At 34.4% G+C, this 72,089-nt stretch overlaps 4 protein-coding genes across 4 annotated transcripts; all 4 read right to left on the reverse strand.

The window, feature by feature from the left end:
* Positions 1-5,066: 5,066 nt before the first annotated feature.
* LOC114187243 (linoleate 13S-lipoxygenase 2-1, chloroplastic-like) lies at positions 5,067-11,299 on the reverse strand. Its single transcript, XM_028075436.2, has 9 exons — positions 11,011-11,299; positions 10,307-10,569; positions 8,952-9,192; positions 8,235-8,558; positions 7,323-7,408; positions 7,121-7,231; positions 6,733-7,046; positions 6,119-6,385; positions 5,067-6,015 (listed from the first exon to the last, which is right to left on the reverse strand). The coding sequence occupies exons 1-9, from the start codon at positions 11,192-11,194 to the stop codon at positions 5,256-5,258; spliced, it is 2,550 nt and encodes an 849-aa protein (XP_027931237.2). The 5' UTR covers positions 11,195-11,299; the 3' UTR covers positions 5,067-5,255.
* Positions 11,300-23,571: 12,272 nt separating this feature from the next.
* LOC146885462 (uncharacterized) lies at positions 23,572-24,348 on the reverse strand. The gene is made up of 3 exons (XM_085674939.1): positions 24,189-24,348; positions 24,007-24,143; positions 23,572-23,592 (listed from the first exon to the last, which is right to left on the reverse strand). The coding sequence occupies exons 1-3, from the start codon at positions 24,346-24,348 to the stop codon at positions 23,572-23,574; spliced, it is 318 nt and encodes a 105-aa protein (XP_085531065.1).
* A 55-nt stretch (positions 24,349-24,403) lies between these two features.
* LOC146885463 (uncharacterized) lies at positions 24,404-25,699 on the reverse strand. The gene is made up of 4 exons (XM_085674940.1): positions 25,592-25,699; positions 25,408-25,510; positions 24,679-25,338; positions 24,404-24,579 (listed from the first exon to the last, which is right to left on the reverse strand). The coding sequence occupies exons 1-4, from the start codon at positions 25,697-25,699 to the stop codon at positions 24,404-24,406; spliced, it is 1,047 nt and encodes a 348-aa protein (XP_085531066.1).
* A 42,253-nt stretch (positions 25,700-67,952) lies between these two features.
* LOC146885464 (uncharacterized) lies at positions 67,953-68,504 on the reverse strand. Its single transcript, XM_085674941.1, has one exon. The coding sequence runs from the start codon at positions 68,502-68,504 to the stop codon at positions 67,953-67,955; it is 552 nt and encodes a 183-aa protein (XP_085531067.1).
* Between the last annotated feature and the right edge of the window lie 3,585 nt (positions 68,505-72,089).

Here is a 72,089-nt window from a genome sequence, read left to right on the forward strand (position 1 = left end):
TGACACTGTACCCTGACAAATTACCATAAGCTGGAAAGTCATTAATGGTGCAAAATAACATTGCATGCATCATGAAGGTTTCAGAAGCAACAACATCAAATACTTCAACACCATCAACCCACAACAACTTCAAGTCTTCAACTACAGGATTGAGATATACATCTATGTCATTTCCAGGCTGCTTTGGACCAGATATCATCATAAACAACATCATGTATTTTCTCTTCATGTAGAGTCCAGGAGATAATTTGTAAATGAATAATATAACAGGTCAACAACTGTGGTTTGTACTTAAATTACCAAATGGATTCATTCCATCGGTAGCTAAGCCAAAACGAATATTTCTACATTCTTTACCGAACTTGGGAAATTCCTGATCAATATTTTTCCATTGCATTAAATCAGCTGGATGACAAAGGAGTCCGTCACATCTTCTCTCAGTTACATGCCATCTAAGGTTTTTAGCGTGTTTAGGATTTGCAAACAAACGCTTAAGTCTGGGCATGATTAGAAGGTACCAGACTACTTTCAAAGCAGATCCTTTCTATTTGACCATTATCTTCACTGTTTCTTTTCCGCTTGTACCGTGATGACCCACACTTTGGACATTTTTTCAAATCTTCAAATTCTTTTTTGTATAATATGTAATCATTAGGACATGCGTGTATCCTTTTATACTCCATACCCATCGGATAAAGAATTTTCTTGGCGTCATAGTTTCGAGTGGGTAGAGTATTTCCTTCGGGAAGCATTTCATTGAAAAGCACGAGCAATTATGTGAAGCTATTATCTGTCCAACCATTGGTCGCTTTCAAATTCATAAGTCTTAAAACCGCTGATAATCGTGTGAACTTAGTTGAACCAACATACAATGGAGTTTCCGCATCAGCAGACATTGTCTCATACACATGCGCTTGTGCAAAAGCTTCTGCGCCAACATCTCGTATCATGTCCTCCATATTGTCTTCTTCTACTCGCTCTTTACATCGCTCTTCTCGCTGCTCTTCCCGTCGCTCTTTCATGGAGGAATTGGCAAGATATTCAGTTCGAGAAACAGTTGGAATGTGTATTAATTCGCCGTGCCATGTCCATATTGTATAACTTTTAAGGAAACCATCACAAATAAGATGTTCCCTAACTTGAGTTGCATTCAATTTTCTTCCATTCAAATAGTTGACACAAGGACATCTGAACTTTACCTCATCATCACTTCTCCCCTCATAATGTTGCACAAATTTTATAAATTCTTTTACTCCATTCTCATACTCAGCGCTGATACGTGGTAAATTAATCCAATCTGGATCTATACTGAAATCGCGTGAACAATTTCAGTAATCTTTGAATCAATGCTCACGTCGTAATCAAGGTGTGACCCTATCCCATTTAAGAAGATTCACTTTCTTTATTTTATTGGTACATATTACTTTTAAAATACATATATTAAATTTCACGAAATTTTGCCAGCATTTCGCATTGGCCTTCAGGATACACGAAATGAAAGTGATTATAAACCAAAATCAAATATGCACCTGAAGATCAATACAAAACACAATTGACAAATATTCATGAATTTTAAGATATGTATTTTAAAATATTTATGCACTAATAAACTAATAAAAAGTGATTTATCTTCTTAAACTGTCTAATTGGACAATTCAAGATTCAATACATTTAAATTATTAATATTGTATCCCCTTTTATCTAATTATAAAATAAGTAGTTTCGTCAAAATGAAAATTTGGGGACAATACATACTTTTCGTATTGAATCTCAAACGGGAAACGAAGGCTAACTCATAGTATATACAAACAATCCAAACAATTTCAATTCCAATGAAAATCAATACTTACAATAATCGAAATTCAAAAATAATACATACAAAATGGAAAATGAAACAAAAATGAGTTAGAAACTTACCATGGAGGAATGGCGGTACTACAATTACCGGAAAAAACCGAGAAGGAAGTGCACCAGCGGAGGCGACGCCACGACAGTGGCCGGAGGCGGAAGCTGGTGGCCGGAGGAGGAAGCTGAGGAAGGGAGAGACGAGAGAGGCACGAGAGAGAGCACGAGAGAGAGAGACACGAAATGGAGGTGCAGCACAGAGGGCTCGTTCGCATGGTGGTTGCAATGGCCAGAGGTGGTCGAAGGTGGTCGGAGGGTGTGGTGGCAATGGGTGCAGTGGAGAGAGAGAGCGTGCGAGAGAGAGAGCGAGAGAGAGAGACGCGAAATGGAGGTGCAGCACAAGGGGCTCGTTCACGTGGTGGTTGCAATGGCCGGAGGTGGTCGATGGTGGCCGGAGGGTGTGGTGGCAGTGGGTGCAACGGAGAGAGAGAGAGGGGAGGGAGTTGCAGAGGCGCAGGCGCGGGGAAGAAGAAGGGTTCGCGAAATTCGAACCTTAAATAAACCCTATGGCTTCGGTTGTTAGGGGAACCGAAGCCATAGACCCCCTTTTGGCACCGGGCCTCCTTGGACCGAGGCCAAACAACTAACGTCCAGCCACGTTTTGGCTTCGGGTCTTACTGGACCGAGGCCTATACCACTGTTTGGCACCGGTTTTGAGTGAACCGGGGCCTATACCCCTCTTTGGCTTCGGGTATTTGGAGAACCGAGGCCTAAAACTTGGCTCTAATTGCAAAAATGTCACCGTGCCATTATATGCTTTGGTTATTGGCCAACCGAGGCATATAAGGCGAGGTAAAATGGGAATTCTACACTAGTGCCTAGAGCACTTCATAGAGTTACTCTTGAAATTTCTAATAGAATGCTTGTTTTGAGATCACTTCACTATTCTATTTTTTTGAGTGCACCTAAGCTAGAGATTTCCAACATTTCCTCTAGCCACCTTCCACTAGTCTAGTTTCTAGTCTTGTCTCCTTTCACTACTCCAAATTTCATTGCTACAAGAGCCTTAAACACTTGTTTCCATTCCCAATTCCATGCCTATGGAGTCTCAACCAGCCACCACACCTTGGAGCTCCATCACCATGATCGCCCAATGATTGAACTTGTCGATCGAGGGTAATATTTCAATTTAGTCACATAATTATTTTTATTATATAAGTTCTTTCATTTTGTAACAATTTCCCATGACTTTTAGGTTTGTTCCATCTAGAGTAGCTTCACAGGCTATCACAAAGGCAATCAAGCAACAATTTCTTCATCCTTGGCCATCATGGGGAGCAATACTTGAAAAAGACAAGGATCATTTCTGGCAACGTTTCAAGGTAATGTGGTCTAACTTATTATACATCTAAATTATGATGTTAACTACTATTTTGTAATGTTTTAATTGTTTTAATTGTCTCGTTGTGGAGGAGAGTTCAGTGGGCACCAATGCATGAGAATGATATTAAGAGAAATTTCAAACAAGAGCTTCTCATAGTCTATCTGAGCTTTTTAGAGAAGCTAGAATTGCTGGGGAAAGGCCATAATGGATTCCAAATGATGTGTGGACCAGATTGCTAGAACATTGGAATTCTCCAAGTTATCGTAGCAAATGTATTGCAGCAAAAAAAAAAATAGGGCTTCTGAAACGAGTGGTGGTGCCTTACACACAAGTGGATCCATTACCACTCACGGGCATGCCCTTCGTATGGTATACACATTAACTGTTTCTATTATTCACAATTGCCCTTTCATTTTTAAAGTTTCCTCTCATTCCAAATTTTGAACCACCCAGTATATGGATGAGATGTCTAGGAAGACACATGTAAGCCTTTTTTAGTGTTTAAAGTTATTTACTCTTAAACTTATATATACCACCAAATAATAATAATTGTTCATTTTTTACTTACAGGAAGAATTTCAGACTAGGCTTTCCCCTGAGGTTTCATCTTGTGGTGCTGATGGAACACAAAAGCAGTCCTCTGCTGATCCTACACAAGACAAGTATACCAAGATTAAGTGTTGGATTGAGACGGTTGAAGGAAAAAAGAAAGGAAGACTTATGGGGTTGGGCAACTTGTTCCAAAATATACAGGTTCAAATGAAAGCCTAAACCAGCTACCAGCGTCCTCCTCTTCTAATACTGAGGACCTCACTAATATTAGGCAATAACTTTCACAGAGTCTGGAGGAAAATGAGCAATTGAGGTCCGAGTTTTGATCCTTTCAATCCTTAATGATGCAATATCTCCCTCCTGATGCTCAAGCTCGTCTTCCGCAACAACAACAACAACCACAGCCACAGCCACAAACAAACCAAAACCAACAGGCTTCTGACATCCCTCAACCCCAAACACATCTTCAACAACAAAATAATCAGGAGGATGAAGATTTAAATGAAGAATCTTCCGCTAACTATGAAGATTATTAAATTATGATGTAGTTAATAAACTTCCAGCATGTACTTATAAACATCTTTTTAATTATGTTGTTAATTGGTATTCTGCTTATGTATGGCTTATATTACGAAGCATTTACTGACAAATTTTTTGTCATCGGTAATCCATCTGTAAGTTATAATTACCGACGGATTTAGGCCTTTTCTGACAATTTATGGTCGTTGGTAATTTAGATATTTCTTGTAGTGCTAGTGGCCTAAGAAAATAAGAGCTTAGGCCCACCTACCTCACATGAAGCTCACTTTTCTTACATATGCTTGGCCATGGCTCAAGTCGATTGTTCCTTGGCTAAAGGGTTTCTAACCGTGTGACATTCACATATTATATATTTTCCACATTAAAAATATTGGTGTTCCCTTTTATAATTATAGTTTTAATTATTGTTGTTATTATTCCTCATAGATTATTGCAAGCTTGGGGAAATTATTTCTGGTACATATTTTAGTATTTTGTTATTATGTTGTTTTCCCATTAAAGATTTTGACGGGTCTATCGAAAGAAAAATTCATTAGCGAGATACAACACCAATGAAAAATGAGTCAAATGCATATAAGGGATTGACCTCACTTCCAACTCAAAACCCGTAGGTAATGTGTTTATGAATTTTCATATTTATATGGTGCTCAACTTTTTAATATCTATCCGATACTCATTGTTGAATTTCCAATAAAACCTTAAATTATAAGTAGTTGTGTGAGGTTAAGTTATACTCAAAGTCAACTCTTAAGAAGATAAAATGTTTATTTCAAGCTATTATGAAAACTTTAATATAATGTAGTACAAATCTTGCACACGAAAATGTAGGAAAGGAAAACTAATTAATGTTAAAATGTTTTCTATTCAAGACCATACCAAATAGTGCAATAGTAAGAAGAAAATTTAATCACTAATCCATTTATAGTACTATTGCTTAAATGGATACACTGTAAGGAATTCCTTTCGCAGTGAGTCCAGGTTCTGAAAATGGTTTCATTAGCTCGTAAGGTACTACTCCAACACCATGCCTATTTTTCAAATTACTATCTTTATTCCTTGAGTCTATGATGCCTTCAATTTCCTTCAGTCTCCTATTGAACCTTTCAAAGGCAACCTTTATGGTTGGATCCTGAGCCCATGATGGCTTCATGAATTGCCCAATATACTCTTCATCTGTGGAATGGTATGATAACACGTTAAAAACTAACATCATTGTTGTTGCTTGGATTTGTGATGGAAAACTCTCCAAAAGAGTTTGCTCAGGTTTGTTTACAAAGTTTTCCCACTCTTCCTTTGAAGGGTCTTCTGTAGGCATTTTGTTTCTTATAATGTTAGGTCGATTAGGAAAATAGCCCGCATAAGTATATTGGCCAAAGTTCACAGCTGCATGATGAGCAGATGCTATCCAAGCTATGGTAGTGATGATATCAATAAGGTCTTCTGGTGTTTTAAGATTAGGCCACCATGGTTCCTCAGATTTGTCTCCATGACCAACTGTCCTAATTTCTGTCCACCATGCTTGGAGCTCTTGGTCGGATTGTATGATGCTTGGGGTTGAATAGTAATGGTTGACATAGTCACTGACCCACTGTTTTATGGCATCCCATATAAGAAGACCATCATTGGCAAAAGGGTAGTCTTCAATTGTTAGCTTTAGGCCATGTGGTGCATTAGGGTCTACTTCAGCCATTCCTCTGAAGAAAAATTAGTTAAGAAATTAATGTAGATGAATGCTTTATGCAGTTCTAAACTGACAAACACAAGAAAATTATGAAGCATCTCTCTGTGTTTATTTACCTATCAATAAGATCGTTAGGAAGTGCTTGCAAATCGAACTGCCAAAGTTGATCATATGCTACTGAGCTTAACTCCATTGAGTATTTGTTCGGTGAAAATGATTTTTCAATGATCCCATTTGCATTGATAAGAATTTCACGAGCAAATGCATTGATAGCAAGAGTATATCTCAGATGTGGATGCAGTAGTTTGTACATTGGATGCATGGCGCTAAGTTGCCTATTTGTTGCAATCACAAATGGTTCCATGACAGCATGAGCTCTTAACCTGAAAAAAAAAAATTTGACAATTTAGATAGAGTAAGTTAGCATCTTTTATGTTAAAAGAGTTTTCACTGTAGAAATGTTGAGATTCTGCATCAGTGAGTTATAAACATTCGACACACATCAGTTTCAACTTAAAAACCTTAAGACAGTAGATATCTAAATTTTTTATCTTATATAATATTCTTCAGACTCGTTAATTCTCAGTATAGAACCAAACTTACACATGGAATCCTAACATCATACAACTTTCAACTTTTCTCAGCTTGATTACCTGATTGAGTCAACATATATATCTCAAAACAGCAGCAAGGAATAAAAAGAATGAATGACATGCTTATATGTACTCACCAATGATTTAGAAGTTCATGAGTACCAGCATCATGAGCAAGAACATGAGCTTTGGCAAGCCTCCAAAGCCAGAGATTGGTTGAATGAGAAATTGAATGAGAAGCAGGTGTGAAGACTTGCTTCCATTGTGGCTTACCATCCATAGGTGGCCTTGTGAGTTCAATAGCTATTGGCTTCAATGTGCCTTGTTTGGTGAGGAAGAATAGCGTCCTTGATCCATACAATGTGGTTCCCTCAATCTCTCTCACTTTGCTTACGTATGGTAAGAATAAATCATGATAGTCTAACATGTACAACTTCTTCTCTCTAATGGCCTACATGTATTCAAAGGAAACAACTTTTAAGAAACATTATTCTAAGTTAGACAAAGTGAATGTTGGTTTTATACCTCTTTTATTGTTCCATAACCAATTATTTGTGGCTCTATGACTTCTGCTGTGAAAGCTGATTCTTGTGGACCATAGATTTGGGATTCAAGTTTACTTTTCAGAGGCCATTCCTACATAAAGCAAAAAGAAAAAATTGAGATCCTGGAGCATACATCGAGTGATGAAAGTATGTAACAAATTATATACTGTAACTCCTCTTACCTTCACCAATCGGATGTTTTGTGGGTTCGCACCAGCCAAAGTCTCTCTAGCAAATTCCTCATCTGAAAACCAAAAGAATCTGTCCCCTGCATTTCCCAAACTCACAATCATCAAGAGAACCCTTTTCATTTTGTTGTGTCATTTAGTGTTATGTAAATTATTTTAACCACTTGAACTTTGGATCACTATTGTAGTTCCCAATAATGGTGATAGAAATAAACTTTGGATGCACCTACCATTATTTTATTTACTAGTTTTATTTTGTTTAAGTTACACGGTTCGAATTCCATTGTCACCTTATCATCAAAAAATTAACATCCTTATTTGACTAGGTTGTAATATTTAGGTAGAAATTAAAAATTTAATATATTTTTCATTCTTAAAATATTTTAAAGAATTGTATCTCATCTTTAAATTAAATTATAAATTATTTAGCCTTTATATTTTTTGAAATTTTGTAAAATATCTTTTTCAACCTATGTAAAATAAATTATATAGTATAGTATCCACATATTATTTATCTATTAAGAATAATATTTTTACATTATTTTTACTAAACCATAATTAACTTGAATTGCGTAAAGGACCATTTTGACAAAAAATAAATAAAGAATCTGATAGTGAAACTAACAAATTTTAAGTGAGAGTTGATCATTACCATAACTATGTCTAAATTTTTTAAGTGAGTTAATCATTAACATTTTAAAGCATCAAGAGTTGAATACTTTTTACCTATTTTGAAATTAAATCTCGACGCATGCAATAGTCCTATGTTTTAAGAAAAATAGTCCTTGACAATATTAACGTAAATCCTCTAACAAGAAACAAAGCAAGTAATGCAAAATAAGCAATGATCTAACATTACGAGACTTAAAAAATAAGCACTTGTGGTGTGGTTATAAGTGTTCTTACTCTTCACTGTTTCTGGGGTATCAAAGCGCAGAAGATTCTGGCTATCATTAGCAACCTTGATCAACCTGGGAATAACACTTTGGAGGAAATTTAGACCACTGTCTTTAAGAGCAGGTAAGTGAAAACCTTCTTTGTAGATCGTCTCTATGTCTTCGAAGCTTCTAAATCCAAGATCTTGGTCAGTCAGAATTGCATCTAAAGATTCTAAAACTGCACTGATTCCTGTTGTTATTGCGTTCATTTTGAACTGTGACTCTTTTGTATCAGAAAATGCATCGTCACGAGGAACGTAGAAGCTTGAACTTCTCTTCTCAGTAGAAGGATCTGGAAAACAACAATTAATGTAAACAAAAATATTGTAATTTTAAGATTTTTTCTGTTTACACTATAACTATAAGTATAACTCAATAAATTTATAAAGTTGAAATTAGGTTTAAAATTCGATTATATTAATGTAAAATTACTGACATATTATAATATAAGATATATATGAGTTCAAAAACGATGATCCAATAAATAATAAATCTTATTAAAATAGATTTTGATTAATTCTAAGATCATATTTAAAAAATAAAATTTAAAAATAACTCATTCTTAAAAACAAACTTGTAAAATAAGATTATAGTTATATATATCCTATAAATACGCCTTATATGTAGAATCTCCCAGATCTATATTCACCGAAAAAAAGAATGTAGTGAAATGAGGAAAAGTAACCTGAATGAGTGTGTTTTCGACCAGTACGACACCTTCTTGGATATGGATATTGTTTGGAGGCACCAAGAACAGGTCTTTTGAGATTAAGGTTAGAATCAGGATCTGCAAGATCATTGTAGACATCATAATCGTATATTCTGTCTGAGCTCTTGCGTTCTCCTTCTCCATTTCCTCTTAATTGCTTCAAGGCTTCTTCTCTCAACCTTCTCAATCCACTTGGTGTTTGTGATGGCAAATATGACTATTACGTATTCCATGCATTCATTAGTTAACCACAACAACACGGTAAACTTTAAAACAAAGAAATAAAGAGGAGTGCACCTATGACATTATTTTTCTAGCACTATTTTTGTTAGGTAAACTTCATGAAGCATGTTCTAACTACTCATTTTTGTTATTTTTTTTTTCATGGAAAATTTTCAATTTCTTTTACGTGAAAATTAGTAAAACTTGACTTTCTGTTAATTTTATTTTATATTTTTTAAAATTTCATCAAATACTACTAGGAAAAATCTCACCAATATAACATTTTAGTAGTGTAATAGGTATGTCATTGATAATAGTAAAAATGTCTCAAGTGTGGGAATAAACTCTCGTGATTTCCAATAAAGTTTCAACAGTAAAAAAATTATGTTTTGATGTTTTAAGAGATAATATAGATCCTAAAGTAATTTAGATGCAACTAGTTTGAGAAACAAACTTATCAAATAAAGATTGAGATCACATATTTAATGGGAGCAACATCAATTTTACTCTAAAAGACATTTTTGTTAAAAAGGTATATATTAAAAGTGTTGTTAATGTTTCTCTTATAAAAATGAAAACAACAACCTTTAATGATTCTAATGAGATAAACAAATGTTAACGTGAAAAATTGAATTATTTTCACTATAAAAAGATTTGGAACTAATTTAAGAAACCCTTATAGTAAAAAAAATAGTGAAATTCTTTTGAATGAAATTTTGAGACTTAAAAGAAAAATATTTTAGGGTTAAATATAACAATTATAATTCGTCCATATTTTAAAGAGTGACAGTCTAATTTTTAAATTTTAAAAATGAATTAATGTAGTTCTTGATGTGTTAATTGATTTTTATTTATCTAATAGTTTTCAAAATGATATTTGAATTGTATTTAGACAAATTTCTGATCAAATATCATTCTAAAATAAAATATAACAAGTGGATAAAAATTAACGTGTTAACTTAGAATGACTATTTATATTATTTTTTAAATTTAAAAATCAAAATGTATCAATATTTAAAACAAGATCAAATCTTAAAACAAGGTCGAATCTTAATCTTGTGTTGAAGCATAAGAATTAAAAATATATTTAATTTTTTTTTTATACTAACCTTGTCAATAAAGAATACTCTCTTGACATGATCCTTTGGTTGAAGCCATGAATCACAGGTGACATGCAGAGGGCCATGAGGGAAGCCATCCAACACTATACTCTTCAAAAACATCTCCTTGCTCTGTTCATTCTCAACCAAAACAGCACCCACTTTTCCGAAATCTTCTCCTAACTTAAATGTCGCCTCATACTGCACCTCATCATTTTCTTCATTACTCTTCTCTGTATCACCTTTTATTGTCTTTTTCTCTAACTTTGTTTCTTCATTCGTCAAAAACAGAGATAATAAAAATGGTTAAAGCTCTACTTTCATAAGTAAAATATGTAAATGGACACTATATTCGTATTACAATTTAATTTCATAAAGATTAAGTAGATAGGGCTATGTTTCCGAAAGAAAAGGAACAAAAGAAAACATTTATCAAAGAAAAAAAGTTTCCTAGTACTAATTCAGGTATTATTCTTTACATATTGGATTAGAACCATGTGACGTTTCCATTTGTAAACCACTCATTCAACTATCTGTCGGTGCAATTTTTTTCTCCCAATAATATAGTAGTACAAAAAATATTTAGGGTATATGTAATCTTTTTATTTTCATTAATTAATAATAAAAAATATTTAACTCCATATCTAGATTTCTAACAGTAAACTTTACAATCAAAAAGGATCATGAAAAAAATAGCAGAATTAAAAACTTACTTGAATCTAGATCATTGCTGAGAAGCTCGAAAACAAGAGTTTTCCCAATGATATGTTCAATCCCTTGAACACCACCTTGAACAAGATTCGTTAAGAGTCCACCATCACTTCGCTTCACGGTCGCAGTGACCTTCACAGTCCTCAATTTAGGGTTCATGTTGGACATGCCACTACCTTTCTCCATCACAGAAAAACCTTTTGCGTGTCCCTTTGTAAAAGAAAGTTTACCTTGACTTAAGAACCAACCAGTGTGAGTGCATTTATAGCTCAAAAACAACGGAGAAAATACGGTATTTATAATGGAATGCTGCGCAAATGGATTCTTAATTAGCTTCATATGTACGTGGGGATATGGTTGTGCCCCCAACGTAACAATGCTGAAACGTGACTTTGGGGTCTCTCGTGCCTTTCAAAATGGACCCCTTACCAACCATGTTTACGTACAAAATTCAAATAAATAGCCACAAAAAGTAGGTTTTCCCTATTCGGAAGATAATGAATTACTTCCTTCATCATTTGCCTGTTACCCATGACTTTGAATTCCCCTTTTTCGGTTACTATGAGTGTGGGTTTAAATTTATCTCATGCAATTTGTTTTGCTTAAAGACTTGGTAGATGTTTCTTTCCAGATTATAAATATGGCAAAACACTGTTAAGAAGACGTAATGTGTGGTATTATTTGCTATTTTAGTGTGTGTAATAATTTTTCAGATCAGCTTTTGTTTACAATTACAGTATGTTTATTAGCGTCTTACACTTTGATATCAGAGTACTATATATCATCTATTTGTTGATTAAGTATAATTGTCTTGTCTTCTTCCATTTAGTCTTTCACGTATCAACAAATAATTATTAAAAAACATTTAAAATAACATTTGTGTTGTTATTTCCTCAGTTAATAAATCGTTTTAAAATTGGTTAAGTATACGTTGGAAGAATTTTTGCTTTTCTTTTATCAACATTATAATTATTCAATTAAAATTATTTTAATATAAATAAAGAAAAATTAGATTTACTTTTAATTTGGTTCAATTTGTTTCAACCTAATTGATGGTTAATGGATAGTTATTAGTGAAGAAAAATCAAGTATTAATATTTAAAAATTATTAAAAATTTAAAATTTATAAAGTAACAAATAAAAAGTAAAAGAATCCCCTTAAAATGTACTGCCACTATTAAAAATTCTCATGCAAAATGAGATTGTTTTTGTAAATTTGTCAACAAAAGTTTGTAAGACTTTTTCTATTATTTTTTTAAAATTTTAATTAATAGGTAATTTTTTCATCAGTAATTATTTCTTACAAAATTATAAATTTGTAAGTATTTCTTACAAAATTTGATGTGAAAAATGTTTTATACAAAATATTTTGTAAAAAAATTGACAGAAATTTCCTTCAAATTTGTTCATAACAAAATTTATAAATATTTCTTACGAAAAAAATTTAAATCAAAATTAGTAAAAAATATGAATTTTTTTAGTAGTGAGAATAACATTAATTAGTGGTTATTAGTTTTATTTTCTAAAAACACAATTAGTAATTAATAAAGAACAAATATCTATTTATTATTTTAATTATTAATGAAATTTCAATAAAATTCAAAATTTTTGTAATAATGTTATTTTTAATATATCAAAAACAACATATGCCAACATTTATTATACAGAAGAACCTGTATATTTATTTTCAAATTATTCAAAAATATTTTACGAAAAAACTTAACTAGAGAAGATTAAAATTTAAAGTAATCTTAAAATTGATAAAATTAAAAAAATATATATATAAGAATTGTGGAAAAGACAAAGCATTTAAGAGAATTTAATTAAGAAAATAATTTATATTTCCTTGTAATAAGTTAAGTTATGACAAGGTCCCTCGTGTTAACAAGTGTCACTGCTTAATAATATGTAATAGTATTTTAATCATGAAATACTCCGAATTTGATTAGATTATGAGAGGAAAAATTGAAGATGTTTTTTCTCCTTTTTTTAATATAAACCTAGATCATCGAAATCCAATTCATGCTATCTTATCTATGAACACGAGACAATTGCAAAATCAGTAAACATCCAAAATTGAACTTTAATATCCAATTTGACACAATATTACTCATATTTGAACTAGGCCTCTGATAGAAAAATAAAAATTGAAGATTGTTTTCTCCTCTTTTCATGGATACTTAAATCTTTCAAATCGGATGAGTATACATACTTCTAGTTATCACTTACACAAACATGATAGCAAAACTTTGAAAATTAGTATTCTACTTAGTCTCATATTTAGTAATTTGGTTCTTCTCTAAGCCAATCCATAACAAGCATTTCCCTAAACTTTTATAATGTTTCTACAATTGAGAGAATTTTTCAAAAGTTGGAAAATATTTCTATTACCTCTTTGAGTTTTTCCTCAATCTAAAAATTTTTATTTATTTTTTATCATAAAATATTTTCAATTATATTCCAAAATTTTAAAACTATTAATAATATTGAGTAACGTGTTTGATAATTAATTTTTTTAATTATTAATTATTATATTGAGTTTCAGACATTAAACTTTATTTATTGCTTGAGGGTTCTAAGTGCTAGTAAGCCTCACCATTAGTCTACGTAGTGTAGCTTGTTTTACTTTTTTTATTTGCTTTATTTATTGCTTCTAGTTTAGTGTGTGTCTAAACTTTATTTTTCAATTAAGTTTCATTAAGAAGTTTAGTGCAAGAGGATTGAGGTAAACTTTGGTTAGGAAAGACTTGGTTATTAAGTAATCCAAGTGATTGACCTTTCTTTCTTAGAAGTGAACTTGAGCATCTTGCCTTCTTAGAGTTTCCTTAGGAATTTATTTGAAAGAAAAACTAAGTCTTAAAATCAATTAAGAAGTATAAATATATGTTTAGGGATCCTACCTACCAACTTGGTAGTGACTCCAGCGAAGAGGATCCTGAAAACCAACTCACTTAAGAGCTAAAGTCACTACAAGGTTAGAGGAAGAAATAAACCATTTTAAAAGAAAAAGAGAAAATCGAAAGAAAGACCCATCTTGTCATCATAGAGGAGGAACTTAGAATTTTAAAACAAAAAGAATACAGAATACAAGAGAGGTTAAGGAGTAGGAGTCGTTCAAGAAGCTCCAAAACTCCTACACAACTTACACACTTTGAGAAGGATAGTAGAATAGTGAATAACTACTACCAACCTCCTCTACCAAGAGGAAATAGGAGAGAACGTGAACATGAGCATACTCTAAGGGAAGTTAGAGTATATCTCCTTCATTTCCATGGCAAAGATGATGTGGAAACATATCTAGATTGGGAGATGAAGGTGGAGCAACTTTTTGCTACCACCAAGTGAGTGAGGAGAGAAAGGTGCCATTAGAAACCCTAATCTTCCAAGGATATGTTATGTATTGGTGGAGATCCCTAGATAAGGAGAGGAGACTCCCGAATTCCTCTCAAGTCCAATATTGGAATGACTTGAAAAATGCCTTAAGAAAGAGGCATATCCCTTTTTATTACCATAGGGAGCTTATGGAAAAGCTCCAAAGACTTCATCAAAAGAGTCTGGGTGTAGAGGAGTATTGGTAAAAAATGAAGTTGTATATCATGAGGGCAGGAATTAGAAGTTGTTTATACTGTTTGGCACATTTTTGTTTTAATGTTAAGTCAAATACTATTATGAAACGCACTTGAAATGTCAAATAAACTTAACAAAATTTGATTGAAAGGACTAAATCCACAATATTTCGAAAGATGAAGGAATAAATTGGTCCAAAGTTTACTGAAAGTTAAGGGACCAAGAACATATTTAACCCAATATTAAGCAACAATTCCTTTCACCTTGGCCATCATAGGGAGCAATACCTCCAGAAGACAAAGAACCTTTCTGGCAGTAGTTTAAGGTAAAACATCATAAAACTAATTTTCATTTTTAATTCATGTATGTTTCATAGTGTGTTGTCAACAAAATGATTTCTATTTGATTTATTTTACAGATGAAGATTTAGTGGAGACCCTAACATGAAGCTCAAATTTGAAAAAATTTCCACAGTAGAGCATCTCATAGGCTATTTGAGATGTTGAAAGATGCTAGGAATGCAAGAAAATGCCCTTATTGGATTGGGGACCATATCTACAATCGACTACTAGAACATTGGAATTCTGCTTCTTATCGCAATAAATGTGCTACAGCCCAAAAGAATAGAGCATCAGAAAACGGTGAGACCCTACACACAAGTGGTTCCATTACCACTCATGAGCATGCCCTTCGTATGGTATAAAGCTTAAGTCCTTTTTATTTTCATATTACAATATAAATTACGTCTTTTACAATCGATATACATATATAACCCTTTATTTTGTTGAAGGCAAAGGAGCTAGAGTGGGAGGCGATATTGATGAGGTATTTTACCAAACTCATCTTCACAAGGGATCTAGCTAGTTTGTTGATGAAAGGTCTCGGAGAACACATGTAAGTAAAAGCTTTTAGTATTAATTCCTTTAAACTTAAATATCATATATCGCACCTTATTTAACAAATTTATTTTATTGTTTTCTTTAACAGGAAGAATTTTCAAGTAGACTGTCACATGTCAGATCTGAGCAGGGGACATGTGTTGATGCGTCAAAGCATAATGATGATGCTGAGCAGGAAGACTTCATTAGGACACAATGTTGGGTTGATGTCGTCAATGGAAAAAATAAAGGAAGACTTTATGGAACTGGAGAACTTGACCAAAGTAACACTACTCGAAGAGGTATCCATAGACAATAACCATCTTCTTTCAGTAGTGTTAAGGAGGCCGTGAACTGACTCATGCAGAGACTAGAGGAGCGTGATCAAGCTTATCAAAATTTGAGCTAGGATTTTCAAAACCTCCAAAATCTACTCATGGGCTTTCTTCCTCTTGATGCCCATGCTCATCTTCAACAACAACAGTCCAGCCTAACACTGCCCCAACCCACTCTAGTCCAGCCACAATCACAGTAGCAAGAAGACCCTAAAGCTGAAGAAAATCATTCTGATGATTATGTAGACTATTAGGACTTCTTTCTATATTCATTTTGTTATGTGTGGTTACATTAGTTAAGTAACATATTGTACATTGTGACTGATGGAAGTTTAGATTGTTTTTTATTTCAGACATATTGTACATTAGTTAAGTAACATATTGTACATTAGTTCAGACATTTTAGAACATTGATGTTTATGTGGTATATGTAGACATATATGATATTGTATAGTGGTTGTTTGGATTACTTGGCTAAAGTTATATATGATATTGGCAGGTCTGATTATATTTGTGAGACTACAGGTCTCATAATTATCTAAATTAGTGAAGTTGGAAATGCAAAATGCACCATATAATATTATTGACAATACCGACGGATAATGTCGTCGCCAAATCCGTCGAAAAATTACATATCTTTTGCATCACATTATGACAGACAGTAATTTCTGAAGGATATATTCCATCGATAATTATCGAAGGATTATTCCGTTGGTAATTACCGACGAATATAGCCGTTAGTAATTACCGATGATCATAATCTGTCAACAAATATTACCTACGCCATATTTATTGACGGATTATTGTCTATCATTAATCTATCAGAAAAACAAGTTTACTAACGAATAATAATCTATTTCGACAGATTCCACCTGTCGGTAATAGCTGTTTTTTTTTTTTGTAGTGATAGATTTAAGAGCATGGTTTATTATGTTGCTACTTTAGAGTGTGAAATGGATCATGATCAAGAAATGGACAACTCTCCAAGTTTGAATAATTCTCCAAATATAGAAGCCCAAAAGTTTTATGAATTGTTAGATGCAGCCCAAAAACTATTATGACCTGGATGTAATAATCACACTTGTAACATCCCGTCAGGATATTACGGGTTTAAATAAAAAAATAAAAAAATAAAATAAAAACGCATTAATTATAAATCCATTTCCCAAAAACGCGGGAATTTCAAATAATTTATTTCATAATAAAGATAACTCTAAGTTCAAATCTTCTCAAAATTCAATGAAATACCAAAACAGTCTCATAATAAATTACATCTTTAACCCAAAACCATAAATGATAAAACTCTATAAAACTATTCCCATGAGTTTTTCCCGCTCCGCTGCTAAGCCTCACCAGATCCACCTGCAACATCATCTGCTCCCGTGTACCGCGTACACGATCATCGCCAAACACAAGCAGATAGGGTGAGCTAACAAAATAAATAAATAAATATATATATATATATATATATATATGGCACAAATATACCAATCACACAATCACACCAACGTAATTCCATCCTTTGATATCACATCACATGGCCACCACCATGTTATTCGTGTTCTACATCTTCTAGTGATTACCTCAAGATGACCTGCTGTCATACCTATCGGCCACAACCGATAGAGCACGTGTGGGAAACCATTGCTACGGATCATACACCGCAACGCCAGGTGGAGTTCCCATATACGAACATAATTCGTAACGTCCCAAGACTACCAAACTCGTCAGTAAACTACTGAGGAGGGCAATCTATCTGGACCCATCCATACTGGCCACAACCAGCACACTCACACCGGCCACACTCGCCAACCCGAGCTCAACTCAAGGGTTCCTCGTGTTCATCCGCCATCCCGAGCTCAACTCAAGGGATGTCATTCTGAGCTCAACTCAAGGAATGTCACGTGCTTAACCCCTATCCCGAGCTCAACTCAAGGGATATGTTCCGAGCTCAACTCAAGGAACACCAGCAAGCCGACCTTTAAGATATCCTAGAAGCCTTGTAGATCATGTACATCATAGCAAGCATAACACCAATCTGTTACAGCAAAATCGCCTGGCGGGGGATACGTATCGTTAGGCGCTGCCGCTTCCAGATTGCCTGGCGGGGGACACGTACTGCTAGTCGCTACACCAGTACTTGCACATTACTAGTTTTAGTTCAGGTTCAAGCACACTTCACACAGATTGGTCTCATTTGCTCTCATTCTAGAGTACCCCTAATGAAAAACATTACCATCTATAATGTTCTAGGCCTTATAGCATCTCACATGTGCATTCATCCCCTAGTCATATAGACCATCCCAAGCATGCTCAAACAAAATATAAGCAGCAACACTCTAACAATTTTAAGCACATGATCTTATGCACCGATGCAATTTAATATTGACCCCCATGCCTTCACCAAACCAATTCTCCACATGTGACTAACCCAAAGGAACATTCAAATTGATAGCGACTTACCACGTAACCCAATTATGCTTCATTAGAAGTTACGTGAACTAATCAAGGGCTTATTCATGTATTTTACAAACTCCAAAATCAGCAATATTAAGTAATGTATATATCTAGCTACAGACCTCCAAATCCAATCTGCACCGTTCAAAGTGAAGAACCACATGTTATAGACCACCTGTCAAAATTTCACCTAAATCGGACGGTAAACGAACTGGGAAATGTAATTTTACGAAAACTGCGCGAACTAGAAAAATTGGTGGCGCCTAGCGCCAAGAATCAGAAGACTGGCGCCCGGCGGGACTAAACTACCGCCCGACGGCTACTGTTACGCAAAAATACGAAAAACAACGTTTTTCGTGAATAGAACACCACGCGCATCGCCTGGCGGTAGCTCTTCACCGCCAGGCGGTTTTTTAAGAGTAACCTAGATTCTTAGTTGTTTTACTTGAGTAATTTACTATAAAGATTATAGTTAAAAATTAAAGTATCAACATATATAACTTGACAATCAAATTAATTAAACATTCAAACTATTCAAACATAATTAAGCAACATTCTAGTATTTAAAAATATGAAATTGTGAACAAATATAATAGGAGTAGTAAATAATTATTAAAAAAATAAAAATAAATTGTAAAAAAAAGTTGGTGGGTTAAGTGGGCCAACCCACCTTCAACCCGGCTAGAACCCGTTTAACCCGTGGGTTAAGTGAGCCGGGTTGAGTTCAACCCACTTTTGAAAAAGTTAAATTTTTCTCAACCTAACCCGGCTCGAACCCGTGGTGAGCCGGGTTGGCTCACGGGTTGAAACCCATTTTGACATGTCTAACTGCCAGGCGATGCATACAGTTTTGGAAAAAATCCTAGATTGTTCTGCATCTACTTAAACTCTAAAACCCTAAATCAACAATTCTAGCATTCGTCTTGACCTAATTATATTGTTCACTCAATATATTTATTCAATTCGAAACTATTTTTACATAATTATAACGTGTAGAATTTAGCCTCACCCTAAGAAATCCCAAAACGCGTCCCGACCAGTCACAAAATAGAATTTCCACTACTGCCACGTCTATCGCCTAGCGGCGCATACTTGCCGCAAAGCGGCACATCGAATTCTGGGCAAAACCCCAGATTTTTCCCGCACCCGTGATGAACCATAAACCCTCAAATCTCGTCCCACTCAATCAAGCACATAAATTACAAACAAATTGATTTCTTTCATGCCTATGCATTCGATAATTCCATAATCTCAACTTCGTTATCATTAATTTCCAAGAATCAAATTATCAATTCGACCTCAATCCCAACACGACCTCCTTTCACTTTGATGCTTCCCAATCAATCACTTGATTTCATACAAACATAGTGATAATCATCGATTTCATAAGTTTATACATTCAAATCATGCACAGGAACCTTGCTCAATATCCAACCATCATAGAATCGCTAAACAAGAACATAAGGATTCACGTCGCCTGGCGGAGTCACCCTTGCCGCTAGGCAGTTCATCTCAGAACCCAGAAATGGGTGTCACTCTCATGCATCATGCATCATTATCCAGAAACTCGAAAAACGCAACCAGAACAAGATACAAGCATACAATTATCATTAATCATTATACAGTTCATGCTCATATATAAAAATTAATGCGTAAACTCCCCTAACCTGGTCTCATTTGCTTAATTTGAATGTGAGATTCTTCTTCTTGGCCAAAAAATGTCTTCCCTTAGTGCTCTCGCATTCCAGCTCCAAATAAACTCTTAATTCTCTCAACACACTCTCAAATTCGCTCTCCTCTCCCTTGGCTGCCATTCAGCTAGGGTTTTTCCTTGCCTTTTCACCTTCATGCCAAAGGAATTTTGGCAAAAAGAAAGTTTAGTTTAGGTTCGAACCCATCCCATGCCAATGTCAAATCAATGCATAACGATTTAACCAATTCATGTTTCATGATGATTAATATAATTCTATGATTATATTATCACTTAACATGATCAAGCATATTACTAAAAGTACTAATAATTAGAAAAACACACAATTGGCATACATAAGACTCAAACCCAAGTCCTTTCACACGATAAAGTACTCTCAACCACTTGAACTAGTACTTTTCCACATCACATCAATCACTATTAAATGCCATAAAGGCTTCCACGACCCGTATTTATTTATTATTTATTTATTTAATTAATTAAATTTCACAAGTCTTACAACATTGAATTATCTTTGCTAATATGAACAAGTTTTTAGGATTTTTAACACACTCCCTGAACAAAGTTTGTTTTTTCACATAGTTGTTTTTAGTTTTCTTGATCAAACCAGTCACATCAGCATAAAATTAACTTCTATAGTGATAAATAGGAAATATGTGACTAAATTGCAAGTACTAGTCTAAAGATAGCATATATCAATTTCTAGAAGCAGATAAAATTGACAATGAATTGTTGGTCTAACAGATTAAGTAGTTGCTTCAATAGTTATATCACCCTTGAGCCCAAATTTATCATTTTGCATGTTTTTTTTTAATAATGAATTCATCATAATGAAATTTTGTTTGCATATGTATTTATGTTAACAGGAGAAATTTACACAAAATTTTGATGAATATATGTAGAATAATGTAACAGGAAAACAATTTTCTTGAAATAGATTCTCAATATTTTAACAAGAAAACAATGTAATGATTCGACAATGGATGAATAGTATCAATCGTCCATCTATGCCACCAAGTTTTGTGGAAACTCAAGATGAGGATGAAACACAACCACCTAGTCCCTATCAAGGTAATTTTGTTACATTATTCTACATATATTTTTAAATTTCAATCTCTAATACTTTTTTAATGTTTTCTCACATGTAGATAATAATTGGGTTAAAAGCAAATGTTGAATGTGTTTTGAGAGAAGCTATAATTGGCAAAGAAAAAACTTTGCTTATAGGTAACAACTAATGCTTTTTATGTTCTTGCAACTCCAATATTAGTAAAAGACTATTTGTGTTTATGTTGTGGCACACACTAGAAATGTAAAATTGAAATATGGTTTTATGTTGTAGTACTATGTTGAGGAAAATTCTGGTATTTGTTTATTCGAGGCTAAATCAAACTGCAACATGTATTTCTCCATGATGAAATTTTCACTTGCCGTATTTTGGGCTTTACTTTGTAATAAACTAGTTTTTTTGACTCGTACAATGCACATGATTATTTTTAATATTGATTATAAATTATAAAATTATAACAAAAATGTCTACAATTTATTATTAAACTAATGAAAATAACGATATTGTCATATAACAAAGTTCAATAACCATAATTGATGAAGTACAGAACTTTGAACATCCCACCAACATTACAAAATTATGCTTAATCTAATCACAACAACAACCATTAACGAACACTTCAACATTTGGTTCGATGAAATCATTGTCTGCTTGAAAGACAACAATATAGCCTCCAACCTTGACCTATCTTTGTTGAACTTCTCTGTTTGTTCGATATTAGTATTTTGCAATTCACTATAGTTTTAGGCCCTATAAGAAAGACATCTTCTACATTCTCCTCCCGAATGAAGTTGGCAAACTTTGATGGCAAATCCTACATGATTCATAATGTTATTGTTAGTACATTAATTATTTCAATTTAATTATACTAATAAGGATAAGAAGAAACCAGAAGGAATATACCAAGTGACTTGCTTTGCTTTGATACTTTGTTAATTTCACTGAAAATATAGATCTTGTATTTTGATGACTGATACGATGCGTAAATGTTGTCAAACTCCTTGTTGTACAACCAACTTTAAACACTGTGAGGTGAAATAAAGAATTTTCCAAATACTGAAATTGGATGCGAGAATCACTTTGAATGTGATACAAATTTCTCATATTACTCCAACCTTCAGTGATCCTTGGGTTATCTGAATCCATGTTATAGGTAACTGTTGTGCTCTTACCATTTACATCTACCAAGTGCCACTGTGGGCCTAATTCGTGTGCATAACCAACAGCAAAGTGTCGATCGACAAATCCAAATGGCTACAAAATAATGAGGACATTAAATTATTTTTCAACAATAAATAAAGACATTAACAATCTTTTGTCTGCAAAACACAAACATAAACCAAAACATATATAAGTTATCAACTAACTTATATATAACTTATTTTAAAATTATAATTAAAAAATATGATATTCTAAATAAGAAAAAATAGTTAAATAATTAAATAATAAAATAGAAGTAATAATTATATTATATATAAACTCAGGTTCATAAAAATTAAATAAAGAATTAATAATTCTTTATAAAAACAAAAAAAAAACAACTGAAATAAAGAAAAAATTCAGAAGATTGAAATAAAGAAACTATGAATCTTTAGATATATATGAAAGGTCAGTACATTCGGTAAATTAACGTTAAAAACGTTAATAAATGTTATTTCATTCACAAAAAAATAAACTATATTTGATTGTGTTCCTCTGTAATCCTACTATAGTGGGGATAAGGATGATACAATTGGAAGACACACCAACAAAATGAAAGTAACAAAATTACACAATAAAGAACACATACAACAGAACATGTCAATGCATGCTATTAGATCTAAATGTGTTTTTGTGTTAAAATTGAAGACATACCTGAGAGCATATGTAGATGGTGTTGAACTTCCAAACTATTATTCTCTGATTTTGGGTTTGCTCCATTTCCATTTTTGTAATTGCAGAAGAAATGGACGTTGAAATGTAGTGGTGGGTGAAAGATGTGGATGCAATGGTAAAGTGAAAGTTGTGAATGGAATGGGAAAGTTTAAGTCAAAATGGAAAACATTATCACGTGCAAACAGTGACAACAAATTTTAAATTGTTATTCTTAACTGGCAGCAAAAGTAGCGTAAAACATAGAGTATAGAAGTTACAGCGAAAGTAACCGCAAAATTTTAGAATTTTCATTCTTTAACATTTATACAATTAAAAGAAATGAAATGCAATTGTGTAAATTTAAATGAATGTTGTTTTTTCAGTAACACCCAAGCACATGTATCTACACATTTATTCTTGACAATACAGTAAAGCAACAAATAACAATTCAAAAACAACATATATATAAAGAATACCAGAAACAATAATGTATTAATATATAAGTAGCTTTACTATAATGCAATGAAGTAGATCTTGGAAAACAAATGAATATCTAATGCAGCTATCAAAACATGTATCAATCATTGCATATTATACACTACTAATTTGCATCAACTGTAATGTCCACCAAAAATTGCTGCAGCTTTCCAAAAAATAAAACATTAAAATTGTATATGGACCCAAAATATCAGTTAATCTGCACCAATTGTAATCTGCACCGAAAAAATGAATTAGAGTTAAATGTACAATAATTGAAAAATTAGAAGAATGTTGTTAAAGTAATTTTTATACCTTTATCAAAGATTTTCAAATATTTCTTTGTAAACCACATTTGTAGTTGTAGTGGTTACTTTTCCATCTTCATCCAGAATTAAGATTTTTAGTCCTTTCTTTGATGTCACTCTAGAAATTGCTACGTATAATTGTCCATGAGTAAAAATTGGGCGAGAAAGATAAAGTCCAACTTTAGAAAGAGTTTGACCTTGACTTTTGTTTATTGTCATTGCAAAGCATAGGGATATTGGAAATTGCCTCCTTTGAAATTTGAACGGGATGCTGGAATCAAAAGGTGTCAAGTTCATTCTTGGTATGAAAATTTTGTCACCAACATTTTTGCCTGTTATTACCGTAGCAGAGATAACAATCTTTCCCAAATCATTAACTTGCAACCTTGTACCATTGCAAAGACCATTTGCTTGATCAATGTTTCTTAAAAGCATAATTGGTATGCCAACTTTCAATTTAATCCTATGATTTGGAATTCCTGAACATTTGATATCATTTAGAAACTCTTGAGTAAACCACTCACCTTGAATTTCTTGATCATCATCAGATTGGCAAGGATTGTCTGAACTTAAATAAACTTGTTCTTCACCAGGAATCAAAGATAAAATGAAGTCATTTACTTGTTCAACATTATCAATTGTAGGGCAAAGTATAGCACCATCATCAAAGAATCCAAGAGTCATGATATTTTCAATTAGACCACCATAAACAAATTTGACTAAAGAAAGTAAAGGTGTTTCACTTTTGCTGAATTAGAAGATCTGTTGGTATTGAAATGTTTGCTTCACCACTTTCATTCAAATTCATATTTCCATCTCCAATTTTAAGAATCCAATCAGCAAATTCTTTTATATCTTTTGCACTTTCATTTGAAGCAGCATTCTTTAACCTCATGTTTTGTGATAGCTTAAGAACTGTGCAATATTGTCACAAATCAGAGTAGTTAATTGATGAGTTCACAATATCATACCTTGATCCTTTTCTTACTACTGGCAAGATTTGTCTAAAATCACCGCCCAAGACAACAACCTTTCCACCAAATGGTTTGCCAGCATTATGTTCATTCGTAGCTCTCATAATGTCTCTCAATGTTCTATCAAAAGCTTGAAAGTATAGCTTATTCATCATAGGAGCTTCATCCCATATTATAAGTTTTGTTTCCATCAATAGTTTAGCACGAAGACTTCCTTGATTGATGTCGTAGGTTGATTCATCATTGATTGCTAATGATATGCAAAAAGTAGAATGAACAGTTTTACCTCTAGGAAGCAATAAAGATGCAATGCCACTTGAAGCTACATTAAGGGCAATCATTCTGTTGGCTCTAATAGCAACTAACAAAAGTTTCCAAAGATATGTTTTTCCAGTACCACCATAACCATATAAGAAAAAGAAATTCCCTACCTCTAAATTCACTGTTGTCATAATTTTGTTATAAACATGTAGTTGCTCATTAGTGAGTGACTGCAATAGAGATTGATGTAGCTTCTCCATTTGTTCTTTATCATAATTCATTTCATCAATAATGAACCTGTTGTGAAATTTGAATGAATTTGAAAGATCAAGTTGAGGAAGGGAACTATAATCTGTTAAAGCTCGCCCATTTGAATTTAGAAGTTCTTGTACTTCTAGGAGACAAAGATTGTGTAAATCATGTTCTTCCATTTGAAAACCTACAAAATAGAACATGTAATCAATATATAATTATGGAATAAACAATGGAGATTACTTTTATTTAGTACCTGGTATGTTCAAGTCTTTTATTTTGGTCAAGTTCCTGCCTTCCTCAATTTTGTTGTTAGCTTCAAACCAAGCTAGAAACATGGTATTCATATTCTCATTCCTCTACAATACATCATCAATTCGATCATCATCTTTAAACAAAACTGGTTGTTGATCTTGTAAGTGAAAACTTAAACGTTGAACAGTTGGCCATCTATGATGGATATCGAAGCCATAAATTCTCCAAACTGCTTCACATGCAGATAAATATCTACAATCATAGTATCTTTTAATCTCATCAACAATACGCATTTATGTAGATTCATTCTCTTTGTCTGTAATTTTAATTGTTGTTTTATCAGGACCTTTGTTGACATATTTGAACAAATACTTGATTGAGTTGGATTTGTTGCAATATTTTGTATTAATATGAGCTTGATAATGCATTAAGAGAAGAGGACTATAAGGCACGATATTTGCATTACCTAATTTATGTCCATTTTTCAACACAAATAAACCATCATCTATACGTCTATATACAGGATATCCATCTTCATCAATTGTAGTTGAATGTCTAAATTTTTTAGGAAAAAATTTAGAACACCGACCTTCTTTCATACATGGTGAGTTGAATCTAGCAGCTCCGCACGGACCATGTATCATATATATTTGAACAGCCTTTGAAAGTTTTGGATAGAGATCTGGATGAGGAAATTCAGCAGAGATGACTTGATCTATGTGCTTTGCATTTTCTAACTTGTTTGAGTCACTCAACCATAATAATATATGAGCATGTTGTAGTACTATGTTGAGGAATATTCTATTATTTGTTTATTCGAGGCTAAATCAAACTGCAACATGTATTTCTCCATGATGAAATTTTCACTTGCCGTATTTCGGGCTTTACTTTGTAATAAATGTTATGTCTGTATTTTTATAAACAATATTCAGAATATCTCTTGGTTGTGCAGTAAGACTTTTGTAATAAATGTATTTTGGAAGTGTGATTGTTTTAGAGTTTTGATAAAATTGATTCTAAATAGTAGATGTTTGATTTTGATAGAATAGTTGAATATGAAACATCAAACACGTTTAGTAATCAATGAATTGTAATGGAGCAATAAATGATTTGATATCAAAGAGGATTGAAACAATTATCATTGTTGACATACCAATATAATGACCATTTTTTAATCTTTATATATTTGGTCATTAAATTGGTTTCTATATAATATAGTCATTAAATTGGTTTCTATAAAATATTGGACTATATAAAATGGTCACAAAATTGATTTCTATATAATTGGTCACTAAATTTGTTTTAACATAATTGATCACTAAATTGATTTCTAAATTAAAAATTAAATTGGTAATTAACATTAGTTATCTATGTTTTAACTACTTATGATTATTGAACTCTAAATTGGTCACTAATTGAATTAGTGACTAATTTTATTTTTTTAATGATAAAAAATAGTTTCTAAAACCAACTTTTATTGTAGTGGATTGATTTATACCACGAAGTCAATATTTGAAATACGAGACAAATCTTAGACTTTTTTTACACCAACATAAAATCATTTAATAACCTATCGTCTATACGACAAGAAAGATGTAAAGACTTTTTATATTTCTTCACCAAACTACTTTTAAGTTGTATTTAATTCTGTTTTAACTTTTTATACCGAACCACTTTTAAATTCGTTTTAAAATTGGTTAACTATGCTAGTAGAACCTGTCCTTTTTATCAACACTGGCAATGGCATGCCGTGCGCCGCGATTTTCTTTTTTATGTTTTGAAATTGATATTTTTAAATATTTTAAAATTTTAAAATATTTTTAAATTTTTAAATTAATATAATGCATTTATCGTAAATTTACGAAAATTAAATTAGATATATTTTTATTTTTCTATAACATGTTAATAAATAATAAAACATAAAATAAAGTATAATAAAAAAAATATTTATTAAGATTTTTTTTATTGTCTAGTTTATCACATATTGTATTTATTTTTCACTCTCACATGTTTTTCTTTTTGTTTATAAAGATAAAAGTAAGTTAGACACAAATTAACTATTTTACTCTCATTTTTTATCTGCTTTCTCTCATTCTTGGGAAAAAAAAAGTAACTCTCATTTATTCTTTGGAACATGATTCAAGGAAACGTCTTTAAATATAGGAATATTCAATGTGATTTCTGTTGTACTTACAGTTATTTATTGTTTAGTCACCGTTGTACTAAATTATGTATTAATTTTTATTGTATTAGTGACAAATTAAATATATAAATTTTGTGTCTATTATTTTGACTCCCCAAAATTATTGATCAAGATCCATCACTAAACACTCAGTTCTTTGGATAATTTAAAAATCATTAAAAAAATTTGAGTAAAAAAAATTAACTAAAAGGAATAAAACAAAAAAAAGTTTGATAAAATATCAAAATTTAAGAAACATAAAATAAAAAAGCTTACTTAAAAGGAAATAAATTCTTTACATCTATATACTTAAATAAAGTTATATATAAGTAAAATTTGCTTGTGTCATTATACAGGTGCTGCAATTAAACAATTTTTATTTTTTAATTAAAAATTTATTTAAATTAGGTCAAAGTTATGAGATACAAAATTTATAGATCCCCACTTTCTAATAGAAAATTAAAGTTTTTCTTCTTATTTAATAGAAACTTGATGTGAGAAGAGAAATTTTATATTAGAATTTGGGTTAAATATGTTTTTGGTCTTTTTACTTTAAGTATAAATTGGAATTATATTTTTTCAAAATTTTGACTTAATTTAGTGCTCCAACTTTAAAAATGTGTGAATTTAGTTCTTTGCACGCAAAATTTGTTAAACTTATTTGACATTTTAAACGTGTTTCATGATAATATTTGAATCGTTTACATCATTTGACACATTTTCACTTTAATATTAATTGAGAAATGCGTTTCAAATATCAAATAAACTTATCAAAATTTGATTAAAATGACTAAATTTACACATTTCTAAAATTGGGAGACTAATTCCAATTTTCACTAAAAAATTAAGGGATCAATAAAAATATTTAACCCCAGAATAAATCTAGTTTAGTGGTTAATTTTCTTGTTATAAAATAAGTATAGTAGTTTTTTAGTAAAATATATTAAAATTGTTTTTTTATTCTACAAATCTAGTTTAGTGGTTAATTTTCTTGTTATAAAATAAGTATAGTAGTTTTTTAGTAAAATATATTAAAATTGTTTTTTTATTCTACAGCCTCAGTTGAAAGGGAAATTAAAGGTGAAAAAATATTTTTTTTTTCTTAAGATTCACCTATTAGTTTTTTTTTTCATGTTTCCAAGAAAGTGTATTATTGTTTTATTCTTTGACTTAACGAGAGGGCTATTATAATTTTATTTTCTTTAGTAAAATTAAATTATAGCATATTGCTTGTTGTGTTCCTATTGTTATCTTTTATTTTCGTTAAGTTCTTATGTTGTTATTACGTAAAATGACATCAGAGTTTGTTGATTGTGTTTCGCTGTTATTGACTTTGAAATAGCATTGTAGAAAAATCTTGGTATACCTAGTGATTGCAACTAGTATGATCTTTCACATAAAAGAAATTATTGTTACCAAACATAGTGTGATAGTGAGAAAATGCATGTATTCAAAAGTTTTGGTAAAGGAAAGACTTAGATATACATAACTATGTCTATTGGTGACCCATTTTCCTTTCATGGGAGTTTACCTGATGTACTATCTCACAGTCTATCGTTTGTTTCAATAGATAATATCATTCATAGTATTTTAATGTGGAAACTTGATGGAGGAGTTTCTTCCAAGTTATATGATTCAAGCCAGGATGGAGACCTCCAAGGAAGATGATGGTGTGGTGATGTTTGAGGTGGTAAGATGGTGGCTCCTCCTCCAAGCTATATGACTCAAACAAAGGGAGAAACAATAGTGGTGTTTAATGCATTCTCAAGAGAGGATGGACCAACTTAAGAGGAGGGTAGCTAAAAGGAGACTACATGGGATGTTCTAGCCTTTTGGTGACCTAAATCAGTAGTATGGCACAATTTTGACAACATAACATTACTCAATTCATAGGTGAAAATACGTAGGGGGAGATACCTCTATTTATAGAGTAAGGTGTCCCCAAAGTTAACTAAGAATCCTAAAAATGCTACCTTGCATCAAACCCTAAAATTCCCATCTCGGTGAAGGAGAGCATGACACGTGGCACTCTATCTTTTAGAAAAACTTTCCACTCTTAGAGTGCCACGTGGAAAGCCATTTTAGCAAAAGTTCTCCACTAGGAAAGTGACACATGGCCATTACCTTTGTAAGAAAAATCTCCATTATGACCTTCCCATGTTGCCACCTTGTCTCTCCAACAAACTAGGGTTACAAAATTAATCACCTAAGATTAGCTTAAGCTAGGCGCAAACATTGCCCTACAACTTAAGCAATATTGTTCAAAAACCCTATAGTACACTTGGTCCTTAATACAAGGCCTAAAAGAATGGTGGTGATAGAAGCTCTCAATTTAGAGATTTTGGTGGTTGGATGAAGGTGGTTGATGGTGCTCTTAGAGAGGTTGAGCCAATTCTAAAGAATGATGGCCAGAGGGACCTCACGGGATACTCTAGCAATGATTAAGAGACAAGTTTATAGATTAAAATAAATTTTTGCAGCATAACATCATACATCTTAAAGTAAAATACATTGGGGGAGGCACATCTATTTGTAAAGTAAGGTGTCTCCAAGAGGACCCAAACTCTAAAATGCTATCTTGCACCAAACCCTAAAAATCACATCTTGGTGAAGGAGTATGACAGGTGGCACTCTCACTTTTAGGAAAACTCTCCCGTTTTAAAGTGTCATGTGGAAAGCCACGTTAGCAAATGTTTCTCCACTAGGACAATGACACATGACGACTACCTTTGTAAGAAAACTCTCCACTAAGGGCTTGTCATGTGGCATCATGTCTTTGGGACGTCCTCCACCAATTTAGGTTACAAAATTAATTACCCAAGATTAACTTAAGCTAGGTGCAAACATTGCCCTATAACTTAACCAAGATTTTTCAAAAACCATACATTAATTGATCCTTATATAAGGCCTAAGAGAAATCCTACACTACATAACCCTTAATACAAGGTCTAGAAATGCTTCCTGATGGCCTAAGTGAAAAGGACTTTAGCTTCACCTTCAATAGATAATGTGAACTTATCTTGAATTTGTTTGGCCATGCTCCTTAGGGGTTTGCCATCATTGTAACATCCCTAAGGAATATTACTTATATAAATAAATAAATAAAGAAAATGAATTTAATACTTCTCGATAACATCATTCCCAAACGCGAGAATATTTAAAATTTAATATCCAATACGACAAAATTCAAATGAAATTAAATCAAAGTTACTACAAGTTCCAATGTTCCATATAAAACAAGAAAACATAGTAAAAATTTCTAGCTCTAATCCTAACTAGCCCTCACTCCGTCATCTGAGCATCCTCAGCATCACCTGTATCAACATCTGCTCCTGTGTAATGAATCACACGATCATCGTCAAACACAAACAGAAAGGGTGAGCTGATAATATTAGAATTAATCATATACAATAACAAAAGGTAATTAATACACCCACCTTATTCTTCCTAACTAGTTCTTGGCCAAGACCTTAAACCCCAAGGCTTTCACCCTTTAAATTACACCATTTGTTAGCCTTGGACTCAGGAATATGATGCTTACATGAACCTGCCCGCTCGTGGTCCTGTCTCTACAAACCTGCCCGCTCGTAGTTTTGCTCTACGAACCTCCCCACTCAAAGTCCTGCTCTACGGACCTACCCGCCCGTAGTCCAACACATGTGATCCACTAGCCACATACCTTCCCGCACGCAGCATCTCTCAAGCATGAGCACGAAACATACGAACCTACCTCGCTCGTATCCCCATGCGAGAGTAACTGGATATGAACCTCCCCGCTCATATCATCACATGTTAACCACTATCCATGAACCTACCCACTCATGGCACAGCATCTCCCGATCCAAGTATAGTATCGTTGCATTAAAACATCACACAAACAAGCCATGGACAACAGCGTTATCGCCTGGCGCAGCCTAAGCGCCGCCAGGCGAAACCTGCCCAGACCGCTTGGCGGCACAAGCCTCGCCGCCTGTAAGACCCACGAAATTTAATTAATTAAATAAATAAATAATTAATAAATTTCGGTAGTAGAAGCCTTTATGGCCTTAAATTCTGATTGGTATGATGTGGAAAAGTACTAGCTCAAGTGGGTTCAAGTACCATGTATGCCAATTGTGTGTTATTTAATTATTATTGTTTTAATAATATGTTTAATCATGTTTCTTATAAGATAATGCTTGAATTGCGTTAGTTAGCAAGAAACATGAATTGGTATGATGGTTTGGCATTGGCTTGGCATGTGCATGGGTGTGGGTTCAAACCTTGAGGAACCTAAATTAAACCTGGGCTGCACGAAAATTAGAGAGTGGTGAGGTTTGAATGGAGAATTGGACCTAAATTGGTGAGGGATTGATCAAAGGAGAATTTTCAAATTTCTAAGCAAAGGAGACCAGGTTAGGAGAGCTGTAAACTCGTATTTTGATGCAAAGGGATCGTATTACTCTCAGTGTGTACTTGAACTATTGGAAAAGATTGAATCTGTAATTGTTGGAGGTTTTGGGAATACGTGTCGCAGGATCAGGTCCTGTAATCAAGCAGGGATTTATGGACATGTGTTGCTAATTTTGGAATGCAAAGTTGTTATTATGTAGGAACGTAATAATAATCTAAACATGAGAGATTTGATGCAATTAACTTGGAAAAGAATACTGTAGGTTTGAGGTTTAGATTGGGTGTTGCAATTTGTTCTGTGAGCTTGAAAAACTAGTACTGCGCAAGTACTGGTGTAGCGCCTGGTGGTAAGGGTTGAATCGTCGGGCGATAGCTACAAAACCAATAGAGACTTGCAGCGAGTGGCGCCTGGCAAAGAGGGAGGTTTCACCAGGCGATAGCAGTAGAGTCAGGGGGAATTCTGGAGGGAGTGCGCTTGGCGGTGTGAGCTGACCCTCCATGCGGTATCTACAGCATGGAAGATATCTGAGGTGCTACGTGCTTGGCGGTATGTGTCCCCCGCCAGGCGGTCTGGAAGTTGGTAGTGCCTAGCGGTACGTGTCCCCCGCTAGGCGATTTGGCTACTGTAAGTCCTAGTTGTTGGACTTTTTAGGCGTGATCTACAAGGCTTTTGGTGATGCTTCAAAGGTAAGATTGCTGGGTTCTTTGAGTTGAGTTCGGAACGTATCCCTTGAATTGAGCTTGGGATAGGGGTTAAGCACGTAGCATTCCTCGAGTTGAGCTTGGAATGGCATCCCTCGAGTTGTGCTCGGGATGGCAGATGAACACGAGCAACCCTTGAGTTAAGCTCGGGTTGGCGAGTGTTGTCGGTGTGAGTGTGCTGGTTGTGGCAAGTACGGATGGGTCCAGATACATTGCCCTCCTTAGTAAATAGCTGACGAGTTTGGCAGTCTTGGGACAATACGACTTATGTTGTATTTGGGAACTCCACCTGGCATTACGGTGTATGATCCATAGCAATGGTTTCCCGCACGTGCTCTGTTGGTTGTGGCCGATAGGTTTGGCAGCAAATTACCTTGGGGTAATCTCTAAGAGAGGTAGAACACGAATGATCTGGTGGTGGCCAGGTGATGAGAATTAAAAGAATGGAAACTCTTTGGGATGATTGTGTGGTTTATATATATCTACTGTATATGTGTATACAAATTTTATTTGTTTTAATTGTTAAGCTCACCCTATATGCTTGTGTTTGGCAATGATCGTGTGCGCGGTACACGTGAGCAGAGGATGTTGATGTAGGTGGTGCCGGTGATGCTTAGACACGAAGTGGGGATAGCATGTGAGTCTTTTAATTATTATATTTTGGAAAGAATTTCTAAACTCTTATGAGACCTTTTGTTTATTAATTCAGTTTTGTAAGCAATGGTTTTGTAATTATATGTGGCTTTTATGGTACGTTAATAAAAGTTTTAAATTTCCCGCGATTTTGGGAAATGAGTTTTATTCATAAATATGATGTCTTTATGATTTTATTTCTTTTATTTCTTTTATTCACTTTAAATCTGTAATATCCTGATGGGATGTTTCATTTGGTATCAGAGCTTTCTTTTCAAAATGATTTTTGGGGTCTATTGGGAGTGAGCTCGTCGTGTAGCTAGCATGACAATTTGTTTGTATTTTTATTGTTGTTTTAATTATGAAATCGTAATTCGAGCTGTGTCATTTGACCAGCTGTAAGATGTGGCGTGCTCAGGCTATGGCTAACAGGAGGAGGAGAAACACTGTTGGAGCTGATGATATCGCTCAGGCCATCCATCGCATGGTGGACGCGATGCAGCCTATTGCAGCTCAGCCTAGAGCCGTGGTGGCACCTGTTCGCCCTGTGACGATGGAAGATTTTATGAGGCATAAGCCCTCAAAATTCTCTGGTAAATCCACCCCTGATGAGGCAGACCCATGGCTGAGAGAATGCGAGAAGATCTAAAACAAAAGATACTTTTCTTTTATATAAAAAAAATAAGTTCCTATATATAGTATTTACCATATCACCGCTTAACATATTTGTTTCTTATACTATATATGTATATATATGATAAGCTTGCACCTAATTTCCTTTTCTTGAATACTATATGATTTATTATATGTTGTAAGCCGAAATATATCCTTATAATTTTATACTTACAGGATATATAAATTATGACCTATAATAATATAAGTTACCGCATATATTTGACTCCTACTAAATTCTAATATATTATATAGCAATATAATACTCTATGTTTATCACATACTTTTTCCCGTCCTCACACATTGGTACACTAAAAAAAGAAAGTAAGACAAATGGTTTCATGCACTGTGTACCAATACATAAAGAATGCAACAATTAGCATTTGGGTCCGAACATCATGACGTGAGATAAAGGTGAAGGTCAAAACTTGGAAGCCAAAACAAGAAACTAAAAAGTGGTAACATACAATTCTTAAAACCGCTATAGGTCCTACAAGGGAAGTTATGGTCAATTATTTTTCTCATCAATTTTCTTTTCAATAAAGGACCTGGCGTTATGGCAGAGAAAAGGAAACCTAAAGCAATGAAAAAAAAAACACGAGTTTATGTACATGATATTTATATTTTTTTTTTCTCACTATCTAGGTGAGGGATGAAATCGGAAAAACCCGCATGGCTACAAAAGGGAAGAAAAGGAACAAAGTACTACAGTACACATACCTACACAAAATAAGGCCCTGCTATGCATTCCATGGGTTTCATTCCGAACCACACACGTAAGTGAAAAAAAAAAATCAAAGCAACGTTGATACAACGAAACAACATAGGATAACGAAGAGAATAGAAACACAAACAATAAGGAATAAAGAGAATAGACTAGGTTCAGCTCACCTACCTGGAAATCCTGCTATAATTACTCCATTAACGATCTTCCTTACTCCAACTATTATCTCCATCCTTAAGATCTTCTTCCAGCCTTTCTACACTCTTTCCACTCAAACTTTTAGAGTTTTGTTCTACTTTATTTTCAATCACACGAAATTTTTCTCCTTTATTCCTCCTTCCAACCCAAAAATAATAATTTAATTAAATCCCTAAAAAAAAATACTAATTTGATTAAATTAAAACAATTAAATATGAATTAATTATGATGGCTAATCAACTCCCATTAATCTCCTCGTATATGTCTAGATTTGTAGCACCTATCCCCAGCTTTTCATCTACTCAAATTCATCCCCAAGGCAAAAATATAAGATGTTATAATTTTATTCTAGCCAAGGTTCAAACCTACAACCTCCCAATTACCAAGTACAATGCACAACCATTCAACCAAATTCATATTTCATGATAATTCCTATACTTCTAGGATTATATTATCTCTGCATATAGTCTCGCATTTGGTCTCCCAAGTTTCAGCGAAATTTGGAATTAGTCCCTCATCAAAACTTTTGACCAATTTAGTCCTCCATCTATCAAAATGCATAAATTTAGTCCTTTTAACCAAATTTTGTCAAGTTTAACGCATTTCATGATAGTATTTAAATTATTTACACTGTTTGACACATTTTTGTTTCATGAAATGTGCTTGAAACGTGAGATAAAGTTTTGATGAGGGACTAATTCCAAAATTCACTGAAACTTGAGGGACCAAAAACATATTTAACCCTTAAAATAATAACACAATTAAATTCAGACACTAATAACATCCATAGAACTCGAACCCAAGTCTCCTCATAATAGTCAAGTACTTTCAACCACTTGAACTAGTATTATTCATTGTTTTCTCTCTCCACATTAATTAACTTAGGTATTTACGCCCTCACATTTATTAAATAAATATTTATTTATTTATTTAATTTTTCCGGGTCTTACATGAAGGACTTCCGCCTGGCGGATCACACCTTACCGCCAGGCGCTGTGTAGTGCAGGGACATCCCTAGAGATTCTATCGCCTGGCGCACCACCCTGTACCGCCAGGCGCTATATCAGTAGCATAAGTCTACTAGTTTTTAGCACCCAATACAACTTGGTTTACTGTGAAGGCCATCTCAGCATCCAATGCTCCCCTTATCAAGCTATACGCACTAATTTGGCAATTTACGTCTCTCATAAGGTTTAATTTTCTATTATTCATAATGGTCAAGTCCCTCAATCAAGACCTATAAAACCACCAATCCAATGTCTTACAATTAGTCAGTTTACTACTATTACTCTGCATTGATATTAATATTGTTTTCTCAATTACCTCCCAGTTGTGTTATACAATAATTGTGAATTCCATAATTTGCTATATTAAATCCCCCAAGGTTCCGAACCTATAGATCAGGCTCCGCATTCAACCAGCCCAAACTAAGTGATTTAACTACCCCTATATAGTTGCAACGTGACTCAATCATATTAAAGCATAGACAATTTCTTATTCAATCCTCGTAACCAATTTACCTATTTAGCAATCCAATACTTAACTAATTATCTTCACAGTCTTTCATTCTTCATATGCTATGCCCAATTCCTTAAACCTCATCTGGCTGAAACCTACATTCCGACATAGTTATCCATCCTATCATCATTATCCTATTTTAGATTTTTGAACCATCACGCAATTCTCATTACTTTGTCTGATTCACTTTGCCTTTTGCACCTCTCCTAATTCCCTGCATGTTCCCGTTTGTCATGACCCCATTCACTTCTCTTAATCACCTTGCCTCACTTAAATTTCTCTCAACTCAATAACCATCCAATCCTATCCCCAGATTTTTGCCTCTTCTCTCGTCATCATGGGACTGCATAGAGCTGGTTCTGCTCCCTACCATCACCTGGCGGCAAGCGGAGCACCGCCAGGTAGCATACTAATGCCAGGCCAGAAATCCAACTTTTCATACCTGCGAGGAACATCAAGCTCCAAAAATTCGATCCAGTCTCCAGTTCCACACAACCCAATCAACTCAATTATGATTTTTTTTAGACTCTCACTTTATAATATCATTCCTTACTTATCTAATTTCTTCCAATCGCATATTAATCATACCCAATCCACGATTTATGCTATTTTTTTATTCTAAGAGGAATTCCCCATGTTTCCAATCGAATTATAATGTGCACTACACCCCAGACCAGAGAAAGATATCACAATATTATGCAGTCACACAAGCATAAAAATCCAATTGAGAGTTCCACATATTACAATTTTCACAGAACATAAATAAAATAGTGACAACGTCGCACATCGCCTGAACGTTCAGTCTCACCGCCAGGCAGCTCATGCCACAGAACCCAGAAATTGGGTTAAAACTGATGTGACGCCTGACGGCACCTTCATGCCCGTTAGGCGGTTTCTGCGCGGAAACCTAGAATTTTGCGAAAACAACATAATTCAACAAGGAGGTTCATGCAATTCAATTCATACAATCACAGTACATTAAGCACGAGTCAAAACAATTAAAAACAACTCCCCTTGCCTGGAATCCTTGCACAAATTCGAATTGGTATGCGTATCCTTCCACCAAAACCCTTATAGCCTTTGCTCTCCACTCCAACCTAAGTTATTTCATCCTCACCACTCCTTTCAATCAACACCAATTCTCTGGAAAACCCTTGCCTAAACTGGACACGAAAATGCAGCACTCTCTTTCTCCTCTAATGGCCTTCTCTCTCACTTACTACCTTAATTATGTGTAATTAACACTAAAACGAAAATTGTTATTAAGTTTTATGTTAATGGTTAATCATGACCCTTATTTGGTTGTTTCCAGTCCATTAGGTTGCCCTTCTTGACAGCTAGAGTTTTCATGCCTCTTCATTCCCATGCCAAAATAAAATTTAGCAAAAATAAAGTTCTAGTTTCTTTCCCAACAAGGTTTGAACCCACAATTGACATACATAGGACTCAAGTCCTCTCACACTATCAAGTACTCTCAACATTTGAGCTAGTACTTTTCCACGTCATAATACTCTGCATTAAATGCCTTAAAGGCTCCTATTACCCACATTTATTAAATAATTATTTAATTAACTATTTAATTTTCTCGGGTCTTACAATCATCCCCTCCCCCTTGAGAATGATTTGACCTTAAATCTCTAGGCTCTTCTTTTTCATCTTGCTCTAAATTTCCTACAAAAGGAGTTAGATCACATATATTGAATGTAGCAATCACATCATACTCACATGGCAATTCTAGCCTATATGCATTATTGTTAATCCTTTGAATCACCCTAAAAGGTCCATCACTTCGAGAAATGAGTTTGGACTTCCTTTGTTTTGGAAATATATCTTTGCTCAAATGGAGCCAAACACAATCTCCTTCATCAAATATTGCTTCCCTCTTGCCTTTGTTATTATGCCTGGTGTATCTCTCAGTTTGGTGTTGTATTTGACACTTCACCTTCTCATGTATTTTCTTCACAAATTCAAACCTTGATACCCCTTCCTTATGAATGAAATCACTAGGATTCGACAAAGGTATGAGGTCTAAAGGAGTGAGAAGGTTGAAGCCATACACAACCTCAAATGGAGAGATTTTGGTGGTCTTATGAACCATCCTATTATATGAAAACTCAATGTGGGGAAGGTACTCATCCCAAGACTTGTAGTTTTCTTTCAAAATGGCCCTCAACATGGTTCCTAACGACCTATTACAACCTTAGTTTGCCCATCGGTTTGTGAGTGACTAGAGGTGGAAAAATGAAGCTTGGTTCCTAGTCTAGACCAAAGTGTCTTCCAAAAATGGCTAAGGAACTTGATAACCCTATCAGATAAAATGGTCCTAGCAAGCCATGGAGTTTCACCACATCTCTAAAGAAGAATTTTGCTATGTAACTTGCACCATCTACTTTGTGGCATGGCATGAACTCAGCCATCTTGTTAAACCTATCCATAATCATAAAGATAAAGTCAAATACTCTTTAAGTCTTGGATAGACCAAGGATAAAATCCATGCTAATTTCTTCCAATAAGAATGAAGCAATAGGGAGGTGGGTGTACAAGCCAAGAGGCATAGTCTTAGTCTTAGCTTGCAAGCATGTAATCCACTTATGACAATGTTTTTCAAGTTCCTTTCTCATGTAGGGCCAATAGAATTTCTCTTAAAAGAATGTTTAGAGTTTTTTCAACTCCAAAATGGCCCATGAGACCTTCCTCATGTGACTACTTGATAAGGAGTTTCCTTTGGGAACCTTGAGGCACACATAACTTACCTTCTTTAAACAAGTATCATTTGGACACACAACTTACCCTCTTAAAGAATGTTTAGAGTTTTTTCAACTCCAAAATGGCCCATGAGACCTTCCTCATGTGACTACTTGATAAGGAGTTTCCTATGGGAACCTTGAGGCACACACAACTTACCCTCTTTAAGCAAGTATCATTTGGACACATAGTGTAGGACCCAAAAAAATTAAATAAATAATAAATATTTAATTAGCAATAATTGTGGATTGGAGGTATCTCTAAGAGAATTAGTTTGTCAAGTCATAGCAAAGGAGCAATGGTAGCTCAAGTGGTTGTGCGGTGTGGTCTCATAATCAAATTTGTGCATGAAATGTCATGAAATATGTATTGGCATGTTGGTTATAGATATGCTTAATAATTGGATGGATGCAAATTCGTTGGTACTCTAAGAAGCAAGAAAAAGTCATTTTCGTTTTATTTATTTAATTATATTTTTTGGGCTGAAAAATAAAGGTAGAAAGAGTCTAGTGAGGAGAAAATAGAGAGTTATCACTTGTGGCAACAGAGAGGGTACTAGGAGATAATAATTTTGTGACCCAAAGAGTTCAAAGAGGGCTAGTGAGGGTTCTTGGTGGTAAATGTAATATCCCAGTAGGATATTACTTAAAATAAAATAAAAGTAAAATAAAATAAACAAGCAAAAATAAATACATCATTTATTAAATAAAGCATTTCCCAAAAAACACGAGAAAATTCAAATCCTTTAAATTTAATTTCCAACATAAATAAATAAAGTATTAATAATATACTCAAATCCTCCTATTACAAATTTATTGTTCAAAACCATAATGAAATTACACAAAGTTATTTAAAAATGCTTTATAAATAATCCCAAGATCTGTGTTCCCACTCTCTGCTTCTATGCAAGTCCTAGCTCACCTGAAACATCATCTGCTCCCGGATAATAAGTTACCCGATCATCGCCACACACACACAGATAGGGTGAGCTATGCACATATAGACATATAAACATAAAATAAATATGCCCTCCATCCCAATTAAAATAACACCACTAAAATATTTCATTATTTTCAAATTACCCATCCCTGATCTTAAAGACTTTCATGAGTCATATGCATGAACTAGGTCTTAGGACTTCACTGTGCTCCCACGAAACTAACCCATTCGTGGTCCAACCCTATGAGCCTATCCTGCTCATAGTCCTGCCCTACAGACTCCTCGTCTGTAGTAAAACATCCAAGCCTCCCTCGCTCAGACCCTGACATGCACGCAATCACCATACTATGGACTCCTCGCCAATAGCAGCCGACGGGAACATAACAGTTCCTTGCCCATCGTGCGTCCGACGCATGTAATCACTATACTAAGGACTCCTCACCACTTAGCAGCCGACGGGAACTACACAGTTCCATGCCCATCATGCATCCCACCATCAAGCACATCCCAGACCTCTATTTGACTTAGTCCTTCAAGCCAACACCACAAACACATGCACATAATTCCTATACTTTAGGAAATAACAAGTAACAGTACAAACAACACATATAAACATGACTCCTCGCCATTCCATTACTTTTAAAGTATGATTATAATGTTCCCATACTTTCCCAAAACCCGTCATGATCATGCACCACTCGATCATAGTGATATCATCAATAGTGGCTTTATTCACACACTTATAACATCATACATTCGAGCTAACATATATAGGTTCATATATTCAACATGTTTCAACAAGCACTACCATAAACATACTCATCAATCACACACCTATATGTTTATATATATACATTCACCAATCAAGGCCATATCAGCACTTGAGCACACTTAATCATCCATTAGTAATCATACTATTAGGGAATTCAAACACCCAATCATGAGTGACGTATATCTCCCTATGCAGGCATCCAATTCAAATCTCCACCGTTCAAAGTGAAGAACAACATGTTGTGAAAAACCTTCCAAAATTTCACCTAAATCAGACGGTTAACGAATCAGAAAATGCAATTTTACGAAAACTGCGCAGACTAGGAAAATTGGTGGCGCGTAGCGCCAGAATCAGTAGCCTAGCGCCTAGCGGTACAAAACTACCGCCGGGCGGTTCCTGTTAGGGGTGGCAAAACGGGCTGGGCCCAACGGGCCAGCTCGTCAGCCTATACTAAAAGGAATGGGCTGGGTTGAACATTTCAACCCGTCAGCCCGTTCTGGCCCGTCCCGTCCAGCCCATCAACTTGACGGGCCAAAGTACGGGTCAGCCTGTCCTGGCCCGTTGGCCCGTTTTAAAAAAATAAAATATAATAAAAATAATTAAAAAGATTAATTTTTTAGATTATATATTTTAAATGTATAAATATATAATAGTATTGTAATTTAAATCATTAACACCTACAAATTAAGTTTGAATTATTAGTTATAATTGAATAATTTAATATGTAAATTTAATAATTATTTTAACTTATCTAATTAAAAACATTAACTAATCAATTAAAAGTTAAAATAATATTTTATTTGATTAAATATGACTTTAATAATAATTTATATGTATATATAAACAAATTTAAAAAATAAAATAAATTAAAAATTTTGAAAACTAATTAAAAAATAATAATAATAAAAAAATAAAAAAAAACTAGACAGGCCAGCCCTACCCGGCCCGTTAGCCCGTCCTATGCGGGACGGGTTGTGACTATTGGCCCATTTCTGTTTGATGGGCCAGCCTGTCCCGACTCGTTTTTTGATGGGCCACATACGGGCCAGGCCAAAACGGGTCGGGCTGGCCCGTTTGCCACCCCTAGTTCCTGTTCCTCAAAAATACGAGAAACAACCTTTTTCGTGAATCAGAACACCACGTACCACTAGTATGGAGCTTGGCGGCCAAAGGGGTGCTGCTAGGCGGTTCCTGCACCTACGAACCTTACCCCCTCCACAACAACTCTGATTTCCATCAATTTTTGACTCCATAGGATACGATCCTAGTTATTGGGATTTTGGTTCATCCCTAACGCTTCCCATTCACGAATTCATTAACATTTTCCATTTAGATTAGTGTCGTTTTCGAAATCCCCAATTCATCAACCCTAAGATAACCTTCATGCAATTTTCTTCTCAATTAAACCCCAATTCCACAAATTTCCAATGAAATACGATGTTTAATCATTCTTAAAGATTAGAACACGATTTCTACCCGATCAGAAACCTCCCGGAACCTGTGAAACATCAAAATCGAGCCAAAAGTGGCTCGCGTCGCCTAGCGGGTTAGTCACTACCGCCAGGCTCTTCATTATAGAAACCCAAAACTGGGTGATAAGTAACGCGTCGCCTGGCGGCTCCTAGCTCACCGCTAGGCGGTTCCTTGCAGGAACCCAGAAAATGTTCAGAATTGGTATGAGTCGCCTGGCGGCTTTGAATGTCCACCAAGCGGTTTCTGGAAAATTTCCAGAAACCCAGAAGTTCAAATGTGACAACCATTTTCATACATATACATGCCATTCATAAAGCAATTAAATTTAAAATGTAAGACTAACGAGTTATAGCTCTCCTAACCTGGAATTCGCACTCCAATTGATATTCGAACCCTTTCTTGATGATGTCCAAGAGCCCTCCTTCCTTGCTGCACGAATTTCAGCTTTCCCTTCTTTCTTTTCACGTTCAAGAACACTCCCTCACTCACTCTCAATACCGTCATGCCAAAGGAAAATTTGGCAAAAAGAGAGTTAATTAGTTCTCAGCAAGGATTGAACCCACAACCTTCTAAATACAACATCAGTGTATAACCAAATCAACCAAATCATGTTTCGTGATAATTCCTAAAATTTTAGGATTATATTATCACGTCTCACCCTCAAATATATTAACAAAATAATGTACAGATTAAAATAACACACAATTGTCATTCATAGGACTTAAACCCAAGTCCTCCCACACAATTAAAGTACTCTCAACCACTTGAGCTAGCACTTTACCACATTATAGCACTCCGTATTAAATGCCTTAAAGTCTTCTTCTACCCGCATTTATTAAATAATTATTTAATTAATTATTTAAATTTCTCGGGTCTTACATTCCCCCCACCTTTAAAGATTTTCGTCCTCGAAAATAGGACTTACCAGGAAATAAGTGCGGGTATGATTGCCTCATGCGATCCTCCATCTCCCACGTCATCTCCTGAGTAGCCTCATCCCACAGCACTTTCACGATCTTGATCTCCTTCCCTCGCAACTTTTTCACTTGCGAGTCGAGAATCCGCACTAGTCCGGTGTTCACAGTCAAATCTTCCCTGATCTGAATATCGTTTGACCCTAGTACATGAGATGGATCTGCTATGTATTTCCTCAACTGAGATACGTGAAATACATTATACAGATTCGCCAAGTGCGGTGGCAGGGCGATTTCATAAGCTGCAGCGCCAATCCTCCTCAATATCTGACACGGCCCAACAAACCTCAGAGTCAACTTCCTTGATTTGATAGCCCTTCCAATACCTGTCGTCGGTATCACTCTGAGGAATACATGATCCTCAACCTCGACTCTAAAGGTCGTCTCCTCTTATCTGCGTATGACTTTTGTCTTCTCTGAGTAGCTCTCATTCTCTCCTGAATCGCCTTGACCTTCTCAGAAGTCTGCTGTAGAAATTCTGGACCCAACACCAAAGAATCACCGTCCTGGTTCCAACACAGCAGTGTCCTACACAATTAAAGTACTCTCAACCACTTGAGCTAGTACTTTACCACGTCATAGCACTCCGTATTAAATTCCTTAAAGGCTTCTTCTACCCACATTTATTAAATAATTATTTAAATTTCTCGGGTCTTATAGTAAAGGCATGGGTGTGATCAATTTTGAATAACAAAGGAATTTAAAAGTTCTTTTGGAGCGGGAAATCCATGTAAGGGGACCTGTACTTGTGTGTTTTTCATTGATTTATGTGTTTTATGATATACTAAAGCTTGGATGCATGAATTCTTCTTTATTTCGCGTTGTTTTCGAAGTTTATGGGTTTCTACCCAAAAACCGTCTGGCGGCAATGAAGGCCCCAAGGCGACTCAAGCTGCTTAAAACCCCAAATTCTAGGTTCTGTTAGGAACCACCTAGCAGCATTAAAGGCCCACCAGGCGATACGAACTGGGTTGGTTCGTTCTCTGCATTTTGTTGGATTCTGTGAAAATGTTGGACTCATCTTGGTTCTTGTATTCTTGATGAATGTTTTTGGACATATATATTGTTTGGAATGTCTTTGTGGTGACTACATTTGAGTGAATTGTTGCATGAGTTATTATGAGGGTTCATTTGGGATTGAAGATGAGTTGAAGCATTATTTCAGATTGAGTATTGTATGGTATTCTGTGAAATTGAATTTTAAATTGGTCATATGTTGAGTTTGGAAGCATAATTGGTTGCCTGGTATGTGAAATTGGACGAATGGAATGAGTTTTTGGGGTTTAGGGTTCTCATAGGTGCAAGAAATTTGGTTTTTGCCTAGGATTTGATGCATCGCCTGGTGGTACTTAACCTGCCACCAAGCGACAATCTAGTGCACATATGCACTCTACATTTTGACTATGTTGGCTGTAAGTTGGGTTTCCTGTGGGGTTTATCTGGACTTATGTATGTGGTACCGATATATATTGGACAAAGGGTATTGGGAAGGGTCTAGTGCATGGAATAAAATTGTATGTGGATGCTAAACTTGATTAGGCACGAAATATTGGAATAAATGAGGGTAAAAGGTGTTGTTTGAGGTCAGATGGGATGTGCATGATTGATGGTCAGTATTTAGTCTCTGTTTTGGAAATTTTGTATGTGTAGGTTGTATTCCTTGTCTAAATGTAGTTTGGTGTGGTCTAAATTGGTGGATACTTGGGAATATAGCTATGATTGAGGCATGGATTGTGTTAAGGGCTTAGGGTTTAAGGTTTATAATTGCATGTGTTATGAGCGGGGAGGTTCATAATTGGATGTGGTCACGCGTGTTGGACTACGAGCGAGGAGGTTCGTAGAGATTGGACTACGAGTGGGTAGGTTCGTAGAGTTGGACCACGAGCTCGCCGGTTCATAGAAGCATATGAAATCCCTAAGACCATGATTGAGTATGTGTTAATCTCATATAGGTTATGAGACTAGGGTTACCTAGGTACCTCTTGGTGTAAAGGTTTTGATAAATGAGAAATTGGTTAACTCATTTTGGGTGAGGTGTTTATATTATTTTTTATGCATGTTTATTCCTTTTAAGCTCACACTTTCTGTTTGTGTTTGGCGATGATCGTATAACTTGTCACATGAGAATAGATGTGATTCAAGTAGGGATGTCGATGCATAGAGATGGAGTGGGGAATAGCTATTGGGATTTTGTTTTAGAACTTTTTTTGGTTGTCTTGTAATTTCCTTTTCTTTGGGTTTTGGATTATGGATTGTAATAAAGTAATTATGAAGTATTTTTATTTTACCGCTATTAAAGTTTTAAATTTTCCCGCGTTCAGGAATGATATGAGATATGAAATTTTATTTTACTTATAAATTTTGCTTTACCAAGTAATATTTGCCTAGGGTGTTACACATAGTAACCCCTTGAGCCTTCTTTTAACAACTAGAAAAAATGGAGGAAAGGAAATCATCTTGTTCATACAACTCTCCCATGTGACAAAAACCAAAAAATTATGCTCCAAGTTTTGTGAAAAGGATGTGCCTTCTAGAGACTGCATCAACTACAACATTAGATTTTCCTTTCTTGATTTGATCACATATGGAAATTGTTCTAAATATTCCATCTATTTTGCATGTCTCTTGTTCAACTTGTGTTGCCCCCTCAAATACTTAAGTGACTCATGGTCACTGAATGAAAAACTCTTTGGAGACTACAGGTCGGGTCTACAGGTCAACTCTACTACTCGCGTTTACGGCTTGAGTTTATGGATCAAGTTTACTAGTCAATTTTACGAGTAGTGTTTACGGGTCGTGTTTATGGGTCGAGTTTATCGATCAAATTTATAGGTCAAGTTTACGGGTCAAGTTTACACACCGCATTTATGGGTCAACTCTACAGGTCAGGTCTTCATGTCATGTTTACAGGTCGAGTTTACAAGTTGAGTTTAGGTGTCAAGTTTACAGGTCAAGTTTAGGGGTAGCTTTTACAGATCACGTTTACGGGTTGGGTCTATGGGACTGGTTTACTGGTTGCGTTTATAGGTCAAATTTTCTCATCAAATTTACAGATGAGTTTACAAGTCAATTTATGTGTTAAGTTTTTTGGTCAATTTATGAGTGGAGTTTTTAGATCAAATCTACATGTCGAGTTCATAACTTTCCTGGTCGAATTATTTATCACATCATTTAATACAAATATAATTGCAATAATGTTACTCATTGATTAAAGGAACATTCTTTTTATGAGAAAACGATCAACATACCTCCAATATTGCCATATAATTCTCATAAGTTTCACTTGTTTTAGTTGCCGAAACAATGTCTATGATGAAGTCATTCATGCTTCAAAATCTGCATGCAGCATTAGGAAAACATTCATACGTAGTTATCTCCCTTAGAAACAAAAGAGATCCACGATTTGTAATTACATACCTTCTTTTTAGTATCATCATTGTCAAGATGTGATAAGTAGGTAAGAGTCTCCCTCATAATCTGTATATAATTGATTGAACTTTGGCTATTAAAATATAATGAAAGAATATGTCAAATTTATTCTTTAATCATCAACATTCATTCATAAACAGCTTCAAGAATCGTTCATAAAGTACAATTCATAAAGGACAGTATTCATTCAATAGAGTACAATAGTGTAAAGAATTATTACTTAAGAATTTTCTATGAAGGCCGAAGAAACCTAATGTTTTGTTGTAAAGATTGGAAAATAAAACGAACATTCCTGAGGCTTAACAGCTTGGGACAGGGGCCCATTTTTAATAATTGTAGAAACGTGTCGCATTTCTAAGCCATTATCTTTTTAAAATTGTTTTCTTTTCTTATATTCAGTTCTGTGAATTGTTTTCTTTTCTTATATTTAGTTTTGGGCCAACACATCCAGGCCAAGACAGCCCACACATCCATCAGCCACCATCATGGGCCAAGTTTGAACATCAAGGCAAGCATCTCCAACACCTTCAGCATCAGGGTTTTTCTTCCTGCACCCCCAATTTTTCTTCCTGCACCTCCAAGTTTGACCGTGAAGACCATTATATTTTTCAAAAAAATAAAAATAAATTATAAATTAAATATTTCTGCAGTCCACACCCCTAAAAATGAAATTCGGTACCCTGGTTTCTGAAATCTAGTAACACCGGTTTCTAAAAGCCGGTATCACCGGTTTCTGAAAGCCGGTAACACCGGTTTCTGAAAGCCGGTAACCCCAATTTTTGTTTTTTATTTTTTTATATATTTTAAAATTATATTTATATATAATTATATTATTTATATTAAGTTTAAGGAAATTTCTAATAATTTTATTTATATATTTTTTAGTTGTATATCTTTGTTGTTTAAAAATAAAAATTAATTTGATGGATGTTGGTTGATAAAAGCGATTAAGGTTCTATCTCTTGTCATAATAAAATTATTTCTCAATAAGTCATCAAGAAAGTATTAAAGTAAAAAAGAAAGTAAGGAGATAAATGATTATCTCAATATTTGTCATAAATCATTAATATTTTATTATGGTTTATGTATCTTAAATTTATGATTCTCCTATGATGTTTCTTCCAAATTAAGTTTTATCCAAATTAGTATGAACCCTAGTTATGATTTTAGGAATTTTTTTTATCAAATTGGCATGAACCTTAATTATATTTTTACCCAAATTAGTAGAACCTTAAATTATGAAATTTAAAGGTTGTTGTGTTTTCTGCTGAAATGGTAAAATTTATGGATATATCTTTGCTTGCATTACAAATTTTGCTACACATAATGAATTAGTTGGATAACCTTGATTTGGAATAGAAATTAGAATACCTCTATTGCGTGAATTCAATGATTTAGAAATATTAGAAATTGAAAAGTACATATGTGAATCACTATATAAAAATGGTTTAAGTAAAGAAAATGGAGAACTTTTTATTTAACTAGAAAATTAATTTATATAAAAAAAATTAAATTTGGCACCCCTAAAATTTTTATTCATGTTTCGCCATTGTTCCTCTCTTGAAAATCGATAAAATCGGATTCTGAAAGTCGGTAACACCGGGTTCTGAAAGCCGATAACTTCGATTTCTGAAAGCCGATAACTCAGGTTTCTGAAAGTCGGTAACTCCAGCTTCTGAAAGCCTGTAACTACAAACAAAAGGGTAGTGATGAAATTATAAAAAAGTTTGGGTGTGTTATATCACATAAACAAGTGCAGCCCAAAACAAAATCCATGAATTAAAATTTTAGAAAAGTGAAAGTTGGGTCAACGAATTCCAAGAGTACAAAATCATGGGTCAACGAAAGCCCTGCGACTTCTATTTCCACGACGAGTTGACACCGCCTTCGTTTCAATTTCAAAAAATATTATGATTCTAGGATGGAGTTGAGTATCTTTTATTAAGTGAGTAAGATCGATATTATAATAAAAAAGATAGATAAATATATTGTTTAAAACTTTTTGAATTGAAGGTCATTATGTTTTGTCATACATCCATAAGAGTTGTTGGACTGATGGTCATTAAGTAAAATAATTGATTGAATGTGCTTAATACTTACTTAATTTTGTTTAAAAAGTTATAAGAATAAAATAACTATAATTAAGAAAATAATCAATTGTATTGAATTAATTCTTTAATATTCTCTTGTAAAATAGAAATACACAATAAATTATGATTAAACATTTGATTAAACTTAAAACAGTGTCACTTAGATTTACTAATGCAACACGTAGCACAAAAATGCCAATTGTACATTGAGACGTTACTTATTTAAACAACGTTACCCAATTAGGACCTAATTGAATCAAATTGACAAAAATTAGAATCTATTTGAGCACAAAAACAAAATTGGAACCTATTTGACAAAAGTTGAAGAAAATTTGGACCAAAAAGTATTTTAACCTAATTCTTTATATCAAGTGATGAATTTTGTATGATAAATGTAATTGTATTTATGAATTATATGAATGAATAATATATATATATATATATATATATATATATATATAATATTTTCTATTTAAATTATAAAATGACTACTTAGACATAAAGATAAAAATTATTTTCATAAAAATATTTAAATTTTATTCATTTATGTGTAAAATTTAAAATAACTTTTACGTAATTAATATATTTTATTACTTACAAATATTTAAGGCAAATTTAATTTTTTAAAATTATTGTCTAAAATAAATTTAGAAAAATAGTTATATATTTGATTAGAAATAAATCAATATTTTATTTTACAAAAATAAATTTTAATCAACATCATGTTTAATATGAATTTATTAATAATAATATAGATGTTTACTTAAGTAATAAAATAACTATAAAAAATCAATGTACTTAATAATAACCGATAATAAATAATAATATATAAAGAATGAAATTAGGTAGGGATATTACATGGAAGTTCGACTGGCCGAATCCGGTAAAACCATTTTACAAAAGTTAATTGATATACTAATTTTATAAAGCAAATTGACTTTGATTATTAAATAATCAATATCACTTTTGTTTTTATTGTAACAAGAGATTTCCTTTTTATGTGAAAAAGGTCTGTATCAATAATTATTATTTTAATTGTGGACAATTTCTCAAAATCTTGTTTATTCGCAACAAAATCTTTTCTTTTTGCAATAGTAAAAAAAACATGTTGTTTTAAAGAGATATATTATTTTACCAATTGAGTTAAATGTAGCTAACACATTGATACCTAACAATTTTCCTCAAAGTGGCGACGAAGGGTATAACTTCTACAAAGATTTTCATTTTCCAATTCGATACAATCCATTTGTTTGTGTAGTATCTACTCGATTGCAGACATTTGTGGAACACCTCTGGCAGAGTGACAAATAATCCATTTTGAAAAAACTTATTGTCAATCTCTTTCAAATATGAATATTACCTGATTCAGAAGGGTGGAACTTGTATTTGTATCTTAATTTCGATTCAAACATGGGTTTGATTCAAATTCCTTGTTCTGAGAAATATTTACCATCTGAAAAAAAGGAAAAAATAGAGTTCTTGTCTACAAGAATGCCTTGAGAAAGGTCAAATGTATATAACATTTCAACAAGATAGTATTTTTTCAACTCTCTCAAAATGGAATCTATTCTCAAACATATATACCATGGTTCCTTACCTCGACGACGAAGAAATATCTCAATGTCATATTTTTAGATACTTTTTCATACCTATTGTCGATATTAAGTAGTAGCCAAAGATTTGTATCCATTTTTCATGATATTATACATGCATTAGATATATTATGGTGAATTTGTCAAATTCCATTGTGGAAGACACAATAGAATCTAATAAGTGAGATTCCGGGTAATTCTTTCGATAATCTTCTTCTGTCCGAAGAAATGACTCATAGAAATAATGTGTTACTATTGATATTGATATACATTTTCTCTTTGTTTCTCCAGTCTATAGTGAGTTAGAAACATAGTTCGAAAAGGAAAAATATTTGATCATTCCATCATACATGATTGAGTTGTGAAAACTTCTGGATAGGTATCCTACATTTGACATGAATTCTTCTGGTTAAAGAATCTCTTTCTAGTTGCTTTGGAACAATTAGGAGATTCTCTAGAAGAAAGACGGAGTTTTGCTTTTGGTAGCAACAAGCTATGGGGTTGTGGTCCTGCTTATGGGTTAAATTCATACGTTGTAACAATAAATATTGGAATCTCATCGATCTTATAAGTATTATACCAAATCCCATCAATCAAATCACTCTTTCAAGAATTACGAGACATATATGTCATCCAAGTAAAGCAATCTATTCCTTTATAAGAAAAATTAAAAATGCAAATGGTGATTGAATTGATGATCAAATAGAATTCTGGGTCTCGAACACTGATTCGATTATTGATAAAGAAAAAGAACTCTTGGTTTAGTTTTCTACCCTAACAATAGAAAAAATGATTGATCAAATTCTATTAAGTTTACTCATCATGATCTTTTATCAGAGAATAACTATGGTTATCAAATAAGTGAACAACCAGGAGCAATTTGCTTACGATACTTAGTTGACATTCAAAAACAATATATAATGATTTATGAATTCAGTACATCCTGTTTAGTAGAAAGACGTATATTCCTTGCTAATTATCAGAAAATTACTTATTCACAAACCTTGTGGTGGGCTAATAGTTTGCATTTCCAATCTCATGGAAAACCCTTTTTGCTCCACTTAGCCTTACCTCCCTCTAGAAGAGGTATTTTAGTGATAGGTTCTATAGGAATTGGACGATCATATTTGGTCAAATACCTAGCGACAAACTCCTATATTCTTTTCATTACCGTATATTTAAACAAGTTCCTAGATAACAAGCCTAAGGGTTTTCTAATTGATAATAGTGATGATATGGATGATAGTGGCGATATCGAATGTGACCTTGATATAGTGATGGAGGCATGACTAGGACCACCATAGAAATTTAAGAGTAGTTGATGGAAGCATGCCTAGGACCTTAACAAGATCTTGGATTAGCTTCAATTTATAGAATAGGAACTATTTAGTTTGTAATTTTTGTGTTTGGGCTTTATCAAACTTTTAGTCGTGTTGGGCTTTTTGTGCTTAAGCTCATAATTTATAAGCCTTTGTGAGACACATTTGTAGTCAAATTTGAGTATATGAAAATATGAGTTTTTTTCTCAAGTCTTAAGGTTTTTCTTTAAACCATTGATCCCTATCTTTAAATCTTCGATTCAAAGTGGCAAATTTTCCTCACTTATCTTGGAATCTCCTCCAAGTGGCGTGATTTCCTTTTGTTATGTATCTCCAATGATTTGATGTCACCCATTTTCCCTTCGTTGACTTTCATTCTAGGATTTTAACCCTATTTTGTCCAAGATGTGATCCCGCTATCAAATTCGAGACAACCCTTCATCATATGGATTTGAAGCTTCTACTTATGATGTATACGCTAACTAAAGATATGATTCAAAAAATAGACCGACTTTATATCACCTTTCTCTTCGAATTAGTAAAAGCAATGTCTCCTTGTATAATATGGATTCCGAACATTCATGATCTGGATGTTAATGAGTTGAATTACTTATCCCTCGATCTTTTAATGAATTATCTCTTCAAGAATTGTGAAAGATGTTCCACTAGAATTATTCTTGTTATTGCTTCAACTCATATTCTCCAAAAAGTAGTTCCATCTCTAATAGCGCCGAATAAATTCAATACATGCATCAAAATCCAAGGCTTCTCATAACAACGAAAACACTTTTCACAACGATGGGCTCAAATGTACAAGATCTTGTACCACTTAACAATGAGGCCTTATTGATTAGTATTATTAAAAAAAACCATCATAAACACTAATATAATGAGTTATGTTCTTCATAGACAAACTTGGGATTTCCGATCTTAGGTAAGATCGGTTTAGGATCATGGGATCCTTTTCTATCAGATAGGAAAGGATGTTTCACAAAATGTACTTTTATTAATTGCTCCATAAATATTATATCTATTTATCTATATGAAGAATAAATCATGTGATAGGGGGATTCTTATTTGTACAAATGGTACTTTGAACTTGGAACGAGTATGAAGAAATTAATGATACTTCGTTACCTTTTGAGTTATTCTAACGGATCGGTCGCTTAAGACCTTTGGTCTCCACCCGGACCTGATGAAAAAAAGGGATCACATCTTATGGACTCGTTGAGAATAATTCTAATATAGTTCATGGCCTATTAGAAGTAGAAGGCACTTTGGTGGGATCCTCACTACAGAAAAAGATTGCAGTCAATTTGATAAGGATCGAGTGACATTACTTCTTTGGTCCGAACCAAGGAATCCCTTAAATAGGATTCAAAATGGATATCATTAATCAAAGATTTCTCTATGAAAAATATGAATCAGAGTTTGAAGAAGGAGAAGGAGTCCTTGACTCGCAATAGAGGAGATTTTTTTCGGTCACTTGGACTCCTAGAATATGAATAATAACTAATAATAAATAAATAATCTCATTGTTAATTACAAATAAATCAATATTTTATTTTACAAACATAAATTTTAATCAACATCATATTTAATATGAATTTATTAATAATAATATAGATGTATACTTAAGTAATAAAATAACAATAACATAATAACAATAAATAATAATGAATCGTAATTAATAATAACTAATAATAATATATAAATAATCAAATTAGGGATATTACATGTAATTTTAGAAGCAATAATTAATAGTGAGTTGTGATTTGAATTGAGGAATTGAATGGTTTATGATACTAGGGAAATTACAAGGAATTTTAGAAACAACAATAATGTTATGCTTAAGAACATTAAAATTTATAAATCAGTAACATGTAATGCGAAAGAATAACTGTATTTTGTAGTATATAACGACAATAATTTATCGATAATAATTTACCATCATTTACAAATATAATATTTTAATATAATAATATTAATATGCATATATATATTAATGTATAAAATTCTATAAAATTTAATTTTAACTTAAATTGTTGTATTTAAAATATTATCTTACAATAATCTTAATTTAATTTTTTATATTTTTTACAATATCTAATTTAATTCATAGATATATTATTTTTTATTAAAATTTATTACATTTATTAAAATTATTACATTTAATAAAATTATATATGAATAAAATATGAAGCTCATGTTAACACAAAGTTTAATTAAATAAACTATTAAATAAACTATTTGTTTAAATATGTCAATATGTTTAAATAGTGTAAGACCATAGAAAATGACATTTTAACAGTGATAGTGGTTTAAAAATAGTGAGACTCGATTATTTTAATATTAAAAGATTTTAGTATAAATAGAATCGTTATAAACGAGTTTCATTATTTTAAAACACACCATCTCTCTAGAAACCACTTTTCTAGAGTTCTCTGACCTCTCTCTAGAGGTTCTGTCTCTCTGGTCGCCTGATTGAAGAACAAAGACCTTAGGATTGATCCTCTCAGCAAGCTCTTCAAATTGGACCGACCAGTTTCTCCATTCACGTAAGTTGAGTTTCCGCTCTCTTTTTAGTCTTTTTCTGTTTTCTGTTGCATGCGAGCCCTTTTCCCCTTGCATGCGACATTTTGATCATCAGTATGAGTCTCTGTTGATCAGTGATCATAACAGTATGTCCTGATCGTTCTTGTGATGTTTCTATTTGTAGATAGAGCATCCTGTGAAGTTAGAAGCGTTTCCGTTTTTAAGGCATTGACGTTTATAAAGTTGTCTAAGTAGGATAAAAGGTAAGGGAAGCTAACTATTTTGCTTAAATTTCGTATAGAAGTATCCCTGATGACTCTGATTGCATGAATTTGTGCTTGTTTGTTGCTTGGATCACTTGTTTATGTTGAATTGGGATTTTTGGTATGAATTTCGTGGCCTTGCATGTAAAAACAGATTTAGAATCTTATGTTTTTGCCCAAGCGAGCAACTCTCGCTTGAGCGAAAATACCAGAAACTCATCCTTGTTACTCTCGTCTAGGCGAGCTGGTTTCGCTTGAGCGAGAGGCACTCTCGTTTAAGCGAAACAACTTAGCCTAAGCGAGAATTCGCTCAGATTTGGAGTTGCCCTTTGTTTGGAGCCTCACTTAGGCGGAGTGACCTACCTAAGCGAGATAGCCCTCTCGCCTGGACGAGAACTTCTAGCTTGAGTGAGAACCACTGCAGAGCTATGTTTATTTCTCTATTTAAATGGATGAAGCTATGTTTAAATGAGATAATGTAATATTTGTTCATACTATGCTTGGATTGTTATGGCTGGTAGTATATGTGGTGAAATTGTATGAATTTGGATTATGAGGAGATGTGGTTGAACTAGAACTTCAAGGGAAATTGAAAATAGTATGTTAATGTGTGTAAGGACACGAGGACTCCTGATTGGTTGGTATCCTGAAACTCCAATAATCATTCATGCTCAGATAGAGCAAAAGGGATTATGTTGTGAGGAGTAGCAGGAGGTCCTAGTCTTTGGACTTGATCAGTCTTAGACGCGAAGGGGACTTACCCTGGGAGTGGTTGGGTGATAACCCTTTGCGCCCAAACTCTATAGAGTTTGGGAACCGTCACAGGTGCACGCCACCAAGAGATCCAATGTTGCTTACATAATCCGAATATTGAGTCTAGAGTCATGTATCTGTGATGTGTTTGTGGTGGTCTATATGATTCTGGTAATAACGAGAAAGATTGCATGGTTTCTGTTTATAATTGAACTGCATGATTCCTTTAATAAGATTAGCTTACCCTTGCTTTTGTGTTCTTGTCTTGTGTTGTATGTTTCCTTTTGCGATGATCACCTTTTGGGTGGGAGCAGATGTAGTTGCAATGTTAGAGGCACTTCTAGAGCATAAGGAGCCATCGTTTTAGGTGGGACCTTTAGTGGTGGTCAGTTAGGTATATTTTTATTAGTTTAGTGTAAGTGTATAAGTTATATTATGGCTAAACACATCAGATGTGAAAATGGTTGTTGATTAGAGTGACGTAGCAGAATAATGGTGGGATATACTTATCAATAGTGGGAATATAGGAGAAGATGAGGTATCTTACTCATGACCTGGTGGTTGATGTGGTAGTGAGTTCTCTAAAACAACAAATGTGTCAGTGTTATGAAGATTTGTTAAAGATGTTTAGCGATCATCAACAACTAGAAGTATGGAGTTGCACAGAGGGAGATGGATAGGAGACGAAAGAGATGAATCGAGCTATGGTTTTTAGTTGTGCTATCACCTCATAAGTGGAAAAGTACTAGTATATGTTTTAAGCAGAAAGAGAATTGTAATGGTTGGTTCGATAATGAAGAGAAAGAATTAGTGGAGGGATGGTTGCAGATTAGTGGTTTAATAAATGTTGAGGAAGTGTCAGAATTTGGTGTCGTTGTGCAAGTGAAGGGTCTAGTCTGTAAGTGGGATAGCATTGTTATAGACTTTGATGCCCTGATCAAAGTTAGTATGAGAAGCATGATATCATGAGGATGGTTGTGGATAGGGTGGTCAAGACTATTATCTAGTGTGTGTGATCAAGTTAGATGAATGGTACCTCAAGGAAGAAACTAGAGAATGAGAAGTGATAACAATCACGTTTTAGGTTAAGATTGGTTGTAAATCTTTAAATTTTGATAAAAACCTACAAGAGGTAGTAGATAACATATGGAAGGTGAGTCAGTATATCTAATACAAGTTGATTGGTCAAGTATGAAGGATCGTTCAAGTTTTAAGGATGGAGGTTGGGAGTTGCTTTAGGAGTAGTGGCTAAACCAATCTACACTATTGAATACTTTATCGCTTAGCATAAATGCAGAGTAAGTTTAGGTGTTGCAATCGTTAAGTCAGTCATGTCTGGGTGGTTGTTATAGAGAAAATGAGGACAACATGATTTTCTTTCTATCTGACGAGTGAATTTTCAAGGACGAAAATTTTTCTTGTTGGGGAGAATGTAAGACCCTAGAAAATGGCGTTTTAAAAGTGATAGTGGTTTAAAAATAGTGAGACTCGATTATTTAATATTAAAAGGTTATAGTATAAATAGAATAATTATAAACGAGTTTCATTATTTTAAAACACACCATCTCTCTAGAAACCACTTTTCTAGAGTTCTATGACTTCTCTCTAAAGGTTTTGTCTCTCTGGTTGTTTGATTGAAGAACTGAGACCGTAGAATTGATCCTCTCAGCAACCTCTTCAAATTGGACCGATCAGTTTCTCCGTTCATGTAAGTTGAGTTTCCGCTCTCTTTTTAGTCTTTTTCTGTTTTCTGTTGCATGCGAGCCCTCTTCCGCTTGCATGCGACATTTTAATCATCAGTATGAGTCTCTACTGATTAGTGATCATAACGGTATGTCTTGATCATACTTGTGATGTTTCTATGTGTAGATAGAGCCTCCTTTGGAGTTAGAAGCGTTGCCATTTTTAAGGCATTGACGTTTATAAAGATTGCATGGTTTCTGTTTATAATTGAACTGCATGATTCCTTTAATCAGATTAGCTTACCCTTGCTTTTGTGTTCTTGTCTTGTGTTGTATGTTTCCTTTTGCAATGATCACCTTTTCGATGGGAGCAGATGTGGTTGCAATGTCAGAGGCACTTCTGGAGGATGAGGAGCCATCGTTTTAGGTGAGAGCTTTAGTGGTTGTCAGTTTAGGTATATTTTTATTAGTTTAGTGTATGTGTATAAGTTATATATTTTTATAGTCATATCTTTTGTAAGAAATTATTAATATATTGTGTACACTGAATTATTGATTTTGGAAATATGATGAAACTCCCTAATTTTTATTAGTTTTAAGATGCTAAAAATTGGGATTTTACGAATAGAACTCTTAATTTAAATTTCTATTCCTTCTACAAACTTTACACAATACATATTATGAATGAAACGTACAGATATTATAAATAAATTATGCTTTGAAAGCTTTTATCGAACTTGGGATATATTATAAAAGTTAAAAACCAAGATAACAGTAAAAAGTCATTTAGAGGTAAGATTGTTGTTTTATTATTATTATTTATAATTAAAAACATTGGTCACAAAAATATATATACCAAAAAATAGATTTTGGTTTTTTTTTAGGATTGTGATTAAGTTTTAAATAATAGATCATTCTTCATATATTTCTGATATTGTAATGACAATAAATAAATAAGAGACAAGGTAAATAACTTTTTAAAGTTTAACTTTATCTTTACTCTCTTTTATTTATTATATATATGGTTAACTATATGTAAATTATAAAAAGACTTTCATATTATTTTAAAGGTATGTATAATTCATTCAATTATAATTTAAATTTATTTATTTTTCTTTTCAATTGAGAAAGAATTAGAATGAAAACAATTAAAAATTATTCAATTATTGTATTTGTTGTTATGAAATTTATGGATTGTTCATTGAGTTATTGAAAAAATAACTTTTAAATAAAAGTAAATAAAAGGGACATTGCATTTTTAAGTGTAGGAAATTTAGATTTTGGAAGGTAATAAATTTGAACTTAATTAGTATTAATAAATAATGGATAAATTAAGATTGCATTAAATGATATATATATATATATATATATATATATATATGTATGTATGTATGTATGTATGTATGTATGTATGTATGCATGTATGAGTATATCTATATATTTGCTTGTTAAACAAAAGGTGTAAAAACAAAAGGTGTTAAACAATGACCAAATGGAAAGATGAAAAAGAAGAAAAATTATATTTGGTTGTTAAACAATTAAACAAAAGGTTTTTGGACTTGTAGTCCGCACATCTGAAGGTGTAAAAACTCATTGTTTACAAATGAATTTTTGTGCAAAACAATATCATAAAGAATGATAATTATATGAAAATCCCTAAATGATTTAATTTACCCAACAATGCAAATTCTAAAGTGTATTATTCAATAAAATTGAATAAGTCCCTTTAATGGATTAAAGCAATCATGATGTACATGGTATAATTATCTTTGTAAGTATTTTTTAAAAGAAAGGTACTTATTCTTGTATTTCAAATGAAAAATTGGAAAATAAATTTGTCATAATTGTTGTTTATGCGTATAACATAAACATCATTGGAACTCCTAATGACTTCACAAAGGCAATTGATTGCTTAAAGAAAGAATTTGAGATGAAAAATCTTGGAAGTACAAAGTTTCTTTTGAGATTACAAATTGAGTATTTAAATACAAGTGTTTTTGTACATCAAGAGGTTTATATAATGAAGGTGCTTAAAATGTTCTATAAGGACAAATTATATCATTTTTGCACTTCAATTGTGAGGCTATTAGATGTTGATAAATGTCATTTTAGACCTCACAATGATGAAGAAATTCTTGGTCAAGAAATACCATATTTTTAATGTTAAAAGAACACTAATGTATTTTGCTTATTATACTCGACTTGATATAGTAATTGTTGTAAATTTGTTAGCCAACATATAATTCTTCACCTACAAGAAGACATTGAGTTAGTGTAAACATATATTTTGTTACCTTCAGAGTACTTTGAATATAGACTTATTTTATCTAAATGATTCAAAATCAAATGTGTTATGTAGATGCAGGTTATTTATCTGATCCTCACAACATTTAATCACAAACAAGACATTTCTTCAGATGTGGTGGCACAATGATTTCATGGCAGTTTGTGAAATAATTCATAATATCAACATCGTCAAATCATGCAACTTTTAGCATTACATGAGGAAAAATGGAATCAACAACCATATATGAAGACAACAATGCATGTATTGCTCAATTAAAAGAAGGATATATTAAAGATTTATTTACAAAGTCTTTGCAAATGAGAACTTTGGAACAATTGGTTCACAAGATTGGGCTTCGTCATCTTAAAGGTGAAAATTTACATTAGGGGGGAAATAGAAGAATATTATATCAAAGAATTAAGAATGATGTACTCTTTTTCCTTCACTAGGTTTTTATCCCAAAGGGGTTTTCCTACTAAGGTTTTAACGAGACACATCCTTTGATCAATGGACACCTAAGGGGGAGTGTTATGAAATTTATGGATTGTCCATTGAGTTATTGACAATTAATGATATTTACATTATTTATATTAAGTATGTAATCCTTGAGTTGTACCCTTTGACTTGTCTTTTGTACCTATAAATAAAGACTTTTCAACATTGATAATATATACAAAAAACTAGTATTTGATGCTCTATTCTTTCACTTTATCCTTCTCTCTATTATTAACTTTATTTTATAACATTTATTTGCTAGTATATCAAAATGACACAATTATTAGGGTTGACGCAATTACTATATATTATTTGAAACAATTGTATGATATGATACACTTTATTAAAAAAATATATGAATGAATAACTTACATTTTATTACAATATAAGTAATATTATTTTTTAACTTTAAAATAGAATTTTTATATTAAATTTTAATTCATTTTTAAATTTAAATAATAATAATTCTAACTCATTGTTTAAGGTTGTTGTTCAAATATTTAAATTATTGTTTTCAAATCATTGTTAATTGATTACAAATACTACTAACATGTGAAAATACATATGTTTATGTTTATGAAGGGTATAAATTTCATTCATAATGTGTAGAGTGGAAAACAATTGGATCTATTTTGGCTAAAATATGAATACTAGATACCAAAGAGGCAAGGTAAAAATACCTTAATCGGTGATGAGTGCATATTTTTGCCCTCATCTTATATTTAATAATGCAATTTTAATTGATTTTTGTGCTTAAAAGATTAATTAAATTGGAATTTTTTATAATTGGATTTATTGAGCATGAGATAAAAAACATCTTAAAAATAGTTTCTTTGTTGCATAAATGTTCTTTGGATATTTTGAGGTGTGTTGTAAGATCCATGAAATTTAATTAATTAATTAATAAATGTGGGCAGCAGAAGCCTGTTAAATTCAGATCTGTCTAATTATCTTAACCACGAAGGGATCTGAATTGATTAATGAGCTTTTCTCTGGTTTAAGGTGAATCTTGAAGAAGTCTTTAAGTTTTAAAACTTAATTAATCAATTTCGCAGTTCTAGGTTAATGGACTCTTTTAACTCAATCAAGAAAGATTGTAAGAGAAGAGAAAGAAGCAATACTCAACAATTTATATGGGTTTGATTCAAGATGAATCTACATCCAGTCTTCTCCTAAGTAACTCACTTAGGAGGATTCCACTAACACAGATAGGATCCAAGAATTACAAGAACACCTATATAATTCTAGACCCTAAAAACCCAAGAACTTGATTTCCCAATAAGGAACTTCCCCTAGGAGCAATAAATCCACGCAATTGCACCTAGACCTACACTTCACACAATGAAGCAACTGTAATCAGAAATACAATAACCAGAATCAAGAAACGAATACACCTAAGTTGTGCAGATTTGACAATATGCTCCTTGATTCAAGCAAGACCCATCATGGTAGAATCAACTATCAATCTTCTTGGATCTGCACTTGAATGATCTTCCAGAATGCTCAATATCTCTGTGTCTCTCAGAAGGCTCTCTCTCTCTCTCTCAGAAGGAAAAAACTCTATGATCTATCAATTTTCTCCAGTCTTAGAACAGATTTTAAAACCAGCTTTTATACAGAGTTCTCTGTTGTCATTAATGGATTAGCAATTTACCTAATCGATTATCGTGAGTGTATTTTCACTACCTTAGTGCAATACTCACAGCTAATCAATTAGTTAAACAGCTAGCCATTCATGTTTGCACAAGCAAGAGTGTAATGGTCCATTGCAGCACAAAAGCAGGCCTAATTTGCAACCTGGTGCAGGCTTGATTTACATTTGATAAAGATAAACTATTAGCCTAGTGCATAACCTAACTAGACCAAATCTATTTTCTTTTCTAATCCAGTAGACATCATCAAAACCATTCTTCATTCATAGTTGAAGTAGCTCCCTCTTCTAACAATCTCCCCCTTTTTGATGATGTCCAAAACTTGGACTGTGATAGGCCTGCCTGCAACACATAAGGCAAACAACAACAATAGCACATACCATATACTATTAACATGCTCCCGCTAGCAACAAGATACCAATCTCCCCCTTTTTGGACATTAGCTAAAAGATGATTGGGTGTGATCAATGCAACAGATTCAGTATGCAATACAGGGCAGCAGAAAAAAAAATATAACCATACAATGCAATGATGTAAGATATGCAACAAGGGATAATGCAAACAAGGTGTAGGTAACATTTGCACATAACAAACAGGATAAACAGAGTATATAACACATTACAGACCCAAACAAAAACAATCCTAGGCTAAGAGAGCTATACTAGGATAACCAAAAAAGAAAGACACACACCTCAAGGACGACTAGTGATCCTAAGGCCAAGGGATACAAACTGAAGGTTTACAGGGTCGTTTAACAAAAAATAGGTGTGTGTAGGGAGCAGGCTAAGCTATTCTTCGTCAGTGGCATCTTCAAATTGCTCACTCTCACTCCCTTCTACATTGTCAACAACAGCTTCAGAATTGGGAGGGTCACGACCAGTGTTGAGTAGAGCCATTTGTTCTTGGACAGATGTGAGTTGATGCTCAATGGAATCCAACTTGGACGTCCAGGTTTGCTGATGGTCAAGAAGTGTAGTGACTATACGCAACATTTCCTGCTCGTAATGGGTTCTGGTTGCAGTAGAGGAGGGTTCAGCAGTGTCCACAAGGTCAGTATCAGGTTCATCTTTGAAGCACCAGGTGGTGCCTCGAAACGACATTCCCATATGGTGAAGGGCATTTGCACCAATCAGGCTTGTGTGATTTGGAGTGTAGGAAGCTTCCCCAGAGAAGTCCACCTTGTAGTGCTCAAGGACTTTGCACACAAACACAGCATAGGACAGAGGGTAATTGGGGAGCTTGATGACTTTTTGCATCGTGTTAGAGACGATTTCAGACCAATCGACGCGAATGTTGGATTTGAACGTGTGGATGAGAAAAACATCATTGGTGGTGAGTTGGGCATGATTGCTGTTGCGAGGAATCAAGATCCAAGCAGTAAGGAACGCGAGCACCCGTTCGTCTTTCTTCATTCCACCGGCGCGGAAGATGTTGTAGTCACGTATAGCCGTAGGATCCCGCAGACAACCTTGGTAGATGTCTAGACGATTCGCCCCAGGAAACCCTCGATGTGCCGGAATGCCAACGATGCGAAAACTAGCAATGAAGGTCCAAATGTCTGGGGTGGAGACAATGTTTACCCCTTTGACGCGCGAGGTGAGAAGATCCTCTTCATAAGTGAGATTTGCGTAGAAAACCCTAACCAGGTCTAGGTAGATGACACCCGTGAGTTGGACGAACGACTCCAGATGTTGGAAGGAGAGAAGCTCAGGGAAGGCAAAACCATGAGTGCAGAAGAACGACAGTTCGACGTGCTTGTGGTTGATGATTTTGTGGTTGCGAAAAGAACTGTTGAAGTTTTCCTGGGCTTTTGGATCACTGATCCATCCATCAATGTCTGGATCTCTTCGTTTGATGGCCATTCGCTTAATGCGCTTGCGAGAGGAGGAAGTAGATGCCATGACAGAGGATTCGTGGGTGCAAGGTGACGATCAAAGCAGTGGTGGAAAGGGAAGAGGGAAAACCTAGGGTTTGAGAGAGATTAGAGAGTACATTGGGCCTGGGTTCAGGAATTAAGAGTGCTATTAAGTATAGAGATGTACTTACCTAATGGATTAACGGGTTCCTTTTTAAGAATTAGGAAACAATTACATGAGGCAAGGCTTAACACAGACTGGACTCAAAATACACGATAATGGATTAAGGCCAAAGATAGGCAAGCAGCTACACAGTCTGGACTCAAAATTCACACAAGCAGATGCAGGAATCAACAAGAACCAGCTATGAATAAATGTATGCTAATGATATATGCAGTAAGTATGAAACTGGAAATGTAATACAACATTATATATAGGAGGAGCGTGACAGGCAAAGCACACATAACAGAACAGAAAAACACACACAAAAAACAAAAATGACAGTTTTCTAAGTACAATTAATGAGAGTAAGCAATGTCTAAGATACCCAACTCATTTCTAAGAGTGTAAAACCTTTCTCTGGCCAGAGGTTTGGTAAAGATGTCTACCAGTTGATGTTGTGTGTCAATGTACTCAACCTTGCACTCTCCCTTCGACACATGATCCCTAATAAAATGGTGCCGGATCTCAATGTGCTTGGTCTTAGAGTGCAGAACTGGATTTTTGGTAAGATTTATTGCACTAGTGTTGTCACATTTTAGAGGAATGTGATCAAGATAGATGCCATAATCCTCAAGTTGATTTTTAATCCAGATAGATTGGGCACAACAGCTGCCAGCAGCTATATACTCTGGTTCAGTAGTGGAAAGAGCAACACATGCCTGCTTTTTGGAGTGCCATGAGATTAGAGAGCAACCTAAGAGGTGGCAGGTTCCATTGGTGCTCTTCCTGTCAGTCTTACAACCCCCAAAATCTGAGTCACTATATCCTAACAGGGAGATATTAGAGCCATGAGGATACCATAGGCCTAGGTTTCTCGTGCCTTTAAGGTATTTAAAGATGTGTTTAACAGTAGTTAGGTGAGATTCTTTGGGGCATGACTGAAATCGGGTGCATACACACACTGTGCATAATATCTAGACGGCTTGTAGTGAGATAGAGAAGTGATCCTATCATTCCACGATATTTAGTCTGATCCACTGCAGGCCCTGTTTCGTCAGTGTCTAAATAGCAATTTGTAGCCATAGGAGTTGATGATTCCTTGCAAGTTTCCATGTGAAATTTTTTTAGTAGCTTAGTGCAGTACTTAAATTGATGGAGAAAAGTCCATGTTGTCCTTGTTTAATTTGGAGCCCTAGAAAGAAGTGCAGCTCCCCCATCATTGACATTTCAAACTCATCTTGCGTGTTTTTGGAGAATTTTTTGCGTAGTAAAGTATTAGTTGAGCCAAAAATGATGTCATCCACATATATCTGAACAAATAGTAGATCATTTTTAGCTTTCTTAATGAAGAGTGTAGAGTCTACCTGCCCTCTTCGAAATCCTCTTTGAATCAAGAATTCACTTAGTCTTTCATACCATGAGCGAGGTGCTTGCTTAACTCGATAGAGTGCCTTTTTTAGCTTATACACATGATCTGGAAACTCATAGTCTGTGAATCCAGGGGGCTGTGCCACATAGACTTCTTCCTTGATGAAGCCATTCAGAAAGGCACTCTTCACATCCATTTGGAAGAGCTTGAATTGTAGTAAGGATGAAATGGCAAGGAGGATTCAGATAGCCTCAAGTCGTGCTACAGGAGCATAGGTCTCATCATAATCAATCCCTTCTTCTTGACAGTACCCTTTGGCTACCAATCTAGCTTTATTTTTAACAATCATACCAGAATCATCCAGCTTGTTGCGAAAGACCCACTTAGTGCCTATGATTTGTTAAGCTTTGGTTTTTGGGACAAGATCCCATACATCATTTCTCTTGAATTGATCCAATTCGTCCTGCATTGCTAGGAACTAGTGTTCATCCTTGAGAGCATCACTCATTGACTTTGGCTCAAGTTGAGAAACAAAAGCTACATTTAGGCAAAACTGGCTTAGCTGCCTGCGGGTGGAGACACCTTTAGAGATATCCCCTATGATGTTGTCAAGGGACATATTTCTAGGCACTGTCCAATCAGTGGGCAGATCTGCTGGAGAGGACGAATTCTCAGTTGCTCCTTATGATGAATCTGCTGCTGATGCAGGCTCAGGTTGTGTCAAATCTGCACCTTTGTCATTTAATTATGCACTATTTCTTGGACCAGAGGAATTAGCATGACTGTCAATAATCTCATCAAATGCAACATGAATGGATTCCTCTATAGTTAATGTTCGTTTGTTATAGACTTGATAGGCTTTACTAGTTGAGGAGTAACCTAAGAAGATGCCTTCATTAGCCTTAGGATCAAACTTGCCAAGATTGGATTTACCATTATTTAGTATGAAACACTTGCAACCAAAAGCTTTGAAGTAAGATCCATTTGGTTTTCTACCTTTGAAGATTTCATATGGTGTAAGTTTCAAAACAGGTCTGCTTAAGACCCTATTCAGCACGTGGCAAGTTGTACTTACAGCATCTGCCCAAAAGTATTTTGGTAAAGAGTTGTCATTGAGCATTGTTCTTGCCAACTCTTCCAAAGATCGATTTTTTCTCTCTACCACACCATTTTGTTGTGGTATTCTAGGGGTTGAGAAATTATGTGAAATGCCATGATGTTCACAGAACTTTTCGAAAGATTCATTTTGAAACTCACCCCCATGATCACTTCGAATGGATTTGATTTTCAAATCTTTCTCATTTTCAACAATTTTGGCAAATTTCCTAAACACTGAGAAGGTGTCACTCTTAGAAGAGATAAAGAAGGTCCAAGTAAAGCGAGAACAATCATCAACAAGTACAAGTGTATAATAATTTCCTCCTAAGCTTCTGGTCCTAGATGGCCCAAACAGGTCCATATGTATCAGTTCTAATGGATTAGAGGTGGAAATATGCTGTTTGGACTTAAAAGATGTCTTTACTTGTTTACCCTTTTGGCATGCATCACAACTTATCTGACTTAAATTTTATGTCAGGCAGACCAGTGACTAAATGCTTTGACACAAGCTTATTTAGGTTGTGCAAGTCTTTTATGCCAGATCCAAGGTTCATCATTTTTAGCAAATAGGCAAGCAATTGAATCAAATGAAGTGTTTTCAAAGTCTACCATGTATATGTTCTGAATTCTTTTTCCCACAAACACCAGTTCATTTGTGGATGCATGACAGATTAAACAGTGATTGGCTTCAAAGGTTACTTTCAGATTCTTATCACACAGTTGGCTAATACTAAGTAAGTTATGCTTGAGTCCATCAACTAACAAGACATCCTCAATTTCCATAGCTGATAAGGACCTTACCTTGCTAGAACCAAGAATTTTACCTCTATTGTTGTCACCATACGTGACATGTCCACTTACTTTGTGTGAAATTTTGCTGAATTTCGTGCTATCACCTGTCATGTGTCTAGAACAACCACTGTCCAGATACCACATTGACTCCTTAACTTCAACATGTTCCTGCAAAACAGATTATTTTGATGAAGCAGGTACCCAAACAAACTTGGGTCCTCTTGTGTTAGACTGTGTTGCAGTGCTTTTGGGCACCCATTTGAATTTACCTTTAGGAACCCCACTGTTTTTAAAGTAAGAGGAATTAGAAAAATGGCCAGGTTCAGAACAATAGGTGCAGATAATGGAGGATGGTTTACTGATGTTGAGGAAATTTCTACTTGAGAATCAATTAGAATTGCCATTAGAATTGGCACTGTAACCAATTCCCTCTTTATTCAGCACACTCCTTTGGGATCCTAGAACAACATCTAGGTTGGATCTTCCTAGGGTGAATTTTGATAGGGTTTTCATTAAGTACTCTATCTTTTCTAGCTGTCCTGGACAGTGCTTACATCTGGACCTGGGATGCTTTTCAAATTTTTCTAATTTTTCCAAGCAAGTTGTTAGATTCTCATTTTCCTATTCTAACTGTTTTATCCTACCCTCCAGCCATTTAATCTCTCCTTTACGCTTGCTATTTGACTTTTGTATTTTTGTAGCTTCCTTATGTAGTTCATTAAATGCATCAAGCAGTTCATAGTAATTATTTTCCTCATGTTCAGATGTGAAACTACTCACACTGCTTTTGGATGATTCTGCTTTAGCCATCAAACACAGATTATTTTCCTCTTCAGTGCTGTCATCAGATTCACTGGATGTGCTGGAATCATTTTCTTCCCAGGCAATGTAGGCTTTCTTTTTCTTCAGGTGCTTCTCTGCCTCATTTTTCTCTTCCAGTTTCTGCTTCATCTTCAGCATAGGGCAATCTGCCTTGATATGTCCTGTCTTGCCACACTCATAGCAGGTTTGAGTTCCAGATCTGGACTGCTTCTTGTTTCCTACAGGACTGTTATTAGTTTTATTCTTATACTTCAGGAATTTTGAGAACTTTTTCACCATTAAGCTCAAGGCTTCACTGTCAGAGTTTACATCATTGGAGTCATCTGTAGAATTTGCTTTCTTCTGTTTTGCTACAGATTTTACAGCACTCTTGAAAGCTATTGTGTGCTTTTTTTCTCCATCCTCTTCTGCCTTAAGTCTTCCAAGTTATAGTTCGTGTTCTCTCAGCTTCCCAAAGAGTGTGGATATGTTCATGCTAGTGAGGTCTTTGGATTCTGAAATAACAGTAACTTTGGGTTGCCATGTCATGTTTAAACTCTTCAAGATCTTGATGTTGAGCTCTTCCTTGTCAAAGGTCTTGCCAAGAGCTAAGAGGTGATTTACTATATGTGTAAATCTTTTTTGTACATCACATATGTTTTCCCCAGTCTTCATTCTAAACATTTCATACTCTTGAATGAGAGTATTTTTCGTTGCTCTTTTAACCTCATCCGTGCCCTCATGGGTGACTTCCAAGACATCCCACATCTCTTTGGCTGATTCACAAATAGAGACCCTGTAAAATCCATCCAATGGTAGTGCAAAAGATATAATATTCTTGGCTCTAACATCATAATGTGCCCTCTTATTCTCATCAGGGGTCCATTGTGAGAATTCTTTAGGAAAAGTCTCTCCATCCACTATTTTAATTGGTTTAAAAAGTCCCTTCTCCACTGCATCCCATACCCCTTTGTCTACTGATTCAAGAAAGATTTTCATTCGAATTTTCCAGAATGGATAGTTTTCCCCAGCAAACAGAGGAGGCTTGTTAATGGATGCCCCTTCAGCAAAGGTTTGAGATGTATTAGACATAACAAAATCTTTCTAATCGATTAGCGTGCGATTAACCAGATCTGGTGCCAATTGTTAAATTCAGATCTGTCTAATTATCTTAACCACAAAGGGATCTGAATTGATTAATGAGCTTTTCTCTGGTTTAAGGTGAATCTTGAAGAAGTCTTTAAGTTATAAAACTCAATTAATCAATTTCACAATTTTGGGTTAATAGACTTTTTTAACTCAATCAAGAAAGATTGTAAGAGAAGAGAAAGAAGCAATACACAACAATTTATACTGGTTCGATTCAAGATGAATCTACATCCAGTCTTCTCCTAAGTAACTCACTTAAGAGGATTCCACTAACATAGATAGGATCCAAGAATTACAAGAACACCTATATAATTCTAGACCCTAAAAACCCAAGAACTTGATTACCCAATCAAGAACTTCCCCTAGGAGCAATGCATCCACGCAATTGCACCTAGACCTATACTTCACACAATGAAGCAACTGTAATCAGAAATACAATAAACAGAATCAAGAAATGAATACACCTAAGTTGTGTAGATTTGACAATATGCTCCTTGATTCAAGCAAGACCCATCATGGTAGAATCAACTATCAATCTTCTTGGATCTGCACTTGAATGATCTTCCAGAATGCTCAATATCTCTGTGTCTCTCAGAAGGCTCTCTCTCTCTCTTAGAAGGAAAAAACTCTGTGATCTATCAATTTTCTCCAGTCTTAGAACAGATTTTAAAACCAGCTTTTATACAGAGGTCTCTACTGTCATTAATGGATTAGCAATTTACCTAATCGATTATCGTGAGTGTATTTTCACTGCCTTAGTGAAATACTCATAGCTAATCAATTAGTTAAACAGCTAGCCATTCATGTTTGCACAAGCAAGAGTGTAATGGTCCATTGCAGCACAAAAGCAGGCCTAATTTGCAACCTGGTGCAGGCTTGATTTACATCTGATAAAGATAAACTATTAGCCTAATGCATAACCTAACTAGACCAAATCTATTTTCTATTCTAATCTAGTAGACATCATCAAAACCATTCTTCATTCATAGTTGAAGTAGCTCCCCCTTCCAACAAAGCCTTTATGACATTAAATGTTGATCACTATGATGTGGAAAAGTACTAGTTCAAGTGGTTGAGAGTACTTGGTTGTGTTGAGAAGACTTGGTTTGAGTCTTATGTATCCCACTTGTTTGTTATTTTAATTATGTATTCGTTTTCAATAATATGTTGGTTGTGGTGCGTGATGTTATATTCTTAATTTTAATTTTATTTTCGTTTTCCACCATTTACCTCTCATTAAGACATCATTTAATGACCAATTAAGGGAAAGAGAGAGTGTTTTTGTGGCTGTCATTGTTACATAGGAAGAAGAGAACGAATTCAGAGAGTGTGTTGTTGTGAGAATTGTGTGTAACTCGGAGCTTAATTGAGGAGAAGTGTTTGGCGACATAGTGATCAAGGAGGAACTCTAAAAAATCTCCAATTTTAAGCAAAGGATTCTAGGTTAGGGGAGCTGGACCACATTTATTTTGTATGTATGTATGCTTTCCCTCTACCCTTGATTTCATTTCGTGTTCCTGGAATTTTCCAAAAACCGTTTGGCGGGCGACGATCTGCCGTCAGGCGACGCATATGTCTTGTGTGATTTTCTGGGTTCCTGCGAGGCGACACGTCTCTTATTAACCCAGTTTCTAGGTTTTTGGCATAAACTGCCTGGCAGTGAAGAACACCCACCAGGCGACGCGAGCAAGTTTGCTTGAGTTGGAGTCTGTTGGGGTTCTGGGTTGAGTTTGATCGGGGGAAATGATGGTTTTACACGTTAATTGATCATTGGATGCTTATAGACTTTGAATTACCTGCGAGTGGAGGTTAAAATTGATGAAATTTCCATAAACAACTTTTAGGGTTGGAAGGATTGGGGGTTTTGATGAATTGAGTGTAGTGGTTGTTAATTGCACTAGAATTGTTGTTGGAAATAGTTAAAATTGAACATTTGTGTCATTGTTATTATGTTCGCGTGTGAAATAGCTAAAAAAGGAAGAGAAAAGCATTGAGGAAATGTAAGAGGTTCTTCGCATGTGCTGAAATTTTGGGAATTTGCCTAGAAATGCATGCACCGCCTACCGCCAGGCACCAGCGCAGAGACAATGATTCTGTGTGGCTATGAGGTGCAGTTCTGGTTTTGGGTATTTTGACGTCCAGTTGTCGAGGGAAGATTTGATTCGGAGAATTTATCAGGAGAATTAGAAATGAATTAATTTGAGGATGGAGTTGGAATAGGAAGGATTGGAATTTTAGCACTTTATAGTTTAGTGCCTAAACTAGGGACAATGAATGAGGTTGGCTGGGAAAAGCAAAAGAGACAAATTTAGGCATTGGGATTACTATTAGGTGCCTAATTGGCCAATAGTGTAACCAACTTGTCTAAGTGTTGAATAATGTGGCATGAGCTTGAAAAGAATAATTGAATAATGACAAACCAGGTTGATGTTAAGGAGTTTTGGAAAAGGGTATAATATTGGTTAGTGGAATTGATAAGAATGAGTGTATGAGTTGGTGCACTTGGGATAACCTAAAGCTAATGAAATGTTGGTGATTCAATTGATCTTAAGTAAATCAACTTATGGATATAATGGAATTGGGAGCCCATATGGGTGTAGAGACGATAGTAATAAGACAACCATTAAGAGAATCAATACTTTAGAGGTGTGCAATTGCGTGATCGGGGATTAGCAATTGGATGAAGTGCAACAAAACCATAATAGTGTGTTGTACTAGTGTGGCGCTTGGCGGTGGGGTTCAACCCGCTAGGCAATAGCCAGTGTTCTAGAGGGTCTACATTACGAAAGGCGCCTGACGGTGAGGGACGTCCCACCAGGCGATAGTGCAGAGGTAGTGGGTTTCTAGGCGTGTGGTGCCTGGCGGTACGTGTCCCCCGCCAAGCGGTTTGGAAGCGTGTTGTTCCTAGCGACTCATGAGCAGCGCTAAGTAATATTGGTGAAGCAAATGTGCTTTGCTTGTGTGAATGTGCGTGGCCTACCAAGTTGTGGTGACGTCTCGAAGGTCGGCTTTCTGGTGTTCCTTGAGTTGTGGCTCGGAACGTATCCCTTGAGTTGTGCCTCAAGATAGGATTTAAGCACGTGGCATTTCTTGAGTTATGGCTCTGAATGACATCTCTTGAGTTGTGGCTCGGGATGACGGATGAACACGAGGAACCCTTGAGTTGTGAATCAGGTTGGTGAGTGTTTCCAGTGTGAGTGTGCACATTGTGGCATGCACGGATGGGTCCAATTAGATTGCCCTCCTCAGTATTAAGCTGATGAGTTTAGTAGTATATATGTTGTTTCACTGTTACCTCACTCTATCTGCTTGTGTTTGGCGATGATCGTGTAAGCGGTACACGGGAGCAGATAATGTTGTAGGTGGATTTGGTGAGGCGTAGAGACAGAGCGTGGGCTAGCTTGGGAGATTTTACTATAGAGTTGTTTTATTATG

The sequence above is a fragment of the Vigna unguiculata genome, chromosome 6 (genome assembly GCF_037176805.1).
Source record: "Vigna unguiculata cultivar grain cowpea cultivar isolate G323 ecotype 2 chromosome 6, ASM3717680v1, whole genome shotgun sequence".
Classification (NCBI taxonomy): domain Eukaryota; kingdom Viridiplantae; phylum Streptophyta; class Magnoliopsida; order Fabales; family Fabaceae; genus Vigna; species Vigna unguiculata.

Bases quoted from the DNA above. Each gene is read 5' to 3' on its own strand.
- LOC114187243 (XM_028075436.2), bottom strand. From the start codon at position 11,194: ATGGAGAAAGGTAGTGGCATGTCCAACATGAACCCTAAATTGAGGACT. The intron at 10,570-11,010 runs GTAAGTTTTTAA...TGACGAATGAAG, and splicing joins CAGCAATGATCTAGATTCAA to AAACAAAGTTAGAGAAAAAG. The intron at 9,193-10,306 runs GTTAGTATAAAA...AATACGTAATAG, and splicing joins GAGTATTCTTTATTGACAAG to TCATATTTGCCATCACAAAC.
- LOC146885462 (XM_085674939.1), bottom strand. From the start codon at position 24,348: ATGACTCTTGGATTCTTTGATGATGGTGCTATACTTTGCCCTACAATT. The intron at 24,144-24,188 runs GTGAGTGGTTTA...TCAAATGTTCAG, and splicing joins TGATGATCAAGAAATTCAAG to GAATTCCAAATCATAGGATT. The intron at 23,593-24,006 runs GTAATAACAGGC...TTTTCGGTGCAG, and splicing joins AGATTGTTATCTCTGCTACG to ATTACAATTGGTGCAGATTA.
- LOC146885463 (XM_085674940.1), bottom strand. From the start codon at position 25,699: ATGCGTATTGTTGATGAGATTAAAAGATACTATGATTGTAGATATTTA. The intron at 25,511-25,591 runs GTTCAACGTTTA...GATGTATTGTAG, and splicing joins TCCATCATAGATGGCCAACT to AGGAATGAGAATATGAATAC. The intron at 24,580-24,678 runs GTGATTTTAGAC...AATATTGCACAG, and splicing joins AAAGGTTGTTGTCTTGGGCG to TTCTTAAGCTATCACAAAAC.
- LOC146885464 (XM_085674941.1), bottom strand. From the start codon at position 68,504: ATGAAAATCTTTCTTGAATCAGTAGACAAAGGGGTATGGGATGCAGTG.